We start from the raw sequence: 72,089 nt of genomic DNA, 5'->3' as shown, positions 1-72,089 counted from the left end.
TCCAGGGGATCTTCCCAACCCAGGGATTGAACCTGAGTCTCCTGCATTGCAGGTGGATTCTTTATCATCTGAGCCACCAGGAAAGCCCTTCATGAAGGTCTAATTTATTTTAGGCAGCCAGTGTGGACATTTGCAGGGAGCAAGAGTCCTGTCAGGCTCCTCTGTCCATGGAATTCTCCAGGCAGGAATACTGGAGTGGGTAGCAATTCCCTTCTCCAGGGGATCTTCCCAACCCAAGGATAGAACCTGGGTCTATTGCATTGCAGGCAGGTTGGTTTTTTGTTTTTTGTTTTTTGTTTTTACCATCTGAGACACCAGGGAAGCATGTAATTGTTTTTATCTTTGTTTTGACACAAGTGGAAGGAAAATATAATGTAAAATATTTAGATGAAATTGAACTTCATTCTGAATTTAAGGATGAACTTCACTCTCAAAGACCAATGTATGAAAATACATAAAATGCATCGCTGGTTTCAATTTTTTAGAAATTACAACTTACCAAAGATAAAATGATTCTGATTTTGCCTAGCAGAAGAACATAACTAAAATAAAGATGTGATCTCTGCCTTAGCACATGTTGTAAACTATTCTGAAGGTTTTTCTCTCTGTCAAACTGGAAAACTCCTACACATCCATCAAGACATAGCACATGTGACACCTCCTCTGTGCTGCCTTCCCTGCTCTTTCCTTTATTTTCTCACTCCAGCTCATAGTTATTTCTACCAAGGCACTCATCTCACTGAACAGAAACCAATTTTTCCTTTCCCTGCCATCCCTGCTAGACAGTGAGGTCCTTAAGAGTTCGTGGTTTGTGGTTCAGTCACTGTGTTTCCAGAACTGAAAGCATTATCTGGAACACAGATACTCACTAAACATTTATAAAATAAATAAAGAAAATATATAGCCACTTATGCTTCTGGTTCATTAATTGGAACCAGAAGTAACAAGGAAACTTAAAGAATGTCTTCTCTATTAAAGATTGCCTACAGGAAGAATTCCATTAACTAGAGGTCTCATAGAATAGAGAACTCACAAAATATGAAAATTGATATCTTTATTAAAAAATCACGAATATTTGTAACTTCTGGATACCTGGTAAGAACTTAGGAGGAAAGAAATGATTTCCATCTTCTGGATCCATAGGAGCTTTAAGTGACTTTCAGTGAGTCTCAGCCATTTGCTGACAAGGTTTATATGTTCTGAAAACTCTTACCTCCTTTTTGTTTTAATCACCTCTAAGATTTACTGACAATCAAAGATAACTGTGTAAGAAGAAAATCTGCACTTCTGCTTACAAATTTCTCTGTAGCTCATTCAACTTGCTCTTTTAGGTTTAATAATTCCCTGGATCAATGTAAGCTGATAAGCACTTACCTAATATAAGAGTTTATGAACCTAAGTGAAAAACATTTCTCTGCTTGTTACATTAAATAGAACGGCTTGAGTTGCAAGTTTTACTTTACTTTGTACACATATCAATGTTTTATTTCTCCTTGTGATTGTTTTTGCTTTTGTTTCAGTCACATACAAAATGAATCACATAAATATATTATCTAAGTAGGCTTAAACTTATTTGTGAAATAAGATTATGTAGCAATATCATAACTCCATTGACAGAGTAGAAAGACAATTAAAAAAATTTTTTTTTCTTCCTACTATCCAATCAACAACCAATTTAGAAGAATGTAGCTCATGGATATTTTTTCATGTATGGAAGGAACTGCTATCTATTCTAAAGTTTTAGCTAGAATCAGAAAGAGGAGAGGAAGTCAGAAGAAATGATGTAAAGAAAATCCTCTTACTGAGATTGTGGGGAGAACAGAAAAAGAGAAGGAAAGTGAGGTGCTCATATGTATGTCTAATTTTAGGTTCTCTAGGGAGAAAGAGAGATACCAAGGGAAGGGAGGGCACTAGGGGAAGGCAGCTGTGTCCACAAGCTGCCCTTCTGCCCATATCTACCTGGACACAAGCCACATCAAAATAAACTTGGCAGCGTGAATAAAAAATGCTGACTGGCACATTAGCAAACAAGGGATGTTGCAGGCCTCAAGCCACTACAGTCCTCCCACAAGTGAGCCCAGATGCTATCAGGCTAGAAACAAAGAACACTTAGCATGTAGCAGTCAGCTGCTGCAGTCAACCATGCAGTGCACCCTGATGGAATTCAGGATGGAGACACATAGGCTGCTCACTGTCAAGCCCTAGTGCACTGCAACTGCTCTCTGCGGTGTGCCCTGTGCAGACTCAAGATGAGAAAGCACAGGACTCGGGCCCCAGATAGTAGAGGTGCATGGCAAAGTAATGGTTTCAGTGAGCCCAGACTCCTGTGTGTATGTTCCCACACGCTGAAAAGTGGTAAATTCCTTAGCTTCTTTAATTAACAATAATCTTTTCATGTTCTGACTAACTGGTTTTTGTTGCAGAAACTTCTATGTATCCTTGATCTTCCTTTACCTCTTCAGAGCAGCTCCTCAAAGCTACTTGAGAGGCTGGAATTGAATCCTCAGTTCAGATCAGCTCAGTTGCTCAGTCCTGTCTGATTCTTTGCAGTCCCATGGACTGAAGCACCCCAGGCCTCCCTGTCCATCGCCAGCGCCCAGAGTTTACTCGAACTTATGTTCACTGAGTCAGTGATACCATGCAACCATCTCATCCTCTGTTATCCCCTTCTCCTCCTGCCTTCAATCTTTCCCAGCGTCAGGGTCTTTTCCAAGGGGTCAGTTCTTCGCATCAGGTGGCCAAAGTATGTGAGTCCTCAGAAAATCTAAATAAAACAGAATTCTCAACTTTTGTTGTGCTTTTTTTTTTTTCCCCAGTCTCCAGCAGCACAGTGTCATCAAGTAGATGGAAGATGTTATGGGCTTAACATTCCCCACATTTTGATTTTTCCCAAAATTTACATGTCAAAAGCCTTAATGTTACTGAATTCAAGTTTCATCTACTCGCTGCATGACAGGCCAGTAATTTGGAGCCAAGGTATTGAGGCAAGGAATAGCAACTATATTCTGAAAGCTGGGTGTTCGAGAAGATGGTAGACTAATGTCCCAGAGTACCATCTTATCTGGGTCTGGATGCCAGTTTCTATTATAGAACAAAGTGGGGTGGGGAGTGAAAAAAAGTTAAGTAAAAAGGTCATAAATCTTGCAACTATCTCTTGGCTTGGCCACATTTGGGAGGGAATGTGTTAATTTCTTCTTTTCTGCAGCCATTCACTGGTGGTCAGGGTCAGAATGTCTCCCTGTGAACTGAACCTTAACATGTAGGCAAAGAAGCAGGGTTTCCTAGGTCAGGCCATTATGTATGCTCACAGCTACAGACGGTCTTCTCCCAATGGCTCAGCTGGTAAAGAACATACCTGCCAATGCAGGAGACACACAGGCACAGAGAGTTCGACCCTGGGTTGGGCAGATCCCCTGGAGAAGGAAATGGCAATCCACTCCAGTATTCCTGCTTAGAATATCCCAAGGACAGAGGAGCCTGGCAGGCTACAATCTATTGGGGCGGACACGACTGAGTGTGCATGCACACACACACTTCGACAGCATCCTTTTGGCGATTATGTTAGGGGAAGCACAATGACTGTAACTGCCTACCCTGGCCAAGCACCATAGTAACCATTTGTGTGAGTTGTCTTACAACAGTAGGTTTTGGTAAGGAAAGGAACACTGGACAAATAAGCCACCACCAACAGGAAGAGTTTGGGAAGGTTCAAAAGGTGACACCACGTGTCCAACCAGGCTGTTTCCCGCGGCTGTGACTTCAAACTCGGACTCCCCCAATTTCATCTGTCAGAGGATGAACTGTGAAGGAGAGAGGAATCTCCCTGGCTGCCCCTCCCCACGGGCCCCCTTCAGTTTCATTGTGGGGCAGGGAGAGTGACAGGGCCCTCATAGGGGCTCATGGTTGAAACGGCTCATTATGTTGACCTCGCAAACAAAGAATAAAGTCACAGTGACCCTCGAGACTGACCAAACTGCCCAAACAACACTCTGTTTTCTCTCTGGTGCCTACCTTCTCAAAGCTACAAGACCACCAGATTCCAGACCTCCAGCTACGTGATCACACAGGATGCAACTACAGGCTAATAATTAACCATTTCTTCAGAGAATGTTTCATTGGTGGGGTATAAGAAAGACCCTGTCAGAAAGGGAGGACACTGGTTCTCCTTCAGGGCCAGTCATCCTATTGTTTCCCTCTAATAAATTTCCCTTTTCTTGCCTCACTGCCTGGCTCTCTTTCTTTTTCTCTGCACTCGCCTTCCAGAGAGGAAGGGAATCATCTCAGGTTCTATTTCAGCACTGAAAGACCAAAGCTGCCAGGCTTGTTCCCCCACCTTTGAAAATGACCTGCAGCCTCCAGAAGCTCACATGTGCTTTCTCTTATTCAGAATTCCAGTTTGCTTGTGTCTTGGCTGAGTGTTCTATTATTAAAACATCAGTGGCAGCACTGCTGCATTTCGATAGAGACACCCAAGTTATGATTGTCAGAGTTTGAGTTATTAGCGGTATTGCTTGGAAATTTCCTGATTGTTTCTTAGACATTTGTTTCTAACCAGATTGTTATCTTGATGAAGATTTAGAATATATCTTCTCCCTGCCTGGCCCAGCTACTCTGCTTCAACAATACACTTGCTGGGTGATTTTATTAGCTCCTCGGACATGTGTGGTTAAGACTGCAGTTTCTGTTCATGCCATATCTGGTGTAACTAGCATTTTTGTAACAGGGAAGAACAGAATTTGACTCCCTGTTGGATCTATTTCTTTTACTTTAACCTTTGCTCCTTGTTGCTTTTGTTACTAAAATCACTAAAAGGATGCTATCTATAGCTGTGAGCATACATAATGTGCTGCCTTGGAGAACCCAGCCCCTTTGCCTGATAAATTGCCTTTGTTAAGTTTGCAGGGAGACATTCCACCTCTTCCCACTTGAATGGCTACAGAAAAGAAGAAATCAACATGTCCACTCCCGGAGGCTGGCCAAGCCAGCAGATATTTTGCAAGAGTTAAGGCCTTTTTACTTCCTCATCTCCTCCTCCTCTTGTCTGTTCTGTAAAAGAAACTGGCATCTAGACCCTGGTAAGATGTTACTCTGGGATGCTAGTCCACACCTCTTCAAATACCTGGCTCTCTGAATAAAGTTGCTGCTCCCTGTCTCAACACCTTGTCTCCTGGTCATTGACCTATCATGTAGCAAGCAGACTGAACTTGGGTTTGGTAACATCTTGTAAAATGGGCTTTTAATAAAATTGAATACACCTTTTGCTGTTGTTCAGTCGCTCAGTCATGTACGACTCTGTGACCCCATGAACTGCAGCATGCCAGGCTTCCCTGTCCTTCACCACCTCCCAGAGCTTGCTCAAATACATGTCCATTGAGTCAGTGATGTATATTTACTTAATAATAATAATAATAATAAGATGTTATTATAGAGATGTCCATAAAAATATAGTTAATTTTGGGCTGTTTCTGTTATATTTCATACATGTGATTTATTTTTGTTCCTAGTTTTACTGATAACAAAACATGGACATACAAAGATGTCCGAAATTACTCATCTATATTAAAGTAGCAAGGACAGACATTTATATTTATGGAGATACACCGATCCCAATCTCTAAGGTCATTAACTTATTAACCAGAGTCATAATAAATGATCACTAAGAATCAACTTGCAATTCTGAAAATGATAAGCTTCCCTTTCTGAAAGAAAACAGGGCAGTGGTTCCAAGAGAATGCCAGTGGAATGTCTTTCCAACCTTAGTAGTGAAGTCTTGTGAAATTCTCAGTGATTTACTATAAACGACTAGACAACCTACTATTTGGCATTAAGATAAACCCAACTTAACAAAGTTGTGTTAATAAAGCCACAATTCAACAATTTGTTCAGTCTTTTCATGCATTAGGACATTTTACGTTAAAAAATATAGAAAAGAAGGCCAGCACTTAAAATTATAATTATTAGGCTTACTACAAATCCTTCTTTCTGGTGTTATCCCAGGTCATACTTACAGTGTTACACCAAGACATCATTAGCCCCTTCCTTCATAATCACTATTTTCCAGTGTTCCTATTATTGTTCCTGTCCTGTGTGTATTAGACAAATTTTAAGAGGCAGTTGGTGCTGAGATTTAAGATGTGAGCCTTGTGCTCTGGACTGAGGCAGGGTCTGATGCAAAGCTCAGCTCTGCCATTTGCTGTCAGTGGACCTTGGTAGGTTAATCACTGTGAAGGGTGGTTTACTCTACTCTCAGGTATAATTCAGATAGTAATAGCTGTTATATAGACATTTACTGAGATAACATCTAAAAATTAGCATTTAACATGATGCCTGGTGTATAATTTTAAATACTTAATAAATATTACTTATAATTAGATCACAAAATGAAAATTATAGCAAAACAAGGGAGATAATCACAAGTTGAAACTTTTGAACACATGATTCTTAACCAGTTATTTAATATTTGAACGATGTGAATAGTCTCTCATTTTGTATTTAGACTTTAAAACATCAATACAGTATGTTAGTGCATATATATGGAATTTAAAAGATAGACTTTTATAATGGCTATCAAATTGTTAGAAATGATCACATCTTTTTTACTTTTTAATCATATTGAAGCATAGTTATGGTTTACATTGTATTAGGTGTTATAAGTAAAATCCAGAGATGATTTAAAGTATATGGGGGGAAGAGGTACTTAGGTTACATACAAGAACCATTTTGAGCACCCGTGGATTTCAGGCTCCATGAAAGTCCTAGACAACCCCCCCCCTCCTCCCCCCCAAGGATACCAAGGAACCATCAGGCCATAGCAATGAAAGCGCCAAGTCCTAACTGCTAGACAGCCAGGGAACTCCCAAGAACTACTGTCCTCTAATGTGCTAAGACAGTAGACCTTAATTGTTCTCACCAAACACACACACAAAAATGGTAATTATATGATGGGATGGAGGTGTTAACTAGTGCCATGGTGGTAATCTTTTCCCAGTAGCTAAATGCATCAAATCAATGCACTGTACACCTTAGACTTACACAATGTAATCTGTCAACTACATCTCAGTAAAGCAGGGAAATTAAACAAAAAACTAAAAATACGCTTACCTTTGACCAAACTAGTATATTTAATTTTATAAATAAAATACATGTACATTTGTATCTGATTTGTATTTAAAATCTTTTAGCAGATGTGGGGTACATGCATATTTTTCAGTGTTTAATCATTGTCTGCTAGGTTCTGTCACTGAATGAGTCTTCATTTCATTCCTACTGAGAAATAAGCTTAAGTAATGGTTGAGAATAAGAAAAATTATAATGAACAAGATGCCACATTATGCATGAAATGTGTATTTGTTACATTTTGTTCTAAATTAATTGCATATTTCATTTCAATATAATGCAATGTTTTTAATATTAAGCTTAACCATTTAAAGGATTTCAATTTTTTATTTAAGAAATGCACAATGAATCCATGCTTTCCTATCAACTACTCCCATGGGAAGCCTCTCCTCGTGGACTGTGAACCAGGGCTTTACTACTAACAGTTCTCCTAGAAGAAAACTAGGTGTTAGCCTGTAGTGAGGAAAACTTGCAGTAATTTGTCAGTGTCCTTATTAGAGTGCTTCAAAGTAAGTAGTTTAACTGTGTAAATTAAATATACTAAACATCCTCATATTCCTGGGGTGGCATTGACCAATATGGTAGCACTAGCCCCAAGCAGGTATATAAATTCAAATGTAAATTAATTAAAATTAAATACATTTAGATGGAATTCCTGGGTGCCACCAGCCATACTTCCAGTGCCATGTAGCCCATTTCCATTATGGTAAGAAGGTGTCCTGGGTGGCACTAGACTTGAGTTACCATTTTCCATTGTAATGAAAACTAAGGTTAAAGAAGAATTACTGAAATAACACGAAGACTAAACATTCATTTCTTTCTCTTTTTCATTCCTTTTTAAATTTCTTTTTTCCCATTTCTTCTGCCTGTGTTCCTCATCGCAATATAGTATCAGCCAATATGATATCAGTTTCAAAATGGAATAATTTATTTCAAATAAAAAATTAATTTAGAAAAACCAGTTGAAGTAAAAAGATCTCCTGAGAAATTTAGAGAACAATATAGATAGAAATGGATATTTTAAACACTGTATGTCAGGTGATTATCTAGTTAACAAGCATTTCCCAAATAAAAATCTGTTAATTCATCCTTGGTGAAATAGGCAAAACTCACTTTGATTTTTCGTTCTGCATGTTAGAGAAAATTCTCCATCCTTTTCCAATTATTGTGAAGAATATCACACTTCAGAATTATTTCTCCAGACTCTCTTGAGAGAAACGGCCAGGCTTGGTGCTCACTGGGCCACCCTGCTGTTAGTGGCAACCACGGGCCCTGCAACAGAGCCCTCTGCTTCTGTGTGCTCGGAGCAACGGTGTTGGGGTAGGAGTCTCCCGCTGCTCCATCACTGTAAGACAAGATGGGATGGGTTGTGTTCTCCCCAGGGCATCTTCCCTCCAGGTCTCTTTCTCTTTCAAGTTTAGGCAATCTTGCAGGAATAAACTGACTCCAATTCAGATGAGAGCGACCTCACACCAGTCCCAGACCCAGGCATATCTTACAAATAAGCTTTTACCTAAAAGCCCTGCACTGGCTCAACTATTTAAAAAACTGTTTTCCATACTTCTCTACCATTTGCTCCATTAGCCAACTGGGGAGACAATAATAACCTTTAATTAACAAAATGTATGATACACAATAGTGTTTCTTCACTCCCCCGCCCCAATCCCCATTTCATTAGGGCTTCCCTGATAGTTCAGTTGTTATAGAATCTGCCTGCAATGTGGGAGACCTGGGTTCAATCCCTGGGTTGGGAAGATGCCCTGGAGAAGGGAAAGGCTACCCACTCCAGTATTCTGGTCTGGAGAATTCCATGGACTGCATCGTTCATGGGGTCACAAAGAGTCAGTCGGACATGACTGAGTGACTTTCACATAGTTCCCTTAGTGGGGGTATTTTTTAGACTTTTTAAAATAGTTCCCCTGGAGGGAGCCTTTTTAGACTTTTTTTTTTTTTTTTTTTTTAAATTCAGTGAGCACACTGTTGGATCTTACTTCCCTGACCAGGGCCACAGCAGTGAAAGCGTGAGTCCTAACCAATGGACTGCAAGGGCGTTCCTGCTTTTTAGACATTTTTAACTAATCTTTCCAGCATGAAATTTTAATACCTCAGATATATTGTGTATCTAACTATAATTATATATATTTAATACATAATTACTGTAGGTATATCTGCTTTGTACTGAGAGGGTAAAAGGCAGGAAGGCTAAGGGTCTCCAAATGGAGGAAATAGGCTGCAAGTGTCAGACATTTTTTATCTCTCTTTTAAACAGCAGGAGGAAACAAACTACAAATGTCAGATTTTTTTTTTTTTTCCTTCTCTATACAAAATTAGAAGGAGGTTTCTCTTAAAATTTTGTGTTGCTATGACGACACCTGGTTCCACCTAAATGTAACTTTTCTCAAATCTCGAGCTAACCAATGCATTTTTCCTCTGAAAATGTTTTTCTTAAGCTATATTAATGAACTATGTATTTACCCTAGACTCTCTTAAAGTCAGTTCCGCTTAAGACTCAGAACTGATAATGGCTCAAGGAACCAGTATGTTTTACTCATACATTGTTCTCCTAATCTATGTTAATAAAACAATATATTTTCTTGGAAATCTGCCTTTCTTTGAGACTCATGTCAATTGTTTTATGGCCTGGGATGACTCATCTTGTGCCAAAGTTATCTCAAAATGCATGTTGTGGGTGAGGTGCCTGGTGCCACTCTGAGTTTTGAGACATCTCCTTTCTCTAACAAACAGTTTGCTCATAGGTATATATAAAATACTGCTAAAGGCTAGCAGGGGGGCACTCTTTCTGCCCCCTTCTGATGTCTATGTCAGAAGCTTTCTCTCTTTTATACTTTAATAAAACTTTATTACACAAAAGCTCAGAACGATCAAGCCTCATCACTGGCCCCGGATTGAATCTCCTCTCCGCTGGAGGTAAAGAATCCCAGCATCTTTCACGGCTCAGCAACAACCTTTCAGTACATAAAAAGAGTAAGAATTTTTCACTTTCCAAGAATCAAGTTTTATCCTGTTGGGGGTGATGTTTCTCCCTTTGATAATTCCTAATAAATGGGAACTGAAATATCAGAAATAGGTACCATTTTCTAGATACTTTGTATATGTTGCAGTGTGTACATTTCAAAGATTATAGCTCACTTGAGTGTCAGGATACAGAAAATATTTATTTTTTCCTGCATACAACATATTTGCATACTTTTGTAGGTTAGTGAGGAAATAAACTCTCTGGGCTCTCTGAGAGGTTAAAGAAGTCCTTGGAGTTGCCCTTGGAGATCTTGAGTCATTCTATTCTGTTTTCAGTGTAACTGCTGGCAGGAAGGGGAGGACTGGGAAAGAGTATGGAAAGAGGGGAAGAAGTAGATGAAGATACTTAGATAATAGCACATTTTTTATTTCCCATATTTACTCAAGCTCATCATCTAATAGCTTACCCTTTCTTTTCTGAAACTCTAACTTAACAGGTTAGTGCTTAGAAAGCATCTCTCATTTCCCCTTTATCAGTTAATAAAATAGCCCACCATTTCCTAAAAAGAAAATAATATTCAAATAATGAACACTGAATTCAATATGAGAAAGTCATCATACTTTAATAACTGCTAAAATTTTACACTAATCTGCATGTTTTAACTTACAAAGTTTTCTTCCGTCATGTTAGTTGATAAATCAACAAATGTTTATAATTAAGACAACAATAATGTGTTTTGTTTATATTTTCCTTTATTGTGATTCACACTTATAACAATTAGGAGTATTAAATTTTAAAGTGTAGTGAGATATTGTTCTTAAAATGCACTGAACTAAAGTAGCAGGTGAAAATATACTCTTTGAATTAATCCTTCATTTATCCAACATTCTTTGTGCACACCATGTGCTGGAGGAAGCACGTGCAGCTAAAGGAGCTGAGTGACCATCCTGCTCATCTGTCGAGCCCCTGTCTTCTCAGGAGAGAGCCTCACAAGCAGAGGGCTTTCTCTTGGGTTACAGCTCCTTAATGAAATTAGGCTCATGGGCACATAGTTCTTCATTCCCTCCTTTTTGTCCCCAAATTTTCACTGTATGTGGGCAATAACTTCTTTAGAAAGCTCCATGCTCTCACATTCTGAGTCATTTCTGCTTGGAGCAGAAACAAGCTCTTCATTAAAATAGCTCCACCAGACAAGGTTTTGATACTTTTCTCCCAGCTTCTTTTTGCTCAAGTAGAGACTTGATCTCAAAAAGGCTGAGAGAAGATGACTAGAGGCAATAGCTTCTATGTCATTCTTCTCCCTCCATGACCTCTTACCCTCATATACTCTACCCCAATATAAAAGTCACAAGTATGCCAAAAATGAAGTGCTTAAATATTTTCATATTTAAAAAGCTTATACAACCTGACTGCTGCTGCTGCTGCTGCTGCTAAGTCGCTTCAGTCATGTCCAACTCTGTGCGACCCCACAGACGGCAGCCCACCAGGCTCCCCCATCCCTGGGATTCTCCAGGCAAGAACACTGGAGTGGGTTGCCATTTCCTTCTCCAATGCATGAAAGTGAAAAGTCAAAGTGAAGCCCCTCAGTTGTGTCCAACTCTTAGCGACCCCACGGACTGCAGCCCACCAGGCTCCTCTGTCAAATGTTAGCCTACAATTGACACTTACTCATTTGGTGGAAGGAGGAAAAGAAGTTGGAAATATTCACTCTGAATTCATTAAAATTCTTTTGTTTCTACTGTCTATAGCATTTCTATTTTTCTAGGAAGAAAAAATCCTCACTGTGAGTCAAATATTTATTTAATGTATTTTCCTATCCTAATAAAGGAAATAACATTTACGGACTTAGAGAAGAACACAGGTATAACTATGAGGGCACAAAGTCATAATGACTGACCTCATAGAACTAGGAAAAACCTGCCACAACTTGTTTCTGTGGCAACAACGGGATCCACTGTAGGAAGGAGAGAGCTTCTCCATGGGGAGCGGAAACCTGACATCAATTGACACAGAAAGGTGTCCCTTGGGATCACTCACACTCAACATTTGTTTAAAGATCATTGCCAGCCTCTGGGAGTGGGAGGCTCTTAACTTTAAAAGGAACTTGAAAGGTTTTTTACTCTTTTTTTCAGCTCTGGAAACAAGATAAAGCAAAAGTGGTACAAATGCATTTCAATGCATTTCTACAGATTTCAAGCTGAATTTTAGTTTTACTTTTGCTTTTTCCCTTCTTTTTTAAATTTATTTTATTGAAGTACATTTGATTTACAATGGTGTATTAATTTCTGCTGTATAGCAAAGTGACTCAGTTATACATTTATTTTGATTTTTTTGTATACACTTTTCTTTGTATTCTTTTCCATGATGGTTTATCACAGGATACTCTTGAATATAGTTCCCTGTGCTACATGGTAGGACCTTGCTGCTGATCCATCTTATGTGTCATAGTATACATCTGCTAAGCCTAAACTCCCACTCCTTCTCCCCCTTCTCTGCCGCCCTTGGCAACTACAAGTCTGTTCCCTGTGTCTGTGAGTCTGCTTCTGGTTTATAGACAGGTTCATTTGTGTCATATTCCAAAACACTATCATTCTCAGTGAAGTAGTCAGAAAGAGAGACTAATACCATATGATATCACTATATATGTGTTTTCCTCTTTTTGTTTCCATCAAGTTAAACTCTAGTGTAGATATTTTGAACCCACCAATGTCAAGCTCTAACCACGTTATAATAAGGTATTTATATCTGTATTCCCAGGGATCATGCAGCTCCAGGAACTATTTGTATTCAGAAAATGGATTAAGGGCTGCCTGAATGTGTTTCTCCCTTTTACAATAAATAGAATGACTAGTTAAGGCTAGGAATAACTCTTTAAAGGCTCTTCAGAAAACTCCTTATCTAAGTGGATTTTGCAAAAATCTCTCCTTTGGGGGTAGATTTCTGGATGGGACTCTATTGGACACCTATCCTTGATTTATTTTACTTTTCAATGACAGAGGTAGAATATATTCTTCTAGATAGAAAGCAGAAAAATTGATTTGATGCTGAACAAATAGATGAATATCCTTGTAAGTAGCTCTCTGAAGAAGCCCTTTTGTCACTAACATTAAACCAGGGACCCCTTGCTCTACTCATCTCCAGTCCAAGCACCTTTCAAATCTTTGGAGCACACAATACCTTGCCTATCTTGTTGGTTCTTTCTGTAGATCAAAGAAGTAGAACTGAAGAATAAGTATTTAACAGATGACCAAATGTCTTCTCCAGTTTCCCCTTCAGTAATCCTGTGTGAACAAGATAGCACACTGTGGGGGATGATGATGACTCTGACCTCCATCTCAATGATTAGCTGGGATCACTTGCCTGTTTCCTTTTATAAACTTTCATGGCCGAATGGAATCTTCAGAGATGATTATGGGGAACACCGAGTCCACCATCTCCCAGATGCCAGCATTCCGATTAAGAGCAACTTTACTTTCTACCAACATTTCTCTCTCTCATATGCTGCTTTTCAAGTGTCAAGCAGTCAGACCCAAGTTTGGTAACACCTTAGTCAAAGGAGGGAGGAAAGATTATCAGTGGAAAGGGATGTAGAAGAGTTCATTACTTTGGTCTTGCCAAGTTGTCAACCCATTTGAAGTACTGAAACCCAGATAATTTATCCTAGAAAATTGGAAAGTAGCTTACTTCTCTACCTTAACCGTCATTCCCTCTCCATCTCTGAGCATAAAGTAAGACATGCAATCCGTATTGATTTTCTCCTTGTCTTGTTTTGAATCAGGTGTCTGATTCACTGGAAGGATAGAGTTGTCACCACTGAGAAAGCAGACCCTTCTAGTGGAGCGACTGAGAACAAAGAACTCAGAAGTGGTGCGTTAAGGACACTTTAAGGTGCTCATTAGTCGTCCAAGTGGAAATGTCAGGAACTCTATGAAATTCCAACATGGAGGAAGTCTAGGGGAGAGATAAGTATAACTGGAGAATAGAAACGCATCAAGCACAGAGCTCTGTCACTCTGCCCTATAAGACTCAGAGCAAAGAGCAAACCAGGAAAAGAGACTGACCGCAGAGCACATTTCCCGGACACCGTGTGCTTTCATCCAGGCAAACTGTGGAACAGGTGCCCCATTCGAGAAAGACAGTGGCCAATGATGTAGCGTAAACAAGAGAACCTGACATTCTAGAAGCCACTGGAATAAGTTTCAAAAAGCAGAAAATTATCAACCATGAAAAGTAGTGAAGTATGAAGGCTGAGGCCAGACCACAGTAGAGCTGGCATTGTGGGAGGCATGGAATGGCTTTAACAAGAGCGGGAGTATCAGTGGGTGCAAAATCCTGATTAGAATAAATTAAAGAGAGATGAGAGAAGAATTGGGGACTGGGATTATAAATCATGTTTAAAATCTTTTTTTTTTTTTTTTTTTACAAAAGAGAGCAAAGAAATAGAGCAGTAACTGATGAAGTGGGCCAAAAGAATGATTTTTTTTTTTTTAATTATAGGATGGGACAAATAATTGCAATTTTTTCAATAAGGAAAGATTGATGATATCAGAGGGGAAGAGGAGAGAATTGCTGGAGTGATTTCTGAGTAAGCAACAGAGCACAAATGATGTGATTATTTTAAATAAGAGCTCTACTTAAAGAAGATAGTCATAGGACTAGCAACAGAAGCAGTGCAGTAGACGGACATGGTGATGGGAGTCTGGATGCTCTGTGTCACAGACAGTCCTCAGGAAGAAAATTAAGTTGGAGTTTGGAGTGTTGAATACAGGGATCAACAGTTATGGAGAGAAGTGGGAGGGAACAGGATTGGCTTACAGGAAAATTCAAAGTACAGTGCATCTCTGGCAAAGCCGCATCAATTCCAAAGACAACTTTGGATTTGTCCCTTGGTGAAGGACTGATGTTGAAGCTGAAACTCCAATTCTTTGGCCACATGATGCGAAGAGCTGACTCATTGGTAAAGACCCTGATGCTGGGAAAGATTGAAGGCGGGAGAAGGGGATGACAGAGGATGAGATGGCTGGATGGTATCACCGACTCGATGGACATGAGTTTGAGTAAGCTCTGGGAGTTGGTGATGGACAGGGAGGCCTGGCATGCTGCAGTCCATGGGATTTCAAAAAGTTGGACATGACTGAGCAACTGAACTGAACTGTCTTTACATTGCTGCTACCCACTTCCCCCAACTTTTCCTTTTCTTTCTTCCCGCTTCTCTCCCTCCCTCCCTCTCTTCCTTCCCTTGCTGTGTCAGGTCCTAGTTGTGCCACATGGGATCTTTGATCTTCACACGAGATCTTTAGTTGCAAACTCTTAGTTGCAGCATGTAGGATCTAGTTCCTTAACCAGTTATCAAAACTGGGCTTCCAATATTGGGAGCGTGGCATCTTAAGTCGCTGGACCATTGGGGAAGTCTCAATGACTCTTCTTGAAGGGGTGATGTGGATAATACATCTGTATGTCCACCACAAAGAATTTTTTCCATTTTCTCAGTACAGAGGCATTCAAAATCGGTATCCAGAAGGACAGTGAAATACGGGGTGAGGGAAGTGGAGGGTTTGGAGACTGAGTGTTGTAAAATTGCCACCTAGGTAGGATTGGTGAATGGTCTTGGGAAATATGGTGCATTTCCAGGCAGCTCTAAGGGTGCATTTTAGGGGTAGTATTGAGAAATTTTAAGTGAGGAATTTCAGCATGATAGTTTGGTTTTCTCCAGTCACATTCATGTGCAGCTTCAGGAACAGAATGAGAAAAAAGGAAGAACTGAGAAACAATTTAAGAGGGGGGCCAGATCATTAGGGACTTGCAGGTCATTTCAGGACCTTGTCTTTTTTCTCTGAATGGGATGTGAAGCCATGCAGGGTTGTTTAATCCTTTTAACTTTGAAGAATAATACACACATCTGGAATTTCATAGAACATAAATGTACAGCCAAATAAATTATCACAGAGCAATCACCCACATAACTCTAGCTGGAGGAATAAACAAGGCATAGCCAGCACCATAGGAGCCCCCCCCCCCACTTGCCCTTCCCCAACAGTTATTCCCTTCCTCACTGTAAATGACATTTACTTTCCTAACATTCATAATTATTTCCTTGCTTTTTTTTTTTTCATTTTTAATAGCTATGCTACCAAAGCTTGTATCTCCAAAGTCTAAAGATTAGATTAGATGGTTTTAACTTTGTCTTTTTCATCTTTTCTTAAGTGGAATCAATGTACTTTTACGCTTTTTGTATATGGCAGTTTTGCTTTACTGTTTTTGTTTTTCTTTTTAATATTTTAGATGTGGGCCAATGTTTTCTAAAGTCTTTATTGAATTTGTTACAATACCGTTTCTGTTTTATGTTTTGTTTTTTTGGCCTCAAGGCATGCAGGATCTTAGCTCCTTGACCAGGAATCAAATCTACTCTCCCTGCATTAAAAGCAAAGTCTTAACCACTGGACCATGAGAAAAGTCCCTACAATATGTTTCTGAGGTTCACTCACAGTGTTGTATTTTTAAATTCAGGCAACCACAGGATCAGTCCTAGGTCTGGTTTCCAGAAATCCCAGCACTTCAGTTATCAGGAGATAGCTTTGTGAAGGGAGCTGGCTTTGTCTTTGTTTACACCAGGATAAGAACAATTTTCTTGGTCCTTACTCAGGTTGAAGGACTAGAATTTAAAGCCCTGAGTTCATCTCTTTTTTCCTGCAAACTCTCCAGTCAATTTACAATAATTGCCTAATGCAAAGTCTTTAATCTTTACTTCCATGGTAATGTTTTCTGCCAGCAGCGACTTGATCAATTAAAACTTTGTCTTCTCTAGACACCAGCTGTTTAGTTACCACATGAACTATTGTTTTATTGTTCTTGTGCACAGGCATTTTTTGTCTTTGTAGAATGTTCTTAGATTTTGTAAACACCCAAATATCACTCCTCATCACAGTATGCCTGGAGAGAGCTTTTTAAAATGGAGACTGACAATAAAATTTGTTAAGCTGTAGGTGATTCTCCTTTCTTTTAGTGTAAGGATGACTTCCTGTTCAGTCTAAATTATAAATTTACAATTGGGCAGAAACATTGGGAAGACATTATCTAGATGTGTAAGACCATTAAATATTTCCTTTTTTCCTGGCTACAATTATTTGGAAATTTTGCCTATAAAGCCATTTGAAATCCAACATTGTTGAGGCCAACGCTTTTTTTAATTTGAATATATCCACAGATAGAGTTTTGTGGATATAAAAATTCTATAAGAAACCAGAAGCATTTTTGTAAAGAGATTTTAGCTTCATAATTCAATGTCTCCCAATGTAAACTGTGCGTACAGCTTTGGGAGTTCATAAATTTTTTTTTAAAGGACTTGTGAACTATCAAATCTGAAAATCATTTGTTATATATACTTGCTGTAAACGGAGAAAAACTTGAGACTCTCTGTAGTCCCTTCTCTCTTTAAAAACAAAAGGAAAGAACTGTCTGAACAGGCAGAGCTATGGAGAAAGACTGGCCAAAGAGGCCTTTTGATCACCAGCTACAAGAGGCTCGAGAAAAGACTCAGATAGGGCCATACTGCAGTGGAGGCAGGCCATGTCACTGCACACTTGGCACTGTCAGGGTCCCTGCCAGCTAAGCAGCTGTGCCACCTTCACGCTCAACTCTTGCTGGGGCAGAGCTGCCACAGGCACAAAAACGTCTTGTGTCTATACATGCAGGGTCACTTTGGTCGTGTCCAACTCTTTGTGACCCTGTAGACTATGGCCCTGCCAGGCTTCTCTGTAAGGGGGAGTCTCTAGTTAAGAATACTGGAGCATATTGGCCAATATTGGTTGCCATACCCTTCTAGAGCACTGTATTTCCTGCTGCCCTAGCCACCAATTCACCTGAATACCTGGTGCTGCCAGAACCCCTGCAACCCAAGCAGCTGCACCACCTCCATACCTGGCCTGAACAGAGGCAAACCCAAGTCTTCCAGGGCAGCCTCAGGACCAAACCCCAGTGGATGACCCACATGCAGAGGTGGAAATAAAACAATGGAAACCCAGGGGCAGTGTGGCTAAGGAATAAGACCCAAAACCTTCCCACCAGCTGTACAAGCTGCAGATTAAATCCACACGATCAAGTAGGCAGACTCTGTGTCTATGGAATATATAAAAGGACATTGAGAGCTCCCACAAAAGAAAAGGCACTAGTTCTGAGAGCTGTGGACATTGGAGGCAAGAACACACAGGAGTAGGACCAGATTAGAATCTGAGCTGCCCCCACAGCTGGTCCACAGATCAGCACAGTGTTGGGGGGCATCCTAGGGAGGTGAGGGGGACTATGACTCCCAGCAAGGGAAAGGATTCTGACAGTAGTGACTCAAGAAAAACATCTATTATTCTTATGTTTTCACTTGTTCTGTACATTCTTGTGGATTTTTTTCTTTTCTTTCTCCCCTCTGTTGTGGTTGATGATTTTATTGGCACTACGAAATCTATTAAGCTTTTGAGCTTTTTCTTTTTTTCTTAGTCACATTTTTTATTGTTGTTATAAACCTCTGCCTCTACTTTGGGCTTCTGCAGTTCTGTGGAGTTTTTTGGTTTTTTTTTTTCTCTCTTTTTTTAATTTTTAAAACCTATTATTATCTTTTCTACATTTATTAGTTTGATTTTCCTACTGTTCTTTTCCCCTTGCAGTTAATCTTCAAGGTATATAAATCTTTATCTACCTCTATTTAAATTTGCATATTTTCCTTTCTTTTCATTCTCTCCTTTCCTCTCAACATATTTGTTGGTTTTATTTTCATTGCTTTATTCCCCAGTTGGCACCTTTAGTTTTGTTCTTAACTGGTAGATATAATCTTTGGTTTCCTTTGTTTACAAGGTCAATCTATTGTACTTTGTTAGAGTGTTTTGACTTTGCTTATGGGTGTATATGAATATTCTATTGTTTTAATTATTATTTGCCTGATTTTGTAACTGCCATTTGTCTGAGGCTCATCTTTGGTTTCTCATTTTTGGATATTTGTTTTAATCTCACTTAATGCCATAACAAACCACTTGTGGAATCTTCATTCCTGATCAGAGATCAAGCCCCAAGCCTTTGGAGTGGGAGCACTGACTCCAAGATCCTAGACTACCAGAGAACTTAGTATCAAATAGTGAGGACTCACATAAAGGAAACCACTTGAAAATAAGACCCAGCATCACCCAACCACCAGTAGCATCCTGTGCAGGACGCCTCATCTAAACAACAAAACAAAAATACAAACCCAATCATCCGCAGACAGGATTAGCACCTCACTCAGCCCTGCCCTTTAGATGAAAAACAAGCAAACAAACAAAAAAACTCAACACAAATCTCATCCTATATATCGCTTACACAAACCACTGGACCAACTTTCAGAGGGCAGAAACTAAAAGGAAGAAAGAATTCAACCTTGAAGCCTGGGAAAAGGTGACCTCAAACACAGTAAGCTTAAAAACAAAACAAAACAAAACATAATAATAATGAAAAGGCAGAGAAATAACACAAATGAAGGAACAATTTAGAAACACAGAAGTTAAAAAAAAAAAAAAAAGAAGAAGAAAAGGATCTAGGCAAACTACCTAAAAAATAATTCAGAATAATGATAGTAAAGATGATCAAAAACCTTGAAAAAAAATGGAGAAAATGCAAGAATCAATTAACAAAGACCTAGAAGAATTAAAGAATAAACATACAGAGGCAAACAATACAATTACTGAAATTAAAAACTACTCTGGAAGGAATCAATAGCAGAATATCTGAAGCAGAAGAACAAATCGGTGAGCTGGAAGTTAAAATGGTGGAAATAACTTCTGAAGAGCAGAAAAAAGTAAAAAGAATGAAAAGAACTGAGGAGAGTCTCAGAGACCTCTGGGACAATGTCAAACATACCAACATTCGAATTATAGGGGTCCCAGAAGAGAAAAAGAAAGGGTATGAAAAAACTTTTGAAGAGATTAGTTGTTGAAAATATCGCCAACATGGAAATGTAAATAGTCAATCAAGTCCAAGAGGTGCAGAGTCCCATACAAGATAAACCCAAGGAAAAACACACCAAGACACATACTAATCAAACTAACAAAGACTAAACACAAAGAAAGAATATTAAAAGCAGCAAGGGAAAAACAACAAGTAACATACAAGGGAAACCCCATACGTTTAACAGAAACGTTCTGATCTTTCAGCAGAAACTCTGCAGGCCAGAAGGGAATGGCAGGATATATTTAAAGTACTGAAAGGGAAAAATCTAAAACCAAGATAACTTTCCCCAGCAAGAATCTCATTCAAAATTGATAAAGAAATCAAAAGCTTTTCAGACAAGCCAAAGAGAACTCAGTACAACCAAACTAGTATTACAACAAATGTTAAAGGGACTTATCTAGTCAAGAAATACAAGAGAAGAAAAAAGATCTACAGACACATATAGGCTGAAGGTGAGAGGATGGAAAAATATATTCCATGCAAATGGGAAGCAAAAGAATGCTGGGAGTAGCAATTCTCATATCAGACAAAATAGACCTTAAAATAAAGAATATTACAACAGATAAGGAAGGACACTACGTCATATAATCTAGGGATAAATCCAAGAGGAAGACATAACAATTGTAAATATCTATGCACCCAACATAGGAGCACCTTAATACATAAGAAACACTGCTGCTGCTAAGTCCCTTCAGTTGTATCCGATTTTGTGAGACCCCTTAGACAGCAGCCCACCAGGCTCCCCTATCCCTGGGATTCTCCAGGCAAGAACACTGGAGTGGGTTGCCATTTCCTTCTCCAATGCATGAAAGTGAAAAGTCAAAGTGAAGTCGCTCAGTCGTGTCCAACTCTTAGCGATCCCATGAACTGCAGCCTACGAGGCTCCTCCATCCATGGGATTTACTGGAGTGGGTTGCCATTGCCTTCTCCGAAGACAAACACTAACAGACATAAAAGGAGAAATTGACAGTAACACAATAATAGTAGGAGACTTTAACACGCCACTCACACCAATGGACAGATCATCAAAACAGGAAATTAATAAGGAAACACAAGTCTTAAATGATACATTAGATTAGATCTCATTGATATCTTCAGGACATTCCATCCAAATGCAGAAGAATACACCTTCTTCTCAAGTGCACATGGAACATTCTCCAGGAGAGCCCACATCTTGAGTCACAAATCAAACCTCAGTAAATTTAAGAAAACTGAATCGTATCAAGCATCTTCTCCAATCACAACACTATGAGACTAGATATCAATTACAAGAAAAAAAACTGTAAGAAACACAAACACATGGAGATTAAACAATACTTTTCTAAATAATCAACAGGTTACTGAAGAAATCAAAGGGAAATTTAGAAATTTCTAGAAACAAATGACAATGAAAACACGACAACACAAAACCTATGGGATGCAGCAAAAGCAGTTCTAAGAGGGTAGTTTATAGCAATATAATCCTACTTCAAGACACAAGAAAAACATCGAATAGATAGCCTAGCTTTACATCTAAAATAACTGGAAAAGGAAGGAAAAAACCCCAAAGTTAGTAGAGGGAAAGAAGTCATAAAGGTCCCAGCAGAAGTAAATGAAAAAGAAATGAAAGAAACAATAGTAAAGATTAGTAAAACTAAAAGCTGGTTCTTTGAGAAGATAAACAAAAGTGACAAACCTTTAGCCTGACTCATCAAGAAAAAAAAAAGAAGACTCAAATCAGCAAAATTAAAAATGAAAAAGGAGAGGTTACAACAGACAATGCAGAAATACAAAGGTTTATAAGAGAATATTAAGAACAACTGTATGGCAATAAAATGGATAACCTGGAATAAATGGACAGATTCTTAGAAAAGTCCAGTCTTCCAAGACTGAACCAGGAAGATAGAGAAATTATGGACAACCCAATTATAAGCAGTGAAATTGAAGCTGTGATCAAAAATCTTCCATAAAACAAAAGTCCAGTACCAGATGAACATTTAGAGAAGAGCTAATGCCTATCTTTCTCAAACTCTTTCAAAAATTTGCAGAGGAAGGAACACTTCCAAACTCATTCTATGAGGCCACCAGCACCCTGATACCAAAATCAAACAAAGACAACACACAAAAAGAAAACTATAGGCCAATACCACTAATGAACATAGATGCAAAAATCTTCAACAAACAAATTTAGCTAACAGAATTCAGCAACACATCAAAAAGTTCATACACCATGATCAAGTTGGATTTATTCCAGGGGTGCAAGGATTCTTCAATAAATGCAAATCAATCAATGTGATACACCTTATTAACAAACTGAAAGATAAAAACCATATGATAATCTCAATAAATGCAGAAAAGCCTTTCACAAAATTCAGCACCCATTTATGATTAAAACGCTTCAAAAAATGGGCATAGAATGAACCTACCTCAACATACTAAAGGCCATCTATAAGCCTATAGCAAACATTATATTCAATGGTGAAAACCTAAGATCGGGAACAAGACAAGAGTGTCCACTTTCACCACTATTATTCAATATAGTTCTGGAAGTCCTAGCTACAGCAATCAGAGAAGAAAAAGAAATAAAAGGAATCCAGATTGGAAAAGAAGTAAAGCTCTCACTGTTTGCAGATGACATGATACTGTACATAGAAAACCATAAAGATAGTATCAGAAAATTACTAGAGCTAATCAATGAATTTAACAAAGTCGCAGGATACAAAATCAATACACAGAAATCACTTGCATTTCTATATACTAACAATGAAAAATCAGAAAGAGAAATTAAGGAATCAATTTCATTCACCATGGCAACAAAAAAGAATATCTAGGAATAAACTTACCTAAGGAGACAAAATAACTGTACACAGAAAATTATAAGACACTAATGAAAGAAATCAAAGATGATATAAACAGATGCAGAGATATTCCACGTTCCTGGGGAGGAAGAATCAATATTGTGAAAATGACTATACTACCAAATGCAATCTATAGAGTCAATGAGATCCCTATCAAATTAACAATGACATTTTTCACAGAACTAGAACCAAAAATTCCACAATTCATATGGAAACACAAAAGATCCTGTATAGCCAAAGCAGTCTTGAGAAAAAAGAATTAAGCTGGAGGAATCAACCTTCTTGACTTCAGATTATACTACAAAACTACAGTCATCAAGATAGTATGGTACTGGCACAAAAACAGAAATATGGACCAATGGAACAAGATAGAAAACCCAGAAATAAACCCATGCACCTATGGGTACCTTATTTTTGACAAAGGAAGCAAGAATACACAATGGGGCAAAGACAGCCTCTTCAATAAATGGTGCTTTGAAAAATGGACAGCTCCATGTAAAGGAATGAAATTAGAACATTTCCTAACACCATACACAAAGATAAACTTAAAATAGATTAAAGACCTAAATGTAAGACCAGAAACTATAAAACTCCTAGAGGAGAACACAGGCAGAACACTTGATGATATAAATCAAAACAAGATCTTCTATGACTCACCTACTAGAGTAACAGAAATAAAAACAAAAGTAAACAAGTAGGGTCTGATTAAGCTTAAAAGCTTCTGCACAGCAAAGCAAACTACAAGTGAGGTGAAAAGACAACCCTCAGAATGGGAGAAAATAACAGCAAATGAAACAACTGATAAAGGATTAATTTACAAAATATATAAGCACCTCATACAACTCACTACCAGAAAAACAAACAACCCAATCAAAAAGTGGGGAAAAAGACCTAAACAGACATTTCTCCAAAGACATACAGGTGGCTAACAAACACATGAAAAGATGCTCAACATTCATCATTATTAGAGAAATGCAAATCAAAAGTACAATGAGGTATCACGTCACACCAGTCAGAATAGCCATCATCAGAAAGTCTACAAACAATAGATGCTGGGGAGGGTGTGGAGAAAAGGAAATGATCTTGCACTGTTGGTGGGAATGTAAATTAATAAAGCTACTATGGAAAATGGTATAGATATTCCTTAAAAAAACAGGAATAAAACCACCATATTACCCAGCAATACTACTCCTAGGCATATACTCTGAGGAAATCAAAACTGAAAAAGACTCATGTATCCCATTGTTCATTACAGCACCATTGCAATAGTCAGAACATGGAAGCAACCTAGATGTCCATCAACAGATGAAAGGATAAAGAATTTGTGGTACCTATACACAATGGACAAATACTCAACCATAAAAAGGAATGCCTTTGAGGCATTGCTAATGAGGTGGATGAACCTAGAACCTATTATACAGAGTGAAGTGAGTCAGAAAGAGAAAAATAAATACCATATTCTAACACATATATACAAAATCTAGAAAAACGGTATTGATGAATTTATTAACAAGGCAGCAATGGAGAAACAGATATAGAGAATAGACTTATAGACATGGGGAGAGGGTGATAGACATGGGGAGAGGGTGAGATGTATCAAAAAAGTAACATGAAAACTTACATTACCATATGTAAAATAGATAGCCAAGGGGAATTTGCTGTATGGCTCAGGAAACTCCAACAGGGGCTCTGTATCAATCCAGTGGGGTGGGATAGGAAGGGACAAGGGAGGGGGTTTCAAAAGGGAGGGGATATATGTTGAGGTTTGACAGAAAACAACAAAATTCTGTAGGGCAATTATCCTTCAACAAAAAAATTAATTTAAAAAGAGAGGAAAGCTTCTCTTCTAGAAAAATGTAAATGTCCCAGGCTTTACCGGTACTAACACATCTGACTTTATTTACATAAATGCTGATCCTGCAGACTTGAGAACCTGCCTTACTGAGGACTCAATGCCTCTGTTTTCTGGTGTCAAAAACTCTGCTGGTACCCTGCTCTTTTTTTTAATATATAAATATGAATTTTATTTATGAAAAGAATGTATATGTATATAATATTCATAAATACAACAAAATAGCTTAGTGAAAATTCTCTCATCTCTGACTTGGCTATCTCATTCCTCTCTTTAGAGGGAACCAATGCTTTTTTCTCCTTAAGAGATTCTGTGCATATGCAGGCAAATAAGTGTGCATGTCTGTATGTACAGACATACGCATATATCGTCTTCCTGTTGTTCCCATATACATATGTGAGTGTATTCTACACACTAACTTGACCATTAAATTGCTATTTTCACTTAATGTATCTTGATCTTTTTATATTAGTACATAGGGAGCTTTTCATCCGTTTTGGTTTTCTTTTCTGAAAGTTTAAAAATCTTTATATGTAAAAGTAGAAAGGTACTTTAGATCCTAAGTTCTTCATCTTTTTTTTTTTCTCCCCCTTTTGTATAGCTACATAGTAACCAACCGTGACTGGTCAGTAATTTTTGACCTGTTCTACACTGTGGTGGAGAAGGCAATGGCACCCCACTCCAGTATTCTTGCCTGGAAAATCCTATGGACGGAGGAGCCTGGTGGGCTGCAATCCATGGGGTTGCTAAGACACGATTGAGCAACTTCACTTTCACTTTCATGCATTGGAGAAGGAAATGGCAACCCACTCCAGTGTTCTTGCCTGGAGAATCAGGGACGGGGGAGCCTGGTGGGCTGCTGTCTATGGGGTCGCACAGTCGGACATGACTGAAGTGACTTAGCAGCAGCAGTACAGTGTAGGGGACAGGGGGTGTGAAGAGGTTAAGAATCAGAGTCTATATTAAATAGTGATTTCCTAGCCTAATACAACGTATTTAACATTACTGCCAGACTCCACGATCAGATGTAACTTCAATAAATTGTCTTACCAAGACCAGGTACATCTGAGAAATGTGCTCCATCATGAGCTTCCCCAGTGAACATCTGTGACAGTGTTTCTAAAATGTGTCCTGTAGGATATGGGACAAGGAGATGCTCACTGGAGAAAAATAAATGTGGGAAGTAACACATTCTAGAGTCCATATATTAGATTGAACCAAATGAATTTTGTAGGCAATTTCATAGATTTCAAACAGTATCTGAATGCCTATAGATTTTCTATAGTTAGTTAATGCCTATAGATTATTTTCTTCTGCCCTTGTATTTTAAACCCCTAATTTTGCTGGACAGAATTTATTTTGAAATTGTGATACTGGCAATAAACATATAGTACCAGGAATTATTAAAAAGCAGAGACATCACTTAGCTGACAAAGGTCTGTACAGTCAAAGCTATGGTTTTTCCAGTAGTCATGTATGAATGTGAGAGTCGAACCATAAAGACTGAGTGCCAAAGAATTGATGCTTTTGAACTATGGTGCTGGAAAAGACCCTTGAGAGTTCCTTAGACAGCAAGATCAAATCAATCAATCATAAAGGAAATCAACCCTGAATACTCATGGGAAGGACTGATGCTCCAATGTTCTGGTCACCTGATGCAAAAAGCCAACTCACTGGAAAAGACCCTGATCCTGTGAAAGACTGAGGGCAGGAGAAGCGGTCAACAGAGGATAAGATGGTTCGATAGCACCACCAACTTAACGAACATGAGTTTGAGCAAACTTTGGGAGATAATGGACAGGGAAGCCTGGTGTGCTGCAGACCCCAGGGTTGCAGAGTTGGACACGACTTAGTGACTGAACAACCACCAGGAATTACAGTTCATCAAAAACCAAACTGCTATTAAAGAAAATTAATCATTTGCTTTGAATGAATCAGCCACTAAGACAGCTGGCACACCCGAGGCTGACACTGCCATGTCCTGACATGAAGCACTGCATGATGCGTGGTCAAGCAGACATTTGGAGAGTGGTGCGATGGGGAAGAGTACCCCTCCCATGTGTTACAGGAGCACACGTGAAAGGTTCCAAGAGCTGCAGCAATGGTTCTGCCAGTGGCTATAGATACTGAGAACATATTAGTTCACTTCTACCATCTAAACATTACAGACCACCACCATCTATATATCACATTCTAATAGGGATTCTCTGCTAAAAAGTTTCATTCCTTTGTATCTGTCCCACTATTCGGGCCATATTTTGTGTTAGAAACAATGTTTAGCCCTTGTATGTTCAATGCAAATAATAGGCTTTTACCATATCACGACAGTTGCTCTTTCTGGGGGATGTTACAGTGCAACTAACTACAAAATAAGTCAATGTAACATTTATTCCCATTTCATTAACCTTATGAGTAGAAATAAAAGGTACTGAACTAATATATGCATAATAATCAGGCTTTTACACTAGCTTTCAAATGTATATATTTGTAAGTACACATATAAAATATAAGTATTGAACGTGCAGAAGAAACTTTTCATTGGCTATTTTCATTATTTTACCATTTGATACACAACTGTGTACCTCATTTCCAGAACACTAAGTAACTGTACATGTCTAGAGTGCAGAGTCAAAGATGAGAGATAATTTTATCACTACTAGTAGCTCAAAACAAGTACTTTGGCCTGATAGGTGGTATTAAGAAGGTATTTCTCAATTTTAATTTCAGAACAGTATAGTAAATGTTTCCATGGTTTTCTGGAACATAATCGCTACATAAATTTAGGATCTGGCTGGGTCAGATTGATGAGTAAGGCTTTTGGAATAAGGGCAATTTATCTGCAGAAAAGGACACAAACGTGTACTGCTGTTGCTTTTACCCTGAACGTATTGTCATAAATATAGACTGTATTAAATCAGAGTACCTGCAACATAACTGGACAATTTCTCATAATCATTTTATTTTCCAGCTTGCATTCATTCTATTGTCTATTTTTTTTTTTTTATAGACCTGAGAGTTTATTCATTGGAATCAAATAGGCAATGTCAGAAAGATTTTATGAACACATATTGTCACGATATACAAACTGACTCTACAGAACATTCATCTAGTTTTTAATTCCTTTCTTAAAAAGACCTAGTGTTTAACAACATACTCATTTTCCTTTGAGTTTCCCTGGTAGCACAGATGGAAAAAGAATCATATCTCAACAACAGGATCATTAAACCGGTTTATCATATGTCTTAAAATGTTTAAATTCATAGTATTGAAAGCAAATGCCAATTATTGCTGAAATAGAATATCCCTAAATGATACATTATGTCCAAGATTTTCTCCCTCCCCAAATCCTTAAGAAAACTTGTTCTTAAGAAACACTAAGATTTTTAGCATATGCAGATTTTAAATACCATTTCTTTTTTTTAATCAAATAGTATTAAATTATAGATTGGAACTCAAGATTCTACTCATTATTTACTTAAGTTTATTGAATTTGTTACATCACTGTGTTATGTTCTTAGCTTTCTGGCTGCGGGTATGTGGGATTTCAGCTCTCTGAACAGGGACTGAACCCACACCCCCAGCACTGGAAGGCAGTCTTAACGACTGGACCTCCAGTAGAGTCCCTCTACTCTTTTCCTATGTCTTGAAACGTACTTGACTTTCACCAACTCTAAACAAGCAAGGAGAAAGAAGAGTAGCACAAGACGAGGCAGGGGTGGAGGGCGGGGAGTAACAAGTCAGAACAAATGGGTGGGAAGAGGGGAAGGGAAAGAAGGAAGAGCAAGCACCCCACAGTCTCAACGTTCGCAAAGCTGAGACCCCCGTACACAGGCTCTGCCAGTGTATCCAACTGGTATGACAACTAGGGCCTACTAATCATTCAGTTACACAGCAGGATGGGGGCATTTCAGAACTTAACTTTATGACTTAACCATAAGGCTTCTGAGAGATGTGTTTTGCAAAGTTCTGTACAGTACCTCCTATTCTAGGTCTACACTAGAGTCTCAACCCAGTTCTTTCAGTCTTTATTTCTAACATGAGAACAAGTCATCCAGTTACCAAGGACTTCACTATCTTTTCCATTAAAGAAAGGAGGAGGAGAAAGACAATTACTCATCTAATAAAATAAACACATTAGCTTAGACTATAATTTTAGTTTCACTTTATCATTATTTATAACTAGACATGCAAAAGGCTTCCCTGATGGCTCAGATGGTAAAGAATCTGCCTGCAATGCAGGAGATTCGGGTTCAATCCTGGGGAAATCCCCTGGAGAAGGAAATGGCAACCCACTCCAGTATTCTTGCCTGGAGAATCCCAGACAGAGGAGCCTGGCGGGCTACTGCCCATGTGTTGCAGAGTCAGACAAGACTGAGCAACCAACACACACAGACATGCAAAAGCATTATCTGCACGCTATCATGTGAACGACAATCTATTTCACTGTAGAAAGAGGACAACCTATTTCAGATGACAAATGGCATGTGAAGAATATTCTAAGTATTTATATTGGCTAGTAATTTAAGGATTTAGAACCATATGATTTTAAAAGCAGCACCCTAAGATTAAGATGATGAAAACTGTAATATTTTTTTCCAAACTTGGGTTCCTTCTCTTAAACTCCAAAAATGTGTACAGCTAAAAATATATATATATAACTGAGAACCAAGTGACTGAGATGTCATGAACAATTAACAAGCAGCCAGTTTTATTTCTCTCTTCTTCCACAACTCCCTCCACACCCTCACTACCACCCTAAACAGAATTCCCTTCAATCCCAGAGTGAAGGGCGTAGAAGTTGTAATAGACATGTATCCTGAAATCCACACAGACTAAGGATAAATCCTGAAATTCATCACCTGGGGGTACCTGTTAAAAGTGGCTTCCTAGATCTTATCTCAGATCTACTGAATTTGAATCTTGGGATAAAACCCAAGAATGTGTTCTTTTAATAAATCATTCAAAGCTTAGGTCATTTCTGAAATTCAAAGGCCTTGAAATAAGTATAGGGAGGAAGGCAAGTTGGACCTAAGTGCTTAAGGTAGCAGCTTAATTGAAAGCAGAAATCAAATGGTATCACTCAGCTCTAAGTTTCTTCAGGTATTAAAGAGATATTGTCAATATCTACAGTCTACTTTTGAACAGAAGTCTAAAGATTTTTTACATGCCTTGATGATTATAACAGCTCACTAACTTGTTGTAACTAGATGGCAACATCTCACTCTTTCCATTATGGGGTTTCCTCGGTGCTTTTAGATATAGCCTCATGTAATTCTTAAAATATTTCATCAACTGAAAGAAGACTGTGACTTTACTATGCTGTAATATTGTGCCTGTTCTATAAAGGCAACTCCTAAACAGAAGCTGCAATAACATTTCAAAAAAGAAACATGAAATACAACACATGTTTAAGCCAGTGTTACCACCAAAGCAGGAACCTCTCATCTCACAACCCAAGAACCCTGAAGAGAGTCTCCTCAGCCCTCGGAGGTGGCGGAGGTGGGGAGGGGCAAGAAAATGGGGACCTGCAACTAGAATCCATATGCTTGTGATAAATTACCAGATTACCCTAACCAGCAAACAAGTATTATTTTTCTCACACTGCCAAGGAATGAAAGATTGGAAAACGCCAATTTAATATAAAGTACAGGTCTGAAGATCAGAATTCAGTTTATCTTCTTGCTGCCTCACTGGCAACCTTAGTGACTTGACGTCTCTGGAGTCCTTAGGCTGCTCCAAGGTTATTAAATTAGGACTCTTCTAGGCTACTTCTAAAGCCTCTTCTATCACTAAAATTCTAAGATTTCCTTACACTTATGTTTCATGAGTACATAATCATGTGAAATAACATTCACTGGTTATTTAATTAAAAGTCTACATTTAATAGATTTTATTTTTTTATTAAGCACTTAATCTGTGCCAGGCATCTAAGAATCTGGGAAATCCATATGGACATACAAGTCTCCTTGCTGTTGGTAAATGCACATTACTGTGAATGAATAATGCATTTTACTGTGAATACTCTGTGTGTCTCTTTAAGCAGTTAAACAGTAAAGTTTACTGGATCATGCCTGAATGGAAATCTGCACAGATAATGGAAAGCCTGTCAATGCAAAATAAATAAATATTAACTTTAATTATACACATGACTTCTGCCAAGATATAATAACGCTTTTCTTCTCTGTACCTTTCACCTGCTTTAAGAAAAAAAAAAGTACATTTTAATTTATTGGTAAACTGCATTTACAACCAGAGTCAATTTTTGAAATATATTTATAAAAATAGTTTATTTTAAAGGTTCTCAATAGGACTTAACATTTTATTTTCAGATATACCAAGAATATAATCAGTATGGTCAATATATTTTAATCCATGATGAAAGGTGCCCCAGATTATTAGATTGAGGCATACTATTTAATTAGGCAAAGTTCAAAGTATTAATTAAATATTACATAATTAGATTCCCCGCCACAAGTTTAACATTAAATTTTCATAAAGGTTACAATATATATCAACCTACAACTGAAGGAACTAATTTTTAATTTACAATGCTTTAAAAATCTAGCTCTATAATCTCTTTTAAAAAAATGCTTTCACATATATATGCATGTGTGTATATAAAAGTCCACATTTCTCAGGAATGCATACATCAACCTAATAGTAAGGTCCAAAATGAGCAGAATTACCATCTCCAGAAGAGGAGGGTGGAGGCAGGGGTGGGGGGGGAGGAGGTGGGGCTAGGGAGTAGGGCAGGGGGATTATTGGGTGAGGGGCCACAGCAGGGGCAGCCCAGCCCATGTTTGCAGAGGCAGGTGGCGGGGGTGGAGGAGGAGGGAGGGAGAAGTTATGCATGTCAAACCCTGGAGGAGGGAAGGGATACTGTGGCATCATGGGGCTATCCTGTATCTGTGGCGCAAATCCTGAAGTGTCCTGAGGGACCATGTGTTCTGTGTTATAAAACTGTGAAGGGGGGCGCCTGCCAGGGCAGGATCGAGGATATCTACCCTGGGAAAATCCTCTTGTGAATTCTCTGTTGTGATATCCTTTGGAATGCTCTGAAACAGAGCTATGAACATTCCAATTGTGATGTACTTCTGCAAAATCTTCACCTTTGAAGGAAAGAGCATAAAGATAAAATTAAAATTAATTTTCATACATCAAAAAACAGTGTTTAAAATTTCAAGAATGCCTTATTTAACTTCCAGTATATCTTACAGTAGTTATTATTTTGTAAGGCTTAAAATGATCAACTTTAAATGAATCCTAAAGGTCAGAGGATCAGGAGAGGGAAAGTTTATCAAGACAAAACTTTTAGACAATAACCACTGGATTTCAGCCAAACACCACAGAGAAAACTGGACACCACTTCCACTCACACGCTCAAAGGTGGTCAAAGAGGCTGAGTAGGGAGCCAGTCAGTACGTCCCCTCAATGACAATGCAGATCACATGGGGAACATAAGACTTTTGTCTCTACTGGCAATAACTCCCTAAAAGCCTTCCTCCACTTCTTGCATTTGCGGCGGAGTCAGAGAAAACCCAGGAGAGTGAGGACATTCATCACTGCCCAGCATAACAAGGCCAGCCCCAATGGTGTCAGGAGCAGTAATGAGGCACTCTTACAATTCAGCAGACACAAGAGGAGGCCTGCCTGTGCCCAGCAGTAATGAGACAGCCCCAGGCTCAGATGTCAACTGAAGCTAAAAAGAAAAGCCTAACTCTTATACTCACCTGGACGTAAAGAGTAATAATGCAACCTCCTTCCTTTCCCCGAAAGAACAAAACAACTGGTGGGTGCAAAGGTGACTGTGGTTTGGACTGTTGAACTTTTGCCATTTCACATTGGAATACATTCTTAAATAAATGTGATTATGTTATATATCATTAAATGAATATTTCTCACTTTATGTTTTTTTCCCTAATGACTTATTATTTGCTGTTTATTTTATATTTATTTTAGACTGGAGAAATGTTTGACAAAAAGCAAATACAAGCAATTTTATTATTCGAGATCAAAATGGGTCATAAAGCAGTGGAGACAACTCGCAACATCAGCAATGCATTTGGCCCAACAACTACTAATGGACAGTGCAGTGGTGGTTCAAGGAGTTTTGCAAAGGAGGTTTGAAGATGAAAAGTGTAGTGTCTGGCTACTGGAAGCTGACAATGACCGAGGATCATCAAAGCTGATCCTCTTAACAACTGTATAAGAAGTTGCCAAAGAACTCAGTATCAACCATTCCATGGTCATTTGCCATCTGGAGCAAATTGGAAAGTTGAAAAAGCTCAGTAAGTGGCTGCCTCACGAGTTGACTGAAAATCAAAAAAATCATTATTTTGAAGTGTTATCTTCTTTAATTCTATGCAACAACAACAAACCATTTCTCAGTCAGATTGTGACATGCGATGAAAAGTGGATTTTACACAATAGCTGGCAATGATCAGCTCAGTGGCTGGACCAAGAAGCTCCAAAGTACTTCCCAAAGCCAAACCTGCACCAAAAAAAGGTCATGGTCACTGTTTGGTGGTCAGCTGTCAGTCTGATCCACTACAACTTTCTGAATCTTAGTGAAATCGTTATATCTGAGAAGCATGCTCAGCAAATCGAACTGATGCACTGAAAAGCGCAACATTAGCAGCCAGGACTGGTCAACAGAAAGGGCCCAATTTTAATCCACAACAATGTCCAACCACATGTCACACAACCAATGCTTCAAAAGTTGAATGAATTGGGCTATGAAGTTTTGCCTCATCTACCATATTCACAAAACCTCTCGCCAACTGAGGACCACTTCTTCAAGTAGCTCAACAACTTTTTGCACGGAAAATGCTTCCATAGCACAAGGCAGAAAATGCTTTCCAAGAGTTTGTTGAATCCCAAAGGACAGATTTTTATGTTACAGGAATAAACAAACTTGTTTCTTCTAGTTGGGAAAATGTGTTCATTGTTAACAGTTGCAATTTTGACTAATAAAGTTGTGTTTGAGCCTAGTTATGATTTAAAATTCATGGTCATAGATTGCACTCTAGCTGGTAAAACAACAACAGTAGATTGTGATAATTAAAGACCTAAACCAACCACTGAAAAAGCTATATTCACACAATCAACACTGTAGACAAATGCAAAGAGAATTCTAAAACAATTTACAACCACAGGAAGGCAGAAGAAAGACAACAGAGAAATAAAAATTAGAAAGAATACAGAAAAGGGCAGATTTAAGCCCAAACATATCAATAATTACATTAAATATAAATGGTCTAAATATACCAATCAAAACACAGTAGTTGGCAGAGTGGATTAGAAAACAACTATAGTCTGTAAAAAGCTTATTTCAAGTGATAGTCACATTGAATGTAAGAAAATGGAACAAGCTACAATATGCAATATAACTAATTATACTAATATCAGATAAAATAAGCTTCAGAATAGGGACATTTTATTATAAAGGGGTCACCTACCAAGAAGATTTAGCCATCTTAAATGTGTATGCACCAACCACATGCCCTCTCTGAACAACTGACAAGATAACTAGACAGAAAATCATTAAGGACAGAGAAAATACTAAATAGTACTCTTCTAAATAACCCATTTGTCCAAGAGACTGTGTCAAGAGGAATATAAACAAAGAAACATTAAGCTAAATCACAATAAATAAAATGTATGCGTATCCATGGAACAGATTCAAGGAGTAAAGTCTTTAATAACATAAACTCCCACCTTAAGAACCTATAAAAACCAAAACAAAATAAAGCAAGCAGTAGCAAGTTAATGATAAAGAGTTAAAAGAATGCAAATGTTAATAGAAAAATAATAAATTAAAACCAATAACAAAGAACTGGCTCTGTGAAAAATCAATATAATTTGCTACCTTCTAAGCAAAACTGAAAAAATACAAGCCACAAATGATCAATATCAAAGACATCAAAATGAAGACAATCTTGCAAACCAACTCTACATACATAATTTGACAAATTAGATGAAATGGACCAACTCCTTGAAAAATAAAACCTACTATAACCTATCCAACATGGAAAAGTAAGTAAACTATTAAGTAAACTGAACTTGTAATTAAGTTTCTCCAAAAAGCTATCTCCAGTCTGAAGTGGTTCACTGGAGATTTTTTTACTAAATATAAAAAAATTAACAGCAAGTCTACATAATGTTTTCAAGTATACCAAAAAAGAAAATCTCAATTCATTTTTATGAAGCTACTCTGCTGACAATAAAACCAGTTTAAAACAGTCTGAAAGAAAACTAGACCAATACCTCTCATGAATATAAACATAAAAATCCTTATTAAGATATAAGCAAAATTCAGCAATATTTATAAAGAATTACATACCACGGCTAACTGGTTTATTCCAGTGATGCTCTTTCAATATTCTAAAACCAATGTAATCTACTTTATTAACAAGTTAATGAAGAGGTCATGTCAAAATAATTGTCAAAATTATTATTCATGATTTCTTAAAAAATGTTTAGGGAGACTAGACAGAAACTTCCTCAACTTGATAAAGAACACCTACAGTAACCTTATACCTAATATTATACTTAATGGTAAAATACTGAATGTTTCCTTCTATGATCAGGAATAAAACATATTTACTGAATATAGTGCCAGACGTTACAACCAGTTCGGAAACGAAAGAGAGCTAAAAAACCATACAGATTGGGAGGGAAAAGACAAACACTATTTCTATTTGCCACTGACATACTGTCTACACTGAAATCTCAGGAGAAAAACTAGAACTAATGAGTTCAGCAAAGTCACAAGATACAAGCTAAACATACAAACAGTAATTATTTCTGTATTCTTGAAATGAACACATGAACACAAATTAAAAATGCAAAAGAAGTTACAATGATTTCCCCCAAACTGAAATACTCAGGTATATATCTAACAGAAAGATGTACAGAACTTACATTCTGAAAACTACATAATGCTGGTGAAGAAATTTTAAAAAAATCTAAATTAATGGAGATGTATACCATGTTTGTGGAATGGAAGACTCAATCCAGTTAAGACATCAGTTCTCTCCAAACCAATACACAGGTTCAATCCAATTTCTATCAAAATCTAAGCAAGACTTTCTGTCAATATAGGGAAGTTGATTTCAAAAGTCATATGGAAAGACAAAGGAATTAAAATGGCTAAAAATAATTATGAAAACTTTTAGGAAATAAAAAAGATAAAATCTTTGGAATCTAAGTCTAGGAAAGGAATTCTCAGACTCCATCAAAGAAAAGCAGATAAATTGGGCTTCATCAAAACAAAAAATTTCATTCTGCAAAGCTCCTTTATAATGATGAAAACTCAAGCTAAAGAAATATTAGCAATTAAATATAAACTCTCATTAACTCAAGAGTAAAGCAGAAATACAATTAGAAAGTGGGCACAATATGAACAAAAAAGCACTGAAGGGATATAGATGGCAAATGAGCACATGGAAAGCTGGTCAGTATCACCAGCCATTAGGAAAATGCAACTTAAAATCACAACTACATATCATTACATACTTATTAAGTTAATTCGCTCAGTTGTGTCCAACTCTTTGCAACCCTGTGGACTGTAGCCAACCAGGCTCCTCCGTCCATGGGGTTCTCCAGGCAAGAATACTGGAGTGGGTTGCCACTTCCTTCTCCAGGGGATCTTCCCAACCCAGGGATCGAACCCAGGTCTCCTGTATTAGAGGCAGACGCTTTAACCTCTGAGCCACCAGGGAAGCCCTACATATTAGAATGGCTAAAATAAAAAACGATGACAATGACAAATGCTTGTGAGAATGCAGACAAACTGGGCAACTAGGGATAAGAATGTAAAGTGGTAAAGCCACACACAAAAAAAAACCAATATGACAGGCTCTCAAGAAACTAAACATGGAACTACAGTGGGCCCTTAAATAACACAGGTTTGAACTGCATAGGTCCACCTTTAAGCAGATTTTTCTCAATAAAAACATACTATATAATCCATGGTTGGCTGAATCTACGGATGTATAATGATGGGTACAGAGGGCCAACTTTAAGTCATTCAGATTTTCAACTGCATGGAAGGGAGGGAGATGTCAGTGCCCCTTACCCCAAAGTTGCTCACTTGTCAACTGTATTATATAATCCAAATGTACTCTTGGACATTCATCCCAGAGAAATGTGAAAATTTGTGTTTACATAAAAATCTGTGCACAAATGTATAAAGCAGCTTTATTCATAAAACCCAAAACTGTAAACAACACAAATGTCCTTAAATGGATGAATGGTTAAAACAGCTGCGGTATATTCATAACACAGAACACCACCCTGGAATGAAAACAAACAAACTTAATACATACAACAATCTAGATGATCTCCAGAAAAATATGCTCAGTAACAAAACCCAACTGATAATTTATATAAACCATTCTTGACAAGACAAAATATATCACAGAAATGGCACACAGATGAGTGGTTGTCAGGAGCTGAGGAAACAGAAGAAGAAAGGAAGTGGATGTGGATATAACAAGGCAACATGAGGACCTTCTTCTGTGATTGCATTGGTGTCAACAGCTAACAAAACACCTTGATTTTACCTTAAGTACCATATCATTTAATTCTAAAAATGGAACCAAACAGGTTTCTTGGAAAAAAAAAAAAAAAAAAAAGGACTGATAAGCACAAATGATTCTTCTACTTTTTACCCCAAGGGGCCATTTGTTACACCCTCACGCTTGAAAATCACCCAAGCGTCCCTTGTGCCTCTCCTACCACACCCCACCCCATGCTATGTGATGCCTCCAATGCTGGCAGATGCCAGAAAGTACAAGAAAACTCCTAGATAGCTCCCTCAGTTTTATTACTGAGCAATTTATACAGATGTAAATGAAGATTAAAAATACTATATACTACATTGAGGAGTGCCAAAGATTGATCAAACTACCACAGAACTGCACTCATTTCACATGCTAGCAAAGTAATGCTCAAAATTCTCCAAGCCAGGCTTCAACAGTACGTGAACTGTGAACTTCCAGATGTTCAAGCTGGATTTAGAAAAGGCAGAGGAAACAGAGATCAAATTGCCAACATCCGGTGGATCATCAAAAAAGCAAGACAGTTCCAGAAAAATATCTACTTCTGCTTTATTGACTATGCCAAAGCCTTTGACTGTGTGGATCACAAAAAACTGTGGAAAATTCTTTAAGATATGGGATTACCAGACCACCTAACCTGTCAAGAAGCAAAGGTTAGAACTGGACATGGAACAACAGATTGGTTCCAAACAGGGAAAGGCGTACATCAAGGTTGTATACTGTCACCATGCTTATTTAACTTATATGCAGAGTACATCATGAAAAATGCTGGACTGGATGAAGCACAAGCTGTAATCAAGACTGCTGGGAGAAATATCAATAACCTCAAATATACAGATGACACCACCCTTCTGGTAGAAAGAAAAGAATTGAAGAGCCTCTTGATGAAAGTGAAAGAGGAGAGTGAAAAAGCTGGCTTAAAGCTCAACATTAAGAAAACTAAGATCATGGTATCTGGTACCATCACTTCATGGCAAATAGATGGGAAAACAGTGGAAACAGTGACACTTTATTTTTGGGGGCTCCAAAATCACTGCAGATGGTGACTGCAGCTATGAAATTAAAAGATGCTTGCTCCTTGGAAGAAAAGCTATGACAGCATATTAAAAAGCAGAGACATCCCTTTGCCAACAAAGGTCCGTCTAGTCAAGGTTATGGTTTTTCCAGTAGTCACGTATGGATATGAGAGTTGGACTATAAAGAACGGTGAGCACTGAAGAATTGATGCTTTTGAGCTGTGGTGTTGGAGAAGACTCTTGAGAGTCCCTTGGACTGCAAGGAGATCCAACCAGTCCATCCTAAAGGAGATCAGTCCTGAATATGCATTGGAAGGACTGAAGCTGATGCTAAAACTCCAATACTCTGGCCACCTGATGTAAAAAACTGACTCATTGGAAAAGACCCTAAGGCTGGGAAAGATTGAAGGCAAGAAGAGAAGGGGACAACAGAGGACTGAACGTTGAGGAGGGCATGGCAACCCACTCTAGTATTCTTTCCTGGAGAATCCTATGGACAGAGGAGTCTAACATATTCCAGTCCCTGGGGTCACAAAAGTCGGACAGAACAGATGAAACTTAACATGTATGCACATTTTCTACATTTAACTCACCAGGTTCATTAAATTCAGATCTGAATTTTTTCCGACCTTGAATCTGAGATTTTTTCCTCTGTTTGGCTTCTTTTTCCTTTTCATCATCACTGAAATCCAAGGCCTTACATGAAAAAATAGATTTATGTCATATGCATTTACCAATTCAATGGTACATTATCAGAGGTAAAGAGAATAAAGCACTTATTTAAGTGACCCTGAAAGATAATACATGTACACATGACACAAATCAGAAGGCATAACGCCGTGGCAATGAGGATGCTAAAACAGGACTGCTTCTGATTAAGTAATCCTCTAAGCGGGCATTCACTGACTCACACAGCTTCAGCAAAATCACAAATTAACACAGATCATGAACCTTTAGCACTGCTTGAGAATTTACAATGACCAAAGTTAAATCTATAAATATCAAGAATTTACAAAACTGAGAAACTTCATCAGAACTTCTGAGTGCATAAAAAATTCTCTTATAATTATATTTTTGTTTTATAAAATAAAAATGCAAAAGTATAAATTCATGCTATTTTTAAGAATGTATATACTCATTGCTGTAATTTTCATGTTTTAATAAAGACCATATATATCAAGCTACTTTGAAATGTAAAATATTATTGCTGACAAGAAAAAGAACCCTCTTTTTAGGAAGGTGAGTATACTGTAAAAAATGGAGAAGTAGGTAGACTGTGATTATTTTCTACCTCCAAAAGAAAAGTAGCTTATTAAAAGTACCATCAATAAACGTCTTCACATCCCATGTGGTGAATTTACTAAACTAAAAAAAATTGTTTTAAAGAATGATAATTTTGCCTTTACCAGGTATCAACAAAATTGATAAAAACAGGACACTATAAGGAAAATGATAATCTGACAGTAATTAAAATGTGATTGAAAATTTTTTTTCTGAAATGACCATAAACATTAATTGTGAGGCATAAAAGGCATCGGAGGGAGGGGAGAGCACGCGGGCTGGCTGAAGGCAAGTGTGACTAGTGAGCAGTTTCGAGGACATCCTTCAGGTCAGGAATGAGGGATATATAAGACTGAGTCCTGTTCCTTTCTCAAATACTGTGTGAAAAGACACTTACCTCTGGTGGTGGTTCTTGATCATTCTTCCATGATGCATCTGATCCCCTATCCCTAGGGGAACAAACAAAGGTCAAAGGGTCAAAGCACTTATTAAGATTCTGTTAAGTGCTTATAACCTAATAGCATGGAAAATAAAAAAGCAAAAGACCTAAGCTCAATCTTAATTTGCAATATGTAAGACAATAAGAGAAAAGAATAAAGGCTCATTTCTCTGTTCTTTATTTAAGAAGATGTGGGAAGAGCACACATATATATTACGAGTGGAGAATCAGAATGAGAAGCCAACACCACACTGTGCAGGCAAAAGTGGTTCTGCAATTCTTCAGCAGCTCCAGGTGCTCTGACTCTGACTGATACCCTCGTAATATCTGAGCTCAGCTCATAAACCTCCTTAAGTAAATACCTATCCAAGACCACAATCAGACATTCGAGGTGCCAAGGACACGAAAAGGGAATACGGGGTATTTCTTTGTGTAAGACTTTACAGGTTCAACAACAGAGATCACAACATGAAATGATTCTTCCTCGATTCACCTGAGAATTATCAATGACCCTCCATGAGTAAGCAAGGTTTGCTCCGAGAGTGACTCTCAGAGCAGAGGGTGAGACAAAGGCATCTAGAGTTTGGGAAGGAGGAGCTATAAAGATCCAATAGGACACTAACTTTTTCTGGTGAAAAGTTTTATACTCTATGACCAACAAAAGCATATAGATCTGTTATAATTTCTGACAGCTCATTTTTAATTGTGTGTTTGATCCCGATTTCACAGTTTGACAATATTTGTTATTCAATTACATTAAAATATTACAAAGTATTAGGAGTAGATGTCCTCTTTGCTTGACACCAAATCTCAAAAATAAATGAAACTCCCAAGAATGAATTAATCCATTAATCCATTAAAATCAATTTACAGATGTCTGTGAGCTCGCACAACATGAAATCTTTTTTTCTGAGTCTACTCTACTGTTTTAATTTGGAATTCTGTTGTTATACATAAGGTCTTATCAATGACTTTTTCCATTTCTAATTATTATCTTCTACCCATGCATTTATCATAGCTCCAGGGCTCCTTTTTGCATGGATACCATCTCAAGGCCTGCAGTGAGCTAAGAATGAAATCATCTAAAGACAGAAATGGGAAAAGCTCCCTACCTGGGGCATTACCACAGAAAATCAAAAACTACTGAACAAAAGAACAAGTAACATTTCCAACAGCACCTTTAACAAGAGTAAGTTCATGGGAAGCTAAGATTAAAATAACCCAACTAAAAGCAGGTAAGCTGGAGATAAGTTCAACTTCTCCACCTCAAAGGAAAGGAGTTCCCTTGACCAACAGAAAAAATGCAGTCTATTACAGAATGGACTTTTTCAGGCGGGGCTTCTGCAGAGTGGGCTCAATGTCCCGATTCTTTAGTTTCTTATTCTTTCTTTGCAAAAAAAGACAAAAATTCTTGTTCTTGCAAATCAGAACAAAGACTGCTACTAAATCTATCTAAAAACACCTTCAGAAAAATCTCATCAACCTATCTATTTTAAGCTAAAATATTTTACCCCTTAAAAGCTAATATACGGAATATCCAAAGCAACAACTTAATATTCAAACAAAACAAAATGCTAATTATTTAAGGATTGATTTTAAAGCACATTAAAATTTTTATAACTTTGCTATATTTAATTCACCTTTCATGTTAATGGTTATTTAGAAAAATTAATCTTACATAGCCTGAAGAACAACTTCAGTTCCTGTAGGTACTTCTGTGTTTTTTTCAACATGAGTTTAACAAATTATCAGGAACAAAATATTCATCTCATTTCAGAGATTTCCAAATATTAAAACTCAGACAGGATTTAGTATGTAAGTGGTAAAGAGGCCTTCTCCCAGCTGGGACTGGTATCGTGGCTTGACAAGCACCGAAGTTACTACTCACGATATCTTCTGCAAAAACCAAATTCCTAATGCTTCACCTGTATTTCAAGTTTCCAACTATTCAAAGGGACTTTTGTGTCAAACTGAGTACAAAATCTTTTCAGATTTAAGGTCTCTTCCCTAATCCTTTGCAGTATTTTTCTCCACTCCTAACTGGGCAACATTTTATTGGTTCATATTTATTACATCTTTCCAAAGCATTCAATTTATATTTACAGAAAAAGTTATTCTATTTTAATTCATATGCCACTGGTTTGTGCAAAAATTATGTAATTATAATAACAAATCTAATAAAAATAGCTCTACAGCTAACATCTGGCAACAAATTTTTACCTGACAAATATACAGTTCATCAGTGGAAACAAGAAATATCACCAGATACACACCAAAGGATATCATACATTTACAGATAGGATGGAGACCACTGGTTTGCTGATTAAGTCAACTCTGTTAATTGCAGCTTGATACACAACACATAAATATGTTCTTCTATAAATGTACAATTTGTAAACAACCTAAAATTTACTCATTTTCTTTTTTCTTTTTAAGAATTATAAAGTTGCATTAAATAATGAAGCTTATGAATGCAATCCAAATAAATCTTTCTTTACAATAGAAAAGTTGTAGCACATATATGCAGGAAAGTATATAATGAAAAAGATAATGAATTAAAATTCAAAGAATGTATATGGCCCAAATGTGTTCTTGCCAGTTGATCATGTCATTTTGGTCAAAAAATACAAATGATCTCTACCTTGTAAAACCTGATAACAACTGTAGCTTTCAGAGATGTTACCAGGAAGACAAATGAGCTCTTGGGAAGACAGATATCATCTTAACTGCAAGAAACTACATCACTAAGAATTACTCCTAAAACACAAACACTAGATAAGCAAAGAAGTAACATGTCAATAAAGTACTTACTGTTTAAGCTTCTCTGTGAATATATACTGGGTGAAGTCTTTCATTGATGGAGCAAAATACATAGTGTCCTTTATTTTAATGCCTTTATTTTCAATATGCTCTGAAGAATTAAACCGTAATACATAAAATGGATGTGCAACAGGTCCAAATATCTCAAATATCTATAAAAGAGAAGAAACATAAAGTTCTCCTTTGACAGTAAAATAAGGACTTCAAAAGTTCGTACTACTGGACTTCCTTGACAGTCCAGTGGTTAAGCCTTCACCTTCCAATGCAGAGGGTGCAGGTTGAATCCCTGTTTGGGAAGTTAAGATCCCACAAGCCTCCTGACCAAAAAAAAAACAAAACATAAAATAGAAGCAATACTGTGTGTGTGTGTGTGTGTGATTTTTCAGATTCCAGTTATCTATCAATGGACAACGTACGTGGCTTCCACGTTTTGGCCACTGTAAATAGCGCTGCTATGAACTCTGGCGTACATGTACCTTTGCAAATTATAGTTTTCTCTGGATATACACTCAGAAATAAGACTGCCAGATCATACACCAACTCTACAGATTTTTAAGGAACCTCCATACCACTGTCCATAGTGGCTGCACCAATTTACATTTCCACCAACAGTAAAAGACAGTTCTTTTTACTCCACACCCTCACCAGGGTTTATTATCTATAGACTTTCTAGTGATGGCCATTCTGACTGCTATGAGGTAATACCTCACTACATTTTTTTTTATTATTATTTCAATTGGAGGCTACTTATTTTACAATATTGTGGAAGTTTTTGCCATACAGTCACGTGAATCAGCCACAGGTGTACATGTGTTCCCTATCCTGAACCCCCCCCCCCCATCTCCCTCCCTATCCCATCCCTCAGGGTCATCCCAGTGCACCAGCCCTGAGCACCCTGTCTCATGCATTGAACCTGGGCTGGCGATGTGTTTCACATATGATAATATACATGTTTCATGCTACCCTCTCAAATCATCCCACCCTTGCCTTCTCCCACAGAGTCCAAAAGTCTGTTCTTTACATCTGTATCTCTTTTGCTGTTTCGTATATAGGGTCATCATTACCATCTTTCTAAATCCCATATATATGTTAATATACTGTATTGGTGTTTTTCTGACTTATCTCACTCTATATAATAGGCTCGTTTCATCCACCTCATTAAAACTGATTCAAATGCATTCTTTTTAATAGCTGAGTAATATTCCATTGTGTATATGTTGACCTGAATTTCTCCAATAATTAGAGATATTGAGCATCTTTTCATGTGCCTCTTAGCCATCTGTATGTCTTTAGAAAAATGTCTATTTAGGTCTTCTGCTCACTTTTGATTGGGTTGTTTGATATTGACTTGTATGAGCTATTTGTGTATTTTGGAAATTAATCCCATTGGTAGCATAAATTGCAAATATTTTCTTCCAGTCTATAGGCTTTTTGTTTTGTCTGCAGTTTTCTTTAATGTGTAAAAGCTTTTAAGTTTAATCAAGTCCCTTTTGTTTATTTTTGTCTTTCCTTCCATTACTCTAGGAGACAGAGCTAAAAAAAACACTGCTGTAATTTATGTCAAAGAGGATTCTGCCCATGTTTTCCTTTAAAAGTTTCATCATATCTTGGCTTGTATTTAGGTCTTCAATCCATTCTGACTTTACTTTAGCAACATGGTGTTAGAGAATGTTCTAATTTCAATCTTTACATATAGCTGTCCAGATTTTCCACTTACTAAAGAGACTGTCTTTTCTTCATTGCCTATTCTTGCCTCTTTCATTGTAAATTAACTGACCATAAGTGCATGAGCTTACTTTCCAGCTTTCTATCCTGTTCCACTGATCTACTGCTCCCTTTTAAAGCCTAAAGTTTTAGTTTTTTTCATGTTAAATATATTTTTCATAATATATAGTTTCTGTGGCTATTTAACACTCCTTTATAGATCTAGCAGAATTTAACATATCTTATATTGTAGAATACTGAGACAAGCTCCCAATTTGTTCAGAAATGATGCCATAATGAACACCTTTATCTATAAATCTCTGTAATTCAGAATTCCTGAAAACTAGTTCATAAGGGATGGAACTATCAAAGCCAAAAGTATGATTACTACTAAAACTCTTGATGCAAATTATTAAAAAACGTTCCAAATAACAATTTAAATCAACTGCAATGAAAGTACTTATTTTATTATATCCTCAATTGCTGACTGACTGAAAAGTCCTCATTTATTAAAAAGTAAAACAAAAAAACAATAAAAACAACAAATGCTCAAACAAATGCTCAAAACTAAACGTAGATACAATGATCAAGAAATCCAACTTATAGGTGGCATAAGTTGTTAACGTTTTAAAAATTCTCTAATATAAGAATTCAACATTAAAAATGGAATTCACTCATTAATTATCAACAGGAACCAATCATTTCTAGGATTAAAGTGCAAAAGGCAGAATTTCAAATCTGAAGTTGCCCTCCTTTAAATCAGTGGGAAACAAGGAAGGAGATGGGAGGGAGGCAAAAAAAAAAATCAGATCACCTGTGTTATACATTGCATTTTGCTCCTTGTTAGCTATTGAGATTTCTGAATAAATGAAGATAATTCTATTTCCTTACAGTTTCAGTGAATTTAAAAAGACACAGAAGGTATCTGACACTGTGGTTGATTATTACTGTTACTGAAAAGGAGAGGGAAAAGGAAGGATGTCATAAATAAAAAGAATCATGGAAATAATCAGTTTTAATTCAGTCAGAAAAGCAGGAAGTACATTTCCCTAGCCTCTTCTCCCTGGTCTCCCCAAGAGGTAAAACAGCTTCCCTGTGCTCAAGAGCTCCCCTCCCCAGCCATCTCCACTCACCTCCACTCCTCTCTCTCAACAGCTTCCCAGGCTAAGCCCCTAGACTCTCCCTGGCCCCTTACAAAGGTATCAGCAGTAAATAGAGTTTATTCTGTATTTCAGTACCTCCTCTGAACCAAAAATACTGAGACCCATACTTGAAACAAAAGTATTAAGCCTAGGAATTTGAAAGGGAGAAAAGTCAACACCACCCTTCAGGTATTAAAGTCTTTCTTCTCTTCACAAACTTTTTCAAAAATTGCCAAAAACCATTAGCTCTGGACTCCAATTAATTCTGTCATTGATTGTTTTCCAGTCCTAAGAGACTCATTTATTTTGGTAAATTAGTCTGTCAACCTAAAAAGTAGGCAGTGCAGGGCGGCAGGGCCCTCATAAAAGCCGGATCCCTTTCTAATCTGTCAGAACAGAACAGCAGGAAAAGGCACAGAAAAGGGAAAATTATGTGAGTTGCTCTAACAATATAATTCAAAATAAATGCTTTTTTCTGATTAAACACAAATTAATTCTATTTCTTAAAATAAAAAAGATGTCAACTGTTGCTTATCTAGGAATAGGAAAAACTAAACCCCAAAAAGTTCTCCAGAGACAACATCTGGTTTCTCAATTGTTATCAACTCACTATTTATTTACTTAGCCCATATAATCTACAAAGGACTCTAACTATACACAATGGAATATCCCAAGGTGAATAAAACTCTGCCCCTGCTGCCAGAAAGAGAATACTTGGTTGATATTTATACTCTTCATCTTGGAAGATTTTCTGTCCTCCGATGGCCACTCAGAATTATGTATCTGTTGGGTAAAATGCAGACATGCAGCATGCACGGTTTTCCCCTGCATGTAAGGATGTTAAAAGGGACTTAATCTTATGAGTTAAGTACATATTCACAATTCTCCAGAAAGTGCTTATAGTGACACTTTACTGGTGTCACCAAAAACTTTTTCCATTTGAAAGATTCCACTCTCAGCTTCCAAGTGAGGAAGACAAAGTCTAAAAAGTTTCTAGAGCCACTATTCAAAAGGCCACAAAAAGCAAAAAGGTTTATGAACTATTATGCATTGGAAAGTCTCTTGCACCCAACTGAGTACCTAGAAGAACTGTGTCTTATTCAAAATACAGACCCACTGCCTAGCAAAGAATCTGACTGGCAAAGAACCTGACAAATGTCAGGGAAAAAATTCTATACAACAAATTAAACCAATTTACAGACAGACACAAATTTCTGAAGAAAATCAAGAATGTACTAAAATTTGAGAGCTCTAGATTGCTCACATACTAAAACTAATACACTTAAGATACTAAAGTCAGAAAATCCAATCAACAAAGAAAAAGGGTAATTAGTGGAATTTGAGTATTGTTTTACAAACCTTTCCTGCTGTCTGTCGATCAGTTTTAAAAATTACAGTCTCCTCATTAACTGGAGGTACGTTAGTCATAGATTCAATTATTACTGAAAATAAAACAAAATAGATTATTTCAAGATTTAATCAGAAGATAATGCAGAATTCAAATCAGAATTTAGGCTTTAATCTCCACATAATTTAAAATGAAATTTAAGGTGGGATAATATACCTTGGTAACCATTCCTCCTAGATAAACAAGTAGCGTAAGGAAATATATTCTACATTATTTTCTTTTATACGAAAGCTACAATTCTAGGAAAAAAGATTAAAGTACAAAATCTCACAGAAAGCTGGAATTACCCATTAGTCAAAAGTCAACAAAGTCAAGCTGTGTACATTTTCTCAAGCAATTTTTATCCAAAAAATAATAATCACATTTAGTCACATAACTCCTGTTTTAGAAGAAATTAGTCTTCTTTCTCACCCTAGAAATCCTTTTCTGAAAAGTACTGATTACATACTGATATATGAAAAAGTTAGAGACTTCACAAAAATATTTTCCTCTGAACAGATAAAGAGAATGATAGAGATCCCAGTAATGTGGCTCCCAGGTGCACTGGGATGACCCTGAGGGATGGGATGGAGAGGGAGGCAGGAAGGGGATTCAGGACAGGGGACACATGTACACCCATGGCTGATTCATGTAGATGCATGGCAAAAACCACTACAACATTGCAATTACCTTCCAATTAAAATAAATAAAAAGACAAAAAGCAGTATCCCCCCATTCTAGCACATTCTCCTGTTCTTGTTAAGTGCCATAAATGTCAAACTAACAATCTACAACAGCAAAATGAAAACAAACACACATATACACACTAGATTCTTAGAAAATTAAACCTATAAAAAAATACTCCATCACATTACACAGATAATGCCATCTCCACTTGGAAAATGAAATATTAGTTGATTATTAAAATCCATTCAAGATTTTCAATTGCATCCCAATTAATTTCAAGATTTACTACTTCTAAGTTGGAACATGCACTAAGGAATGGGCAACAATTTTTGAGCTAGATCTGCTTTTGGAATAAAGATGACAAAGACTGATACTGAATAATGACAGAATTTCCCAGAGTCAAATTACATGAAAATTAAAAACTACCTAATTCAAAACCCTCACATTTGATAGAAAGGTAAAAGTGCCTGAAGAACTATGGACAGAGGTTCGTGACATTGCACAGGACACAATGATCAAGACCAACCCCAAAAAAAGAAATGCAAAAAGGCAAAATGGTTGTCCCAGGAGGACTTACAAATAGCTGAGAAAATAAAAGATGCAAAAGGCAAAGGAGAAAAGGAAAGATATACCAATTTGAATGAAGAGTTCCAAAGAAGAGCCAGGAGAGATAAGAAAGCCTTTCTCAGTGATCAATGCAAAGAAATAGAGGAAAAAAAATAAAAAGGGAAAGGCTAGAGATCGCTTGAAGAAAACTGGAGATACCAAGCGAAGATTTCATGCAAAGATGGGCACAATAAAGGACAGAAATGGCATGGACCTAACAGAAGCAAAGATATAAAGAAGAGGTGGCCAAGAATACACAGAAGAATTCTATAAAAAATTCTTCATGACCCAGATAACCATTATGGTGTGAACACTCACCTAGAGCCAGACATCCTGGAAAGTGAAGTTAAATGGGCCTTAGGAAGCATCACTACGAACAAAGCTAGTGGAGGTGATTTCAATAGTTGAGCTATTTCAAATCTTAAAAGATGATGCTGCGAAACTGCTGCACTCAATATGCCAGGAAATTTGGAAAACTCAGCAGTGGCCACAGGACTGGAAAAGGTCAGTTTTCATTCCAATCCCAAAGAAAGGCAATGCCACACAATTGCACTCATCTCACAGGCTAGCAAAGTAATGCTCAAAAGTCCTGAAGCCAGGCTTCAACAGTACATGAACCATGAACTTCCAGATGTTTGAGGAGGATTTAGAAAAGGCAGAGGAATCAGAGATCAAATTGGCAACATCTGCTGGATGATCGAAAAAGAAAGAGAATAGCAGAAAAACATCTTCTGCTTTATTGACTACATAAAAGCCTTTGACTGTGTGGATCAGAACAAACTGTGGAAAATTCTTAAAGAGATGGGAATACCAGACTACCTGACCTGTCTTCTGAGAAATCTGTATGCAGGTCAAGGAGCAACAGTTAGAACTGGACATGGAACAACAGACGGGTTCCAAATCAGAAAAGGAGTACATCAAGACTGTATATTGCCACCCTGCCTATTTTACTTACACGCAGAGTACAACATGAGAAACACTGTGCTGGATGAAGCACAAGCTGGAAGCAAGATTGCCAGGAGAAATATCAATAACCTTGGATAGGCAGATGACATCACACTTATGGCAGAAAGTGAAGAAAAGCCTCTTGATGAAAGTAAGAGGAGAGTGAAAAAGTTGACTTAAAGCTCAACATTCAGAAAACGAAGATCATGGCATCTGGTCCCATCACTTCATGGCACATAGATGCGGAAACAATGGAAAGAGTGACAGACTTTATTTTGGGGGGCTCCAAAATCACTGCAGATTGTGACTGCAGCCGTGAAATTAGAAGACACTTACTCCTTGGAAGAAAAGTTATGACCAACCTAGACAGCATATTCAAAAGCAGAGACATTACTTTGCCAACAAAGGTCCATCTAGTCAAGGCTACGGTTTTTCCAGTGGTCATGTATGGATTTGAGTTGGACTGTGAAGAAAGCTGAGCACTGAAGAATTGATGCTTTTGAACTGTGGTGTTGGAGAAGACTCCTGAGAGTCCCTTGGACTGCAAGGAGGTATAACCAGTCCATTCTAAAGGAGATCAGTCCTGGGTGTTCATTGGAAGGAACGATGCTAAAGCTGAAGCTCCAGTACTTTGGCCACATCATGTGAAGAGTTGACTCATTGGAAAAGACTCTGATGCTGGGAGGGATTAGGGGCAGGAGGAGAAGGGGACAACAGAGGATGAGATGCTGGATGGCATCACCAACTTGATGCACCTGAGTGTGGGTAAACTCCAGGAGTTGGTGATGGACAGGGAGGCCTGGCATGCTATGATTCATGGGGTCGCAAAGAGTTGGACATGACGGAGCAACTGAAATGAACTGAACTGTATGGATATGAGAGTTGGACTATAAAGAAAGCTGAGTGCTAAAGAATTGATGCTTCTAACTGTGTTGTTGGAGAAGACTCTTGAGAGTCCCTTGAACTGCAAGGAGATCCAACCAGTCCATCTTAAAGGAGATGAGTCCTGGGTGTTCACTGGAAGGACTGATGTTGAAGCTGAAACTCTGATACTTTGGCCACCTGATGCAAAGAACTGACTTACTGGAAAAGACCCTGACGCTGGGAAAGATTGAGTGCAGGAGGAGACAACAGAAGATGAGATGCTTGGATGGAATCACCGACTCAATGGCCATGGGTTTGAGTAAGCTCCAGCAATTGGTGATGGACAGGGAAGCCTGGCGTGCTGCAGTCCATGGGGTCACAAAGAGTCGGACACGACTGAGAGACTGTGAACTGAAGAAAAGAGTACATAAGAGATTTTAACATGATCATATGGTGAAACCCACACAGAACTATCACCACAACCTAGCTGACTGATATTTAATGTTATTTTCTTTTTTGTAAAAGGTCCAAATAATGTTACGTTTCAAGTTTTCAAAACGGTGTAACAAGCATATTCAATAGCAGCACATGCTCTGTTTGATTCATTAATCTTTATTCCCACCAGGGTGAGAATTTTGTTAGTCTATTAGGATGTGTTAGTCAAAATAGTATCTTTAAAAAGCATTATTTCATATGTATCACATAATTTACTTTTCTTTTCCTTGAGAATGAACATTATGACCTAAACTTTTTCTACACACATCAAGTCCAATGAACAGTTGATTCATACTATGTAATCAAGAAATTACCTTTCTGATTTATTTTTGCATATTATTAAATACCATAAGATAGTAAATGTAATGACTCAAGAATCATGTAGAGTTTTAGTAACTATGATCTTTATAAAAAAGTTTCATTTAATTGGAATTTTCATTAATAATCTCCCAAATTGTAAGACTTATTTTTTAAAATAATAAGACAATTTAAAAAAAGATGAAAAGAACAGTTTCAGAAGGATAGGTGTTTTAACTCTTCTCTCAATATTTTATAAAATTCACCTGTGAAGCTGTCATGTCCTGGACTTTTGTTTGTTGGGAGGTTTTTAATCATGGTTTCAATGACCCTGCAATTCCACTCTGGCCATATATTCAGAGACAACCATGGCCCAAAAAGATGCATGCATCCCAATGTTCACTGAAGCACTGTTTACAAAAGCCAAGACATGGAAGCAACCTAAATGTTCATTCACAGAGAAATGGATAAGGCTGTTTAATGGAATACTACTCAACCATTAAAAAGAACAAAATAATGTCATTTGCAGCAACTTGGATGGACCTAGAGAGTGTCATACTGAGTGAAGTCAGAGAAGGAGAAATATCATATGGCATCCCTTAGATGAGGAATTTAAAAATAAATCATACAAATGAACTTACTTATAAAACAGAAAGAGACTTACAGACTTAGAAAAAAACTTCTGATTGTCTGGGGAGAAGGGATAGTTAGGGACTTTGGGAAGGTCATGAACATACTGCTGTATTTAAAATGGATAACAAACATCTACTGTAGAGCACATGGAACTCTGCTCAATGTTATGTGGCAGCTGGGTGGGAGTGGGGTTTGGGGGAGAATGGATACAGGTATATGAATGGCTGAGTCCCTTCCCTGTTCATCTGTTAACTGGCTATACCTCAGTACAAAATGATTTTGGTGTTAAAAATAAATAAATAAAAAGATCAAAAGATAAATTTTCATTTCTACCACTGACTGATTATCCAACAGATCACAGGAGCAAGTGACTCAAATTCTTCTATGTCCCTTAAGTCATAAACTAAGGACTGGTGGACCATTTAGGCCTTTTTCTCAGTTCAAAAATCCTATGACTTTGTCAACTTGCAGCCCTATTTTTTGGTGTCACTTACTAGAGTTAATAGTAGCAACATTAATTTCAAAGCCTCTCCTGTACTGACATCATATCTTGGGGCTAAAAGAAATCTGTAAAATTTAGTTCCCATGTACTCCAACGGGTTCATATTTCATGGCATTAATTCAGTGTTAAATCCTAGAACTTTCTAATTTACTTGTTTGTAAGATAAAGTCAAAGGCAGCAGGCAGAGTAACAGCTCTCTACCCACAAAAAAAGATATCCACACACCCAAATCCCTGAACCTATAAATGATATTTTATATTAAAAAGAGAGACTTTGAGGCTAAGAATAAGGCTAAGCACCTTACAGTACAAAATTACCCCAGTTAACAGGGGGTACACCCAATCTAAGGAGTCCTTAGAAGCAGAGAATCTTCCCAGTCTGTGCTGATCCATCAGAGGGGGATATGATGATAGATAAGGTCAGAGAGAAGCTACATTATGGATTTTGAAAATGAAGGTAGGGGGCCATGAGCAAAGGAAGAGAGATCTCCAAATACTGGAAAAGATCAAGAAATGCATTCTCCCTCAGAGCCTCCAGAGAGCAACTTGGCCCTGAAGGACCCCTTGATTTTACCCAGTGGGACCCATCACACTTCTGGCCCACAGTACTGTAAAGTAATAAATGTGTTGTTTTAAACCATTAAATATGTAGTAACTTAACAGCAACAGAAAACAGATGTATCATTCAAATAAATTTTGGAGACATTTCTATGTCAGTAAAAGCACTTTAAATTTTTAAAAAAACATTGTATTTATGTACTACTTCCCTGGTGGCTCAGATGATAAAGCGTCTGTCTACAATGCAGGACACCCGGGTTCGAGCCCTGGGTTGGGAAGATCCCCTGGAGAAGGAAAAGGCAATCCACTTCAGTACTACTGCCTGGAAAATCCCATGGACAGAGGAGCCTGGTAGGCTACAGTCTATGGGGTCGTAAAGAGTAGGACACAACTGAGCGACTTCACTTTCACTTTATGTAAGTAAAAACTGAATTTATCTGTTCAAACCTAACAGCTATAAAATGAAATATTATTACATATTTTGGAGAAAATTCCCTAACCATTAAGTCTTTGATTATTAGTATATACTTGGATATAAATTATAATTATTAATAAAAATACATACATACCTAATTGTTCAATAATACTTGAAACCATCCCAAGAGGCTTTAATTCAATATCTTCAGGCAGAACAATAGTGAGTTCTTCAACAGAAGGTAGTTCCTGTAATACAAAAAAGCAGTAATCTTTCTCCAGCTTCAAGGACTTAACTTTTTTTTGATGTTTTAAAAAAGGATGGTTTCTATGTAGTATGCTATATCTGTTTCTGAGATGTAAAATTATTTTTCATCTCTTGGATGTCATCCTTTCTAGTGTCTGAATATTTCTCCCCTATCCAACATCTCCCCACCTAAGTGATTCAAGAGATCTAGTATCTACACCCTAACCCATAACACAGAACTAAATACCACTCTAGATTTTTCCAATCAACTTGAACAAGAGATCATCCTAAAAGAGACAATATAAAATAACTCCCAGAGACATTCCACTTGAAGAGAATTAATTCTACTGGCTCTGATTTCTCCACAGAAGAGTTCTCTGATCTGTCTTAATGTGGTTAGTTAATTAATTTGACTATGATTAAACAGTTTAACAGAGGAACAGCTAACTTACCTGAGATTGTGTGAAAGGAAGAAACATTTCTGGTCTCTTCAAGACAAAATGCATAATTCCTTGAAATGAGGTAGTAAGTTCCAGCTCAAGAAGCTGTGAAGCTGTTACCTGATTATCTTCTTATCTGTCTAGGTTAAAACCAAATTTCTTTACATTCTGACCCAGGTGCTAACTGTTTGTCAGTTGCTACAGAAACTGGATATTGAAGTGGAGAGGATGTTTGAAGAAAAACCTAAGAAAGCAGACCTTAGGTTTTAAATTAAATAAACAGAGCTTTCTGTCCACCTTTGTCAAATGATCACAAGTGACTCTCCCAAGAAAAGCTTTTCCCTAAGAAGGGATTAAGGAAAGTACAAAGATTCTACTAATGGTGTATTAAGGTTAAGTCTGGGAGAAAAAAAATGACTTTTGGAGAACTGTTAAAAAAGACAGGAAAATCTAAATCATATAGAGCATTTTAGATGAGTTTATCTCAGGTACTCATTTTCCTCTACAGAATCTCCAGTTGAGGTTTTTAGCAAAAACAAGACCGGGAGCTGACTGTGGCTCAGATCATGAAGTCCTTATTGCCAAATTCAGACTTAAATTGAAGAAAGTGGAGAAAACCACTAGACCATTCAGGTATGACCTAAATCAAATCCCTTATGATTATACAGTGGAAGTGAGAAATAGATTTAAGTGACTAGATCTGATAGACAGAGTGCCTGATGAACTATGGATGGAGGTTTGTGACACTGTATAGGAGACAGGGATCAAGACCATCCCCATGGAAAAGAAATGCAAAAAAGCAAAATGGCTGTCTGGGGAGGCCTTACAAATAGCTGAGAAAAGAAGAGATGTGAGATGAGGAAAGATACACCCCAATGAATGGAGTCCAGAGCACAGTAAGGAGAGATAAGAGAGTCTTCTTAAATGAACAATGAAAACAAAGAAGAAAACAACAGAATGGGAAAGACTAGCGATCTCTTCAAGAAATTTGGAGATAAAAAGAGAACATTTCATGCAAGTTCAGTTCAGTTCAGTCGCTCAGTCGTGTCCGACTCTTTGTGACCCCATGAATCGCAGCACGCCAGGCCTCCCTGTCCATCACCAACTCCCGAAGTGCACTCAGACTCATGTCCATCGAGTCAGTGATGCCATCCAGCCATCTCATCCTCTGTCGTCCCCTTCTCCTCCTGCCCCCAATCCCTCCCAGCATCAGAGTCTTCCAATGAGTCAACTCTTCACATGAGGTGGCCAAAGTACTGGAGCATCAGCTTTAGCATCATTCCTTCCAAAGAAATCCCAGACCTGATCTCCTTCAGAATGGACTGGTAGGATCTCCTTGCAGTCCAAGGGACTCTCAAGAGTGTTCTCCAACACCATAGTTCAAAAGCATCAATTCTTTGGTGCTCAGCCTTCTTCACAGTCCAACTCTCACATCCATACATGACCACAGGAAAAACCATAGCCTTGCCTAGACGGACCTTAGTCGGCAAAGTAATGTCTCTGCTTTTGAATATGCTATCTAGGTTGGTCATAACTTTTCTTCCAAGGAGCAAGCGTCTTTTAATTTCATGGCTGCAATCACCATCTGCAGTGATTTTGGAGCCCCAAAAAATAAAGTCTGACACTGTTTCCACTGTTTCCCTATCTATTTCCCATGAAGTGATGGGACCAGATGCCATGATCTTCATTTTCTGAATGTTGAGCTTTAAGCCAACTTTTTCACTTTCCACTTTCACTTTCATCAAGAGGCATTTTAGTTCCTCTTCACTTTCTGCCATAAGGGTGGTGTTATCTGCATCTGAGGTTATTGATATTTTTCCTGGCAATCTTGGTTTCATGCAAACATGAGCACAATCAAGGACAGAAACAATACAGACCTAAGACAAGCAGAAGATATTAAAAAGACATGGCAAAAATACATAGAAGAACTACACAAAAAGGTCTTAATGACCTGGATAACCACAATGCTGTGGTCAATCACCTAGAGCCAGACACTTGGAGTGTGAAGTCAAGTGGGCCTGAGGAAGCATCACTACAAAGCTACTGAAGGTTACAGAATCCCAATTGAGCTATTTAAAATCCTAAAAGATGATGCTGTTAAAGTGCTACACTCAGTATGTCAACAAATTTCAAAAACTTAGCAGTGACCCCAGGACTGGAAATGGTCAAGTTTCCATTTCAATTTCAAAGAAAGGCAATGCCAAAGAACATTCAAAGTACCATACAGTTGTGCCCATTTCACATGCTAGTAAGTTAATGCTCAAAATCCTTCAAGCTAGGCTTCAACAGTACTTGAGAACTTTCAGATGTACAACGTGGATTTAGAAAAGGCAGAGGAATCAAAGACCAAATTGCCAACATTCCTTGGATCATGGTAAAAGCAACAGAATATGAGAAAAAAATCTATTTCTGCTTCACTGACTATGCTAAAGCCTTGGACTGTGTGGATCACAACAAACTGGAAAATTCTTAAAAGAGACAGGAATACCAGACCAACTTAATTGTCTCCTGAGAAAACTGTATGTAGATCAAGAAACAACAGTTAGAACTCAACATGGAACAAAACAACAGACTGGTTCAACATTGGGAAAGTAGTATGTCAAGGTTGTATGGTGTCACCCTACTTACATTATGTGAAATATCAGGCTAGATGAATCACAAGCTGGAATCTAGATTGCCTGGAGAAATATTAACAACCTCAGATATGCAGGTGATACCACTTTAATGGCAGAAAGCAAAGAGGAACTAAAAAGCCTCTTGATGACTGAAAAAGGAGAGTGAAAAAGCTGGCTTAAATCTTAGTATTCAAAAAACAAAGATCATGGCATCCGATCCGCTCACTTCATGGCAAATATGGAAAAACTGGAAACAATGACAAATTTTATCTTGCAGGGCTCCAAAATCACTGCAAATGGTGAGTACAGGCATGAAGTTAAACGGCGCTTGTTCCTTGGAAGAAAAGCTATGAGGAATCTCCACAGCATATTAAAAAGCAAAGACATCACTTCACTGACAAAGGTCCATGTAGTCAAAGCTATGGTTTTTCCAGTAGTCATGTATGGATGTGAGTTGGATCATAAGGAAGACTGAGTGGCAAAGAATTATTTGATGCTTTCGAATTGTGGTGCTGGAGCAGACTCTTCAAAGTCTCTTAAGACGCCAAGGAGATGAAAACAGTGAATCCTAAAGAAAATCAACCCTTAATATTCACTGGAAGGACTGATGCTGAAGCTGAAGCTCCAATACTTTGGCCACCTGATGAGAAGAGCTGACTCACTGAAAAAGACCCTGATGCTGGGAAAGACTGAGGTCAGGAGGAAAGTGGGCAAAAGAGGATGAGATGGTTAGATAGCATCACCAACTCAATGGACATGAATTTGAGCAAACTCTAGGAGATAGAGAAGGACAAGGAAGCCCAGCATGCTACAGTCCATGGGGTCACAAAGAGTGGGATGTGACTTAGCATCTGAACGACAAATGCCTCAACAATAGGAAACAGTACAGAATATGAGAAACTTTATGAAGAGTTAGGCCATAAAACCAGTAAAACTGGTCTTTGTTCTAAAGATCTCATAGATGCATCACAAACTCTGAAACTGGTACTAAATATTTGACCCATTTGAATTTATGTACACCTTTTTGCAAAGACAACACAGGATATTTCACTGATCTTCCTCAGAATTTCATTAGGAAATTAGTAGACTACACACAGCCAACAGTTCCACTGCACAGCCCTGCTGCCTTAGAAGAAACACAACAGCAGACCTGAACAAAGGCACATTCAATACCAGCTAGAGCTACTTCTCACTTTCATGCACTGGAGAAGGAAATGGCAACCCACTCCAGTGTTCTTGCCTGGAGAATCCCAGGGATGAGGGAGCCTGGTGGGCTGCTGTCTATGGGGTCGCACAGAGTTGGACACGACTAAAGCAACTTAGCAGCAGCAGTAGAGCTACTTTATGTAACAAAGGAGGGGATGCTTCCCAGGAAGCATGAACTGTCATCTGAAAAGACAAATTCAAAGCTAAGTAATAGGGCTGTCTCAAAAGTCAGCAAAGAATATGGCATGAATAGCCAGTTCATGGAGAAAGTGAAAGTAGAACGTATCAAATTTTCTACAGAGCCAGGAACAAGAAACCCAAGTGCAAACTAGAGGTAAAATGATTGAATCTACAGGCAAACAAAAGTGAGTCAGAAAATAAAAAGACACTCAGAGCTATGAGAATGTCAAGAAGCACATAAAAGAAACAGCACAGCCATCCTCAATAGCCACCTTGGTTCCCAATGGCTTTTCTAGCCAAGTAAGTTTACAGTAAATCCCCCTTTTCCTGATGTAATCTGGTCTCTGTTGCAGCTCCAAGAGTCCAACCTATGTCATATGTGATTAACTGCTTCCACGTATTTCCCTCTTTCCCTCCACAGAAGATAAATATTATTACTGACTGAACAACAGCTGCCATGTTCTAAGCCTCCCCTTCCCATGAACGCACCCCTTGTGGTTTGTACAGGGTTGAAACTACCCATACTCTTCAAAATTCACACACTTTCACACTCCCTTTCTGTCACTTATCACAGACTCTGACCCTCACACTCGCCCATTTGCTTTCTCTCATTTACACTTTCCTACAGACTCTCCACATGAGAGTATAGGAGTGACCGTGCAACTCACGTCCAGGCAATCAGAATACCCATCAGAATACCCATCTCACTAGCTTCAATTATTTGTTCAGACCCATAAATCAGGTGCCCAGTACACCAATCCAAGTTCTGTCCATGACGTTCATTCAGGAATATCAGAGGCCAAGCCACCAGCCACCTGCAGAAACATCTCCTGAACAACAAAGAGCAGATCCTAAAGACAATGAGTACTTGTAGCCACACCATTCTTGAGATTCAGGGCCAAGTCATTCTCTTCCCTTGACCTTGAGAGCACAAGTCCCGAAGGAGTCCTCATATACCCTTCTAGAGCCCTAAAAGATTTACAGCAGACCAGAGAAATCATTCCTCTACATATCTCCAGTACCATATGTAGGAGTAGGAACTTCTAGTACATTTGCTTTCTAATCCTAAGAATATAAAATAGGGTGAGGAGCTAGTTAAGAATCCAAAATTTAAAAGAGGAAAAAAAAAAAGACTACAATTGCCCCTTCTATCCTTCCCAAAGATCCTTCAGAACTAGCACAAAAAGGAAGAGACCCTCTCACTATTTCAAGTTTTAAAAACTAATGTATTTTCCCAGCAAAAAAGGAATTTTGATATGAGCTAAGCATACATTCACACAATTCAATAGCACTTTCAGCACTTCTTCCCATCATTTACTGTCTGCCTCTCCAGTAGGTGTATTTAGACTAGAAACCAGATGGGGCTTGTTTCCAGCACCTGGCACATGGCAGACATGTTGTAATAGTTTAAACATGAGTGAATGTCAGATGCCCACTCATTCACCCATTCCACCAGTCACATATCACTCTTGACTGACAGCCAGATATCTGAAAAGCACTCTGTTGGGCACTACATGAGCCATGAAGATCAGCTATGAACCAGTCCTCAAAAATGTGGACACAGACTCTTTTTGACTTTCTGATGAAAATATGGGCACTCTACCCAGAAAAATACCTAAATAAATTGACTAAGATTTTGCATTAAATTTCAAGGAATTCCCAAGGGAAGAATTTCAGATCTAGTAGGATAAATAATAAAATGAAACACATGTACACACTAAAATAATATGATCCTTTATTTATTGATTCTTATATTCTAAGAGAGATTTAAGTAGAAAAGTGATTAAGATACAGGGATGCTGCTGCTAAGTCACTTCAGTCGTGTCCGACTCTATGCGACCCCATAGACAGCAGCCCACCAGGCTCCTCTGTCCCTGGGATTCTCCAGGCAAGAATACTGGAGTGGGTTGCCATTTCCTTCTCCAATGCATGCATGCATGCTAAGTCACTTCAGTCGTGTCCAACTCTGTGCGACCCTATGGACAGAAGCCCACCAGGTTCTTCTGTCCCCGGGATTCTCTAGGCAAGAATACTGGAGTGGTGTATTTCTGCTTTACTGACTATGCCAAAGCCTTTGACCGTGTGGATCACAAGAAACTGTGGAAAATTCTGAGAGATAGGAATACCAGACCACCTGACCTGCTTCTTGAGAAACCTGTACGCAGGTCAGGAAGCAACAGTTAGAACTGGACATGGAACAACAGACTGGTTCCAAATAGGAAAAGGAGTGCATCAAGGCTGTATATTGCCACCCTGCTTATTTAACTTATATGCAGAGTACATCATGAGAAACGCTGGGCTTGAAGCAGCACAAGCTGGAATCAAGATTGCTGGGAGAAATATCAGTAACCTCACATATGCAGATGACATCACCCGTAACACAGAAAGTGAAGAGGAACTAAAAAGCCTCTTGATGAAAGTGAAAGTGGACAGTGAAAAAGTTGGCTTAAAGCTCAACATTCAGAAAACTAAGATCATGGCATCCGGTCCCATCACTTCATGGGAGATAGATAGGGAAACAGTGTCAGACTTTATTTTTGGGGGCTCCAAAATCACTGCCAATGGTGACTGCAGCCATGAAATTAAAAGATGCTTACTTCTTGGAAGGAAAGTTATGACCAACCTAGACAGCATATTCAAAAGCAGAGACATTACTTTGCCAACAAAGGTCCATCTAGTCAAGGCTATGGCTTTCCCAGTGGTCATGTATGGATGTGAGAGTTGGACTGTGAAGAAGGCTGAGCGCCGAAGAATTGATGCTTTTGAACTGTGGTGTTGGAGAAGACTCTTGAGAGTCCCTTGGACTGCAAGGAGATCCAACCAGTCCATTCTGAAGGAGATCAGCCCTGGGTGTTCATTGGAAGGAATGATGCTAAAGCTGAAACTCCAGTACTTTGGCCACCTCATGCAAAGACTTGACTCATTGGAAAAGACCCTGGTGCTGCGAAGGATTGGGGGCAGGAGGAGAAGGGGACAACAGAGGATGAGATGGCTGGATGGCATCACCGACTCAATGGACGTGAGTTTGAGTAAACTCCCGAAGTTGGTGATGGACAGGGAGGCCTGGCATGCTGCGATTCATGGGGTCACAAAGAGTCGGACACGACTTAGCGACTGAACTGAACTGTGCCATTTCCTCCTCCATTTAACCTTCTAAATAAGTCTAAAAGAAGATATTTTATTCATTTTAAGGAGATGAAAACTGAAGCACAGAGAAGAAACTTGTTATAGATAACCTGACATAATTCAAGTCCTAAGTGATAGACACAGTATGAGTCCTAAGTCAGTGCTCTCCCTGTTAAGACTTATCCCATTTAGCAAAAGAAATTATTAAATACCTATTACAGGGATAAGACCAAACAAGTTTGCCAATAACTTCAGAAAATAATCATAAGTTGGGAGAGCCTCTGTGTAAAAAAAACACTGAGATTAAGGTCGGCAGTATGAAAACATAAATCACTGATGAACTTCGCACACAAATTCCAGGGTTCTCAATACACAAGGCATAACAGACATAGAAAATTCCTTATTGCGAGTAGAGAAAAAGGAAATAATCAATCCAGTATGGTCATGAAAAGGTTCCTGAATGTCTCTAGACTTTAAAAATTTCTCTCAAATCTTGCTTTACTACTTCACTGGTTTAAGCATTTTATAACTATAATTAAGGACCATTAAATTTCTCAAATACTTTAACAATAACTAAAAGCACACATGGGAGTGAAAAAAAAAAAAAAAAAAACCCATATGGCAATACAGCCCATACTGTGAAAGTCTGAGAAGACTTTCCTCTTATACAAGGCTTCAACAACACTATCATTAACCTCCTAGGAAGAGCATACAGTCTAAGAGGAAATAACCATGCATTCAGATGCTAATAAATATCTATCCACAATAAACAAGTTTTCTCCAACTGTAATAATGAAAACACCCCAAAAACTTGCAGTAAACAGAAATCCTCAACAGTGTAACTGATCTAGTTTTACTTTCTATTTCTCCAAATGCAATTGATTAAAAAAACAGTTTCAACTGCTACTGAACTAAAGTTTCTCTGAGTTTTGGACCCCTTTTCCAAAATAAGAATTGTACATCTTACAATCTTTAGGGAAGATAAGAATGAAAGGCAGCAAGCTAAACTAGATGCCCAGCACATTATCAAATGTTAGCATTAGAAGCAACCTGAGAAATTATTGAGAATCAATTCTTTCTTTCACTTAAGAAAGCCAAGGCATGGCAAAAGTATGACCAGTAAAAGTTGAGAGTGGTCTTCAAATTCATGGAGCAGATACAGGCCAAATGAAATCACATCAGTATCATAAAATATTTTAGAACATATAAATTAAGTTTGGTAACAAATCTAAGTACTTACACTAAGAAGTAACTCATCTTTTGTTTTAAGAGGAAAATTCTTATTTTCCTTCTCAACTAGTAAGTCATCTTCTCCATCTGACAGAACTGGAGGAAGGGACATACGAGAGGAAGACGATGAGGATGATGATGAGGAAGAGGAGGAGCTTGAACTATCGGAATCTGTTTCACTATAGAGAAGAAAAAGTTGAAAACAAATCAAAAGCATTATTACAATGGTATTAAAATATGATTATTCAACTAGAAAATATCTGCTTTACTAGATGTTTACGATTGCTGGTATAATTCAAAGGCTAGCATTTTGAAATTGACTATGGTGTTTGGAAAGCACTCTAATCAACTGATCACAAAACCCCTCCTCTAACCCAAACCCTCTTTTTACAACTGTCTCTTATGTGACACATCAGTCTGAAGCATGTGACAAATCACTGACCGAAGAGGATTCTGGGCCAGGCACCAGTCTTATTAGTCACCAACAAGGACCAGATCAATTAAGCAAAGAGACTTTCTTCTCAGTCTTCAATTTGGAAACTTTTCCAAGTTACCATCCATGCTGAACACTTCACTCTCTGAAAACCCCTTTAGCCCTTGACTTCCGCAACAATTCTCAGAGCCAAAAACTATCCTCTTAGCTTGAACTGTTCGCCGGTACCCACTTCAGCTCCTTTCATGTGCTGTTTCTACAAGTCCCATACCCCTCTTCTCTCTGGTACTCTTTCCATGTATAACCTCCAATGAGCTCAACCATTACCAATGTGCAGATAACTGCTAAATCTTCAGTCTTGATATCCCTAACTCTTAATAACAACTGCCAAATTAATGACCTATACACTCACAAGTTAAAAACAGTGCATTCTCCCTACTAATTCTGTTTCTTTCAGTTTCTCTTGTATTTCACTGTTTAGTCCTGAATCCAGTCACTAGATGTAGAAACCTTGGAACTGTATCAAAGTATTGCATGCTCAGTCAATGATGAAATTGGTAAACATGACTCCTATTCCACCAGAAAAATCTAAATACAGAGTGCTATTAGCTGACGTTAAGGAATTAGGGTTCATTCTACTACAGCTGATAATGACATGGTTGTTATGTAAAAAACATTTTATCAGAAATGCACAGTAAAGAATTTACAGGGAAGGTGGCATGCAATCTGAGACTGGTTTTAAAACTATCAAGTTAAAAGTTAGAAATGCTAGGTAAAACAAAGTTAAGGGGACTTCCCTGGTGCTCCAGTGATTGGGAATCCACCTGCCAATGAAGGGGACATGAGTTTAATCCCCTGTCCAGGAGGATTCCACATGCTGTGGAGCAACTAAACCCAGTGTACAACTACTTAGCTTGCACACCTAGAGTCCACGCTCCACAGGGAGGCCACCACAAGGAGAAGCCCACCTACCACAATCAAGAGCAGCAGCCCCCCAACCTGGCCTAACTAGAGGAAAGCCATGCCTGCACAACACAGCCAAAAATAACTAAATAAAGCTAGGAAATAATGGAAACTGTGAAACTTGGTGATGGCTATGTGTACAGTGATTATATTACTCTGAGTCTGAAAATGTCCACAATAAAAAGTTTGAAGTACAGAGGGTGGGATAGGGTGGGAAGGAGGTTCAAGAGGGAGGGGACAAATGTAGACCTATGTCTGATTCATGTCAATTTACCGCGGAAACCAGCCAACACAACATTTTAAATAAAGCAACAGTCCTTCAATTAAAAGTAAATAAATTTAAAAATACATATTAAAAAAAATTAAGTTTTACCTGTAATCTGATGTTCAAATTTACATTTCCATACCAGAATTGTCTTCCTACTGCTTCTCTGACATCACCAATTTGTTGACAGTGAAATCTCAAATTAACTGCCTAAATTTAACATTCTTATTGGTTTACAGCCCCTATCCCAGAAAGTTTTCTCCCCATTTTTAGTAAACAGCACCGCCATGCACTCAGTTGATGCCCCTCTTCATAGGCCACTACCACATCTATTAGCGATCCAAATGGGGGAAGTTTCAAAATATTCAATCCAAACACCGTCACACGGTGGACTAATACAACATCTTTCCCATTGCTTCCACACTAAGCCAACCACTCTGCTTTCACTCTTGAACACAGTTCAGTTCATTCTCCACAGAGTAAACCACTAAAATGCTAACTTGAGCATGAAAATCACCTGCTTAAAATTCTTCAAATTTCTCTAGCAGTTAGAATGAAAACTAACATGGCCAGAGGGTCCCACCTGGTTGGGTTCTACTACAAGTGCCTTGCTTGTTCCTTCCTTGTAATTTTCAACAACTCACTTTTTTTTTTACTTCATTTTTCGTCCCTCTCACCAGATTGTGAAGCAAGGACCGTGTGTATACTGTTCACCGACACAGCATGGCATAAAACACACTGAAACACTTGCAGACAAGGTTCAGCGTGGTTCAGTGAACTCGCCTCCCACCACAGAACTTTTCTATATAAAAGACAGAAGGTAGGGCTGGAGAAGCCTGAAAAAAGCTACGCAAAGCATGTAGTAATAGTTGAATCACTTTCCTCTAATTTCATGAAAAATTCATCACCAGAGAAATTCTACCAACTAACAAAACTGTCAGGAGTCAATCTGAAAAGAGACAAAATCCTTTATCTGATGCCCCATTTATCTGGTTCAACCAGCAAGAGTACACACTAAACTTGAGAAAAAGATTTGCCACAAACTAAATTTATAACCCCCAAGGCCATACCACGTCGAGTGGTCACGGGATAAGCCCCCAGTCTCAGGTTTTCTACGCCCTAACTGAAAGCGACAAACTGTCCATAGAGGGCTCTCGGACCCTCGGCGTTAGAGGAGGGGCCCCGACGGCCTCGCTCCCTCCCGGGGACACTGCAGACGCGGCAAGGGACGCGCCCCGGCTCCCGGGCCCTCCTGCCTCCTCGGCCCAGGCCTCCCGCTACCAGAGCCTCCCCCGCGCGCCCGATCGCCGGGGGCAAGACCTGTCCGAGTCCGAATCTGAGTCGGAGTCCGAGTCCGACGTCTCCAGGCCGCTCCCTCCAGCAGGCGGCCCCGGGAGCGACGGCGGCAGGAGCTGAGGCGACGGTTCGCCCGCAGACTCCGGGGCCCCCTGGTCCGCCGGCGGCGCTGCGACCGGAGCGGGGTCCGGGGCCGGAGCGGCCACCTCCTGGCTAATTCCGACGCCGGCGCCCCCGAATTTCAGCGTCTGCAGCTGAGCGGCGGCGGCCTCCACCACCTCCATGGCGCAAACTTTGGACGCTCGCCGACAGCGGCCGCGGAAACGAAGCACAGGCCTGCTTCACACGCTGCTCCGATAACCACACGCGGGGCCGTCCGGAGACACGCCCCCGCAGCAGACGCAGCGAAACTTCCGGGCAGCGTGTGACGTAACGGGACGCAACGGTGATCCCTGGCGCTGGGCGGTCCGAAGGCGTTTGCACACGGAGCCGAGCGGTCCTAAAGCCGCTGCTTTCCCTGCATCCTGGGAAGCTCACTGTGAGAGGCCAGACGGAGAGACTTTCTTGCTGCTAGATCTGGGGCAGTTACACGGAGGATGAGATGGGAAGGAGGGATGGCAAGACTGGGAAGACGCCTGATGGGGCGAGGCCCTGCACATTGGAAACTTGAGTCAGGAAGCCTTGAACCAACACTTACAGGAAACTTTCATAAAGTTAAATGGAGTTACAGCAGTGGATAGGCAACAAACACAATGACCATCCATCCTCAAAATTACAACTCATGTTTTTGTTTGTTTTCTCCGAAGCGCTCCCAATTTAAAGAGCACTAATCGTGGGGCCATGAAATTAAAAGACGCTTACTCCTTGGAAGAAAAGTTATGATCAACCTAGATAACATATTCAAAAGCAGAGACATTACTTTGCCAACAGAGGTCCATCTAGTCAAGGCTATGGTTTTTCCTGTGGTCATGTATGGATGTGAGAGTTGGACTGTGAAGAAGGCTGAGTGCCGAAGAATTGATGCGTTTGAACTGTGGTGTTGGAGAAGACTCTTGAGCGTCCCCTGGACTGCAAGGAGATCCAACCACTCCATTCTGAAGGAGATCAGGTCTGGGATTTCTTTGGAAGAAATGATACTAAAGCTGACGCTCCAGTACTTTGGCCACCTCATGTGAAGAGTTGACTCATTGGAAAAGACCCTGATGCTGGGAGGGATTGGGGAGAAGGGGACAACAGAGGATGAGATGGCTGGATGGCATCACTGACTCGATGGACGTGAGTTTGAGTGAACTCCGGGAGTTGGTGATGGATAGGGAGGCCTGGCGTGCTGCAGTTCAGTTCGTGCTGCAATTCATGGGGTCCCAAAGAGTCGGACACGACTGAGCGACTGAACTGAACTGAACTGAATCGTGAGGGAAACATGTTCCTGCCTGTTAGTGTTTTAGTTGACGCTTTTGTAGAAAGGGTGGAATGGGACTGAAATGACTAATGGCTTGAGAAACCATGACTCTAGGTCTTAAGGAAGGCAAGCAAGAAGTTCTTAGGATTGAAGAAGAGGTAAAAATTTTCTTGTTTTCCTGTTAGAATTTAAATTTGAGGCATTAGCCCCTCAGATAATAATAAATAGTAATCATTGTGACCATTTAATAAGCATGCATATGTGTCAAGGACTATGCCTAAGACACTATCAGTATTTACACAGTCTCATTATGTGACCTCCACAGTGCCAGACCTTCATAGAAATTATGACAAGAATAATACATTGCCGCTAGTTTTAAGGCGTTTACCATTTAATTGAAATAAAAAGGTCCATGCACAGGAGATAGAGATATTTGAAATGCGGAATAAAATTTGCTAGTTCAGCAGTGATAGAAAGTTAAAGACTGACATGATGTATCATAGAAGTCTTCCAAGTAGAAGCAGGAATTTAAAGTCGAGGTACTACTTGCTAATACAGTGATTAAGCACAAATTAAGCTCAGTATGTCCAGCTGAATTGACCTGTGTTTGAATCTTAGCTCTACCATTGCCATGCTGGTGTAACTCATTTGGGAAAGAAAGCCTGACATAACTAAATTTCATTTTCCTTATCCTCCTTAAAATGGAGGTTAAAAACACTATCTCAATTTTGTTGTTCAATTGCTCAGTCGTGCCTAAGCTCTTTGCAACCACATAGACTCCAGCAGGCCAGGCTTCCCTGCCCTTCACTGTCTCCTGGAGTTTGCTCAAACTCATGTCCATTGAGTCAGTGATACTGTCCAACCATCTCATCACTATCTCCCCTTTCTCCTCTGCACTCAGTCTTTGCCAGCATCAGGGTCGTTTTCAATGAGTCAGCTCTTCACATCAGGTGGCCAGAGTATTGAAGCTTCAGCTTTCAGCATCAGTCCTTCCAATGAAAATTCTAGGTTGATTTCCTTTAGGATTGATTGGTTTGATCTCCTTGCAGTCCTAGAGACTCTCAAGAGTCTTCTCCAGCACCAGAGTTCAAAAGCAATCAGTTCTTCCCCTCTCAGCCTTCTGTTATTGTCCAACTCTCACATCCATTCATGACTACTGGAAAAACCATAGCTTTGACTATATGGACCTTTGTGGGCAGAGTGATTGATGTCTCTGCTTTTTAATATGCTGTCAAGTTTCCTCATAGCTTTTCTTCCAAGGAACAAGCATCTTTTAATTTCATGGCTGCAGTCACTATCTGCAGTGATTTTGGAGCCCAATAAAATAAAATCCGTTGCTGTTTCCAACTTTTCCCCATTTATTTCCTATGAAGTGATAGAACTGGATGCCAAGATCTTAGTTTTTTGAATGCTGACTCTTAAGCCAGCTTTTTCATTCTCCTCTTTCACCTTCATCAAGAGGCTTTTTAGTTCCTCTTTGCTTTCTGCCATTTAGGGTGGTGTCATCTGCATATCTGAGGTTATTGATATTTCTCCTGGCAATCTTGATTCCAGCTTGTGATTCATCCAGCCAGGCATTTTGCATGATATACTCTGCATATCAGTTAAATAAGCAGGGTGAATAATTAAATAATAGTTAAATAATACAGCCTTGAAGTTCTCCTTTCCCAATTTTGAACCAGGCTGTTGTTCCATGTCTGGTTCTAACTGATGCTTCTTGAGCTGCATACTGGTTTCCCATGAGGCAAGTAATGTGGTCTGGTACTCCCATCTCTTTAAGAATTTTACACAGTTTGTTGTGATCCTGAGAAGGTAACAGGCAGGAAGGCCAGGGGTCTCCAAACTGACGAAATAGCCTGCAAGTGTCAGACATTTTTCTCTCTCTCAAGCTGCAGGAAGAAACAAACTAGCGATATTTTTTCCTTCTGTATACAAATTTAAAAAGAGGTTTCTCTTAAAATTCTGTGTTGCCATAGTGACACCTGGTTTCACCTGAAGTTAACCAATGCCTTTTTCTTATAGAAATGTTTATCTTAAGCTATGCTAATGTACTATGCATTTACCCCAAACTCTGTCTTTAAGTCGTTCGCCTTTTGGCTCAGAACCTACTTGACAAACCAGTATGTTATACTCAGATATTTTTCCTCTAATCTATGTAAATGACACTATTTGTATGGTGATCTGTCCTTCTTCAAGATTCAAGTTAATCATTTTACAGCCCAAGATGAACGATTTCGTGCCAAGATTATCACAAAATGCATCTTATGGGTTAGGGGCCTGGTGCCATTCTGAGTTTTAAGACATTCCTTTCTTTGATTGACAGACTGCTAGTGACTATATAACATCCAGCTGAAGACTAGCAGGGGGGTACTCTTTCTGCCCCCTTCTGATGCCTATGTCAGAAGCTTTCTCCATCTCCTTTATACTTTAATAAAACTTTATTACACAAAAGCTCTGAGTGATCAAGCCTTGTCTCTGGCCCCGGATTGAATTCTTCTCCTCCGGGGGCCAAGAATCCCGGCATCATGATTCAACAACAACCTTTCAATCCACACAGTCAAGACTCAAGTATCTCATTTAGTTCATATGAATATTTTTAATTAAGGTTTTATACAAAAGAATAGCATGTGTCATATACATGTTTAGTGCACAAAATCCCATGGAAAATAGAATAATACATGGATATGAATAAAATGATGCTTCAGTGACAATGGTCATGCAGATCTATGCAGTATAATTTTAAGCAGAGAGCAAATTTGGGTCAGAGGGATCCTCCAGTTAGCCAAAAAAGTCTTGAATTTTTCCAGGAATTGAGTGTTGAAAGTCTTAATGAATGACACAGTCAGTGAAATAGAGTAAAAGAAATCCCGAGCATCAGAAGAATCAAGTACTCTAAACTGTCTAACTGAGTAAACTGGCAAGAAGTTGGCATTACTAATAAACATGAAGGACATGGAACAAGATAATGAGTTTGTGATGTAGGAAGTGAAGAAGCATCTGGAGTAACAGGCAAATTTGGCCTTGGAATGCGGAATGAAGCAGGCAAAGACTAATAGCGTTTTGCCAAGAAAATGCACTGGTCATAGCAAACACCCTTTTCCAACAACACAAGAGAAGACTCTACACATGGGCATTACCAGATGGTCAACAATGAAATCTGAATGATTATATTCTTTGCAGCAAAAGATGGAGGAGCTCTATACAATCAATAAAAACAAGACCAGGAGCTGACTGTGGCTCAGATCATGAACTCCCTATTATCAAATTCAGACTTAAATTGAAGAAAGCAGGGAAAACTGCTAGACCATTCAGGTACAACCTAAATCAAATCCCTCATGATTATACAGTGGAAGTGAGTGTTATGCCCAAGTCGCAAAATCTCTCAATGACCACCAGGGAGCCAATATCCGATGCAAAAGCAAGAGAGTTTTTATTACCAAGCTCGAGCTGGGGCTCCCACCGATATCAACGCAGCAGCTATAGGGAGGAGCCCTGAGCTCTGGGTTACATTGCTTATATAGGGTATTATCACACGAAAAATTCAAAAAAACGGGAGTCTCCGGGTCTGATTGGTCACCTTCTGGTGAAGGGTTAGGTGTTGAGTTCTGATTGGTTCTCCTTTCCCGGGCTTGACTTGAATTTCCCGGGCTGGCCAAGGGTTCTGATTGGTTCACAGGTGGTGGGGTGAGGTCAGGGAATTTCCAAAGGCTCTTTTCCCGGAAACTTACAAAATGGAGTAGATTTGATTCTTCATTCCCCGCCTTCTCTAGGATCCAGGACAGACCCAATCAGGGTCTGAGGTCAGCTCTATATTGTCTCCTGCTAAGGGGACCGTTGGTAGGGCCGCATATTGGGATCTGAGTACCATGAGCTGCACCGTGTTGATGCAGTTTTTAATGAAGGCCACTAGTTAGTTTAGTAAGCATGGCCTGAGGGTGAGTAGCAGTAACAAGATAATCAGGGGCCCCACCAAGGAGGATATGAGAATTGTGAACCAGGGGGATGAGTTGAACCAGAATTCAAACCAATTTTGAGACATTTCTCCTTTTTTTTTTTTTTTTTTGACTCAGCCCTTTTCTTATCTTGGCCAGGGACTCCTTGACTACCCCTGACTGATTCACATAAAAACAACGTTCTTCCCCTAAAGCAGCACATAGGCCCTCTGAGAGACTTCATACTCAAGATACTTTTTGGGAATTGGGGCAGAGGTCTCTTTCTTCTGTAACTTCTTCCTGCTGTGCATGGGAGTAGGCCTGCCTAATAGAGCAGAAGTCTCTCTCTACCTGATCTAAGTTGGGGTTTTCCACATCTGAAACCAGCTTTTACCCTCGTAGTAACAGCAATTTAGTTGGCCCCTCTCAGAGATGAAATAGACAAGGGCCAAACAGGAGACCTAACAGGATGGTCATCTCTGGTCCCCGGAAACAGAAGGCAACATTTGGGGTGAGGGTTGCAGGCTTTGTGACCCCTGCTGATGAGTTGGTGGTGAGGTAACAGAGCTGTGCTCCAGGAATCTTGTGTTCAGTCTAAAGTTACCATCTTCCACCTGGGTGGGGGCTCAAAGACATTGTTATGCATATTTCTTTGAGTAGAAACCAAGACTCTGTCTGGAGGCTGTACCAACCTTTGATTGTTTCTGTTTTTGTATCCCCTCCCTTCCCTGAATAGCAATTGTTTGAATCCATGCTTTGGAATTCAGGGAAGGCCAAGGAGGTTGAACAAAGTCTATATCCTACAGATAAGAAGTGGAGAACACAGAACAGATCTGCACTCCAGAGCCCCACAGAGTCCCGCTCAGGTTTAATTTTAGGGAACTAGGCAACTATGACTGTGATAACTTCCTGTCAAAATGGGGCATAGGACTGCCCCAGCTTGGAGTATAGACACTGAATTGGAAGTATTTCTGAGTTCCAAGTTTAAGATCTGAGTCTTGTATGATTAAAATCCTAATCTCATTTCTTTTTAGAAGAATAGGTCTGAAACCCAGTCTGGACCTGGCACTTCAGAGAGACTTGTAGCCATGTAGCCAGTTGCCTAGTTTTATAAAAAGTAAGGTTACTAGCTTCCAGCAGACATTGTTTTGAAAATGGTGGCATCCAAGCCTGACATGACTCAGAAAACTCAAGTGTTTAGCAATACAAGATCTAATCTGAAAGTACACCCATAGCATCACCTAGTTATTTCCCAGGATATCTGAACCATAGCTACTCTATTTTGACTTTTAATTGTAAACTTTTCCTTAATAGCCAAAGCAGATTTCACTGTTAATGACGTCAGTGTTTCTCTAGGTATGAGAAGATGCAAGAATTGGGACTCATAAAATCTTTTCCTGAAAAGATCTAACTATCTGAAGGCCTGTTCTGCCAGTTTTTCTCAGAGCAGAGTGCCTCATTCCTGATTTTCACCCTGAACTCCTTTCAGGGGCGTTGAAAGTTAGCAGTTGCAGCAGCCATGATTTAATCTTTGTAGATGCAGATGGAGAGTGTCAGTCTTCAGTTGGCAGAGCCCCTTTTTGCTCATAAACTTGACCATGATTATGAGGGAGGCACTTCATGACCATTTTATCCCATAGTGCTGAGAGTGTCCATT

The 72,089-nt window shown here is 38.8% G+C and overlaps 1 protein-coding gene across 1 annotated transcript; it reads right to left on the bottom strand.

Moving 5' to 3' along the window:
- Positions 1-31,060: 31,060 nt before the first annotated feature.
- On the bottom strand, positions 31,061-65,385 carry NAF1 (nuclear assembly factor 1 ribonucleoprotein). Its single transcript, XM_068975343.1, has 8 exons — positions 65,126-65,385; positions 62,155-62,323; positions 53,256-53,349; positions 47,073-47,155; positions 42,859-43,019; positions 40,006-40,057; positions 38,921-39,023; positions 31,061-31,857 (listed from the first exon to the last, which is right to left on the bottom strand). Exons 1-8 carry the CDS (start codon positions 65,383-65,385, stop codon positions 31,403-31,405), a joined length of 1,377 nt encoding a protein of 458 aa, XP_068831444.1. The 3' UTR covers positions 31,061-31,402.
- Between the last annotated feature and the right edge of the window lie 6,704 nt (positions 65,386-72,089).

This window comes from Capricornis sumatraensis, chromosome 7 (genome assembly GCF_032405125.1).
Source record: "Capricornis sumatraensis isolate serow.1 chromosome 7, serow.2, whole genome shotgun sequence".
Taxonomy (NCBI): domain Eukaryota; kingdom Metazoa; phylum Chordata; class Mammalia; order Artiodactyla; family Bovidae; genus Capricornis; species Capricornis sumatraensis.
Note: the sequence above shows the minus strand (reverse complement) of the source record. Positions and strands in the feature narration are given on the sequence as shown.

Coding starts and splice junctions, on each gene's coding strand:
- NAF1 (XM_068975343.1), bottom strand. CDS start 65,385: ATGGAGGTGGTGGAGGCCGCCGCCGCTCAGCTGCAGACGCTGAAATTC. Junction 40,058..42,858: donor TTCACAGAGAAGCTTAAACA/GTAAGTACTTTA, acceptor TTGTTCCCCTAG/GGATAGGGGATCAGATGCAT. Junction 31,858..38,920: donor ATCTGAATTTAATGAACCTG/GTGAGTTAAATG, acceptor TTTCCTTCAAAG/GTGAAGATTTTGCAGAAGTA.